At 42.5% G+C, this 63,278-nt stretch overlaps 1 protein-coding gene across 6 annotated transcripts; it reads right to left on the reverse strand.

The window, feature by feature from the left end:
- Positions 1 to 6,113: 6,113 nt before the first annotated feature.
- LOC120734919 (kinesin-like protein KIF20B) lies at positions 6,114 to 59,068 on the reverse strand. 6 transcript variants are annotated; one of them, XM_040034043.1, is made up of 35 exons: positions 58,919 to 59,068; positions 58,220 to 58,325; positions 57,354 to 57,443; positions 56,965 to 57,087; positions 56,631 to 56,769; positions 55,367 to 55,551; positions 54,054 to 54,105; positions 53,684 to 53,884; positions 53,450 to 53,561; positions 52,679 to 52,750; positions 52,109 to 52,255; positions 51,217 to 51,379; positions 50,709 to 50,861; positions 50,487 to 50,594; positions 49,215 to 49,354; positions 49,002 to 49,119; positions 47,653 to 47,821; positions 47,227 to 47,381; positions 46,546 to 46,965; positions 45,016 to 46,148; positions 43,864 to 44,002; positions 43,037 to 43,159; positions 42,797 to 42,857; positions 42,221 to 42,346; positions 41,760 to 41,893; positions 40,428 to 40,583; positions 39,933 to 40,100; positions 36,659 to 36,766; positions 34,545 to 34,652; positions 31,792 to 32,001; positions 19,885 to 19,926; positions 10,090 to 10,164; positions 9,453 to 9,570; positions 7,634 to 7,779; positions 6,114 to 7,017 (listed from the first exon to the last, which is right to left on the reverse strand). In XM_040034043.1, exons 2-35 carry the CDS (start codon positions 58,322 to 58,324, stop codon positions 6,937 to 6,939), a joined length of 5,580 nt encoding a protein of 1,859 aa, XP_039889977.1. In that variant the 5' UTR covers position 58,325; positions 58,919 to 59,068; the 3' UTR covers positions 6,114 to 6,936. The 6 variants fall into 6 exon arrangements, with proteins under 6 accessions (XP_039889977.1, XP_039889976.1, XP_039889974.1 ...); XM_040034042.1 differs by having other exon boundaries at positions 34,545 to 34,655; XM_040034040.1 differs by having other exon boundaries at positions 36,641 to 36,766.
- Positions 59,069 to 63,278: the final 4,210 nt, after the last annotated feature.

A 63,278-nucleotide genomic window follows, 5' to 3' on the forward strand; every position in this document is an offset into this window, starting at 1 on the left:
TTTACAATATGGTGATTTCTGGACGTGTTCCCATGCACTGATCTCCAGCACAGAATCACGTCTGTATTTAATGCAGTGTCACTTGAGGGCATGCACTAGTGATTTTTGGCCTTACTGCTTGTGCACAGAAATTTCTCCAGACCTCCAAATCAATTTGGGACTTTTGTGTAATGTGTTTTTATTTTTCTGGACCTTTGGTTGATATTCTGCGGCTCCGTTAAAATTAAACTACCATAAAAACTTTAGACTGTTTGTTTCTTTGTTTCTTAAAGCAATTATTTTCTCCAATGTAGATTGAATAAAATTCAAATTTGAAGTTTTTATTCTGGAACTGTTTGTTTTGGAAAGCTTTTATGCTTTTTGCTCTTATTATTTGTCTCCCTGGATACAAACCAAGTAGAAACAATTAGCCGGCTAATAAAATTACTTGAGAGAAAATCTTTTCTTTTCCCAAAATGTTTCATTCTTTCTGCCAAACACTGAATCACTCTTCTTTAGCTTCATTCACTCTAAACTTCTGGTCCTGTGGGAGATTTTCACGTCATGCCTGCATTGACTTTATGCTGTGAACTCTCTGAACAGGATAGAAACATGAACTCTGATATGATGCCCTTACTGTCTTAAGTGAGATGTTCTTTTCCAAACTTTCTCAGTCAGATATTTTAAAGAAATTTTAATTCTGATTAAATGTGTGCATGATTTAGATTTTAACCTTAATTTTTTCCCTTTCAGCTGTAGTCAGAGCACAAACTCCAAAAACAGGTTGGTCAAATCATCCTCACATCCATGTTTCTGGTGCATGTTCACAGACTGTCACTGGATAATATCCAACATGGCATCGAGTGAATTTTATTTTATTGATTTCTGTGTTGGAGGTGGAGGTGCTCCAGCCTCTGTATGTTGATTTACAAACCAAAGATGGAGGCCGCTCAGGTTTGACAGAAATGAAACTCAAGAGGCTGACGCTCCTCCAAACTCCCGTCCCCGGCAGCTCGCACAACCGAGGAAGAAAGAAGACGGAATCGCGCTCGGTTTTGGAGTCTAACTTGTCCGTTGCTGCCTGCTGCTTGAACCACTCGTGTTGTTGGAAAGCTCTCTGCGTGAAAGCTTGTGGGTGCAAAGCCATTACAAACACACAATAACACACCCACAGATAATCTGCCCCCTACCACCTCACCGCTGTGAGCTAGTAACACTGTCAGTGTTTGGACGAATGGCCCGAACATCTCTGACGTCAGCAGGAGCAGATCTGGAAAACACACACTTACAGCGTGTGTGTGTGTGAGCAACACCTCTCTTTGCTTCCAAATTCATTTCACAGCTCCCCCCCTCCCTCAATATTTAACACTGTATAAATAAGCATGTCGGAGCTACAAAGCTAAACCTATAAAATCTTAAATCATCACCTCAGTGAGGAGTGTTTGTGCAACGGTTCAGCTTGTGCTCCTGGAACGTGAAGCTGCCAGTGCTGGAACTTGAACCCTTTTACAGTGACGCTGTAATACTTACAGTAAGCTCAGTGATATACAGAAGTGAGAGTATGACTTAAAAATTCAAATTCAGGTAAAATAGTCAAAGACTTGTGCGTGACGTGGACGCTGGCTCCCTCAGTTTCACAGTCGGATCCACTCGTGATGTCTGGTGTTAAAAAGCTAAGGCAGTGTCTATGGCAACACTCGGCTTGAGGCTACATAAGAGGACTTTATTATTGTGGAGATGTCAATTTTTTTTTTCATCACATGAGCAGATCCAAACAAAATTACAACCCCTCTGCTCATTCTGCACAGCCACGTTTAAAAAGCTCAATCAAAGCTTTCAGGGAGGGAGTCCTCATTTCACCACAGTCATTTTTTGATTACCTGCACGTGACGCGCTTAAGGGAAATCAATACGCTGTCGCTGCTCAAAAATAACCTGGGCTATTCTCTCTCCGGACAGGCTTAGTGTGGAAGAGAGAGGAAAGAAGCCACTTCTGAAACTCCTTTCTCTCTCTTTCCTTTTGTGTGTCTGTTGTTTACATCACAATTATTTTTGTTTTTGCCCTGTATGTATCCTGGAGGAGGTCCTTGAGCAGAGAGGCACTGATGATTGTCCAGCCTCTGGAAAAACATCATGTCCCCTGAAGATGTCCACTTACTGAGAGTTACCCTGCAAAGCTTTCTCCACTTCAATCACCAGGCAAACATTTCAAAGTGAACCTGAACCTTAAAGTGACATTCTGGGTGAGTGTACTGTAGAAATCTCTGCAGTAGTCTGCCCGCAGGCTTTCAAATGTCCTGGCTGACAATTCCCCCCCCCCATTTGAAGCCCTGTTTACTTTTACAGACACCTCTGGGTCAGAATGTTAATGTTGCACACTGGACATGAGACAAATAGCTCCTGATCGGACTGTAGCATGACATGTTCGGAGAGCGCCGAGCACAGATTTGAGTGAACTTCAACATTTAAAAGAAAACGGTTTGGTGGAGAGCATCAAATCCCAAATCGAGTGAATGTATTCTGAAAGAGAGATCACAGACTGCTTATCCCACAAGGATAAAATAGTCACATTTTGCTTGTTTCTTGGCTCACATCACAAAAGAAAAAGGTTTTGTTTGATGCTGTAATGAAGGCGTGTGGTCAGAGCTGTGTGTTGGACTCTTTTACTGCTTTAAAAGCCTCTCCCTCCTGTGGGGATGAGCCTGACCAAAAGTAACGCGTTAGAACTTTTCTTAGAGATGACCTGTTACTTAATATGCATCAAATTCACCCCACAAGAGAAGCACACATCAGATCTTGATGAATGAATCTAAGTTTAAAATCTTTTTAAAATCTATGCTGACATTTGTCTGACCAAATTATGTAGTAACAAAAAATTATGGAATCAAAAAACATCAAAAGTGCTGGAATTCTACTTCCTCCAAACCATCAACCTGTCTTTTAGACCCCATTCCTGCAAAACTGCTCAAAGAAGTCCTGCCATTAATTAATGCTTCAATCTTAAATATGATCAACCTATCTCTAATAATCGGCTATGTACCACAGGCCTTCAAGCTGGCTGTAGTTAAACCTTTACTCAAAAAGCATCTCTAGACCCAGCAGTCTTAGCTAATTATAGGCCAATCTCCAACCTTCCTTTCATATCAAACATCCTTGAAAGAGTAGTTGTCAAACAGCTAACAGATCATCTGCAGAGGAATGGCTTATTTGAAGAGTTTCAGTCATGTTTCAGAGCTCATCACAGCACAGAAACAGCTTTAGTGAAGGTTACAAATGATCTTCTTATGGCCTCTGACAGTGGACTCATCTCTGTGCTTGTCCTGCTAGACCTCAGTGCAGCATTCGATACTGTCGACCATAATATCCTATTAGAGCGATTAGAACATGCTGTAGGTATTACAGGTACTGTGCTGCAGTGGTTTGTATCATATCTATCTAATAGACTCCAATTTGTACATGTAAATGGAGAGTCCTCTTCACACACTGAGGTTAATTATGGAGTTCCACAGGGTTCAGTGCTAGGACCAATTCTGTTTACATTATACATGCTTCCCTTAGGCAGCATCATTAGAAGACATAGCATACATTTTCACTGCTATGCTGATGACACCCAGCTCTATCTGTCCATGAAGCCAGATAACACACACCAATGAGTTAAACTGCAGGAATGTCTTAAAGACATAAAGACCTGGATGGCCGCTAACTTTCTGCTTCTTAATTCAGATAAAACTGAGGTTATTATACTCGGCCCTGAAAAGCTTAGAAATATGGTATCTAAGCAGATTCTTCCTCTGGATGGCATTACCTTGGCCTCCAGTAACGCTGTGAGGAACCTTGGAGTCATTTTTGACCAGGACATGTCCTTCAATGCACATATTAAACAAATATGTAAGACTGCTTTCTTCCATTTGCGCAACATCTCTAAAGTTAGAAATATCCTGTCTCAGAGTGACGCTGAAAAACTAGTTCATGCATTTATTACTTCCAGGCTGGACGACTGTAATTCATTATTATCAGGACGTCCTGAAAACTCCCCGAAAAGCCTTCAGCTAATCCAAAACGCTGCAGCAAGAGTCCTGACAGGGACTAGAAAGAGAGCAGATTTCTCCTGTTTTGGCTTCCCGTTAAATCCAGAATTCAAAATCCTGCTCCTCACATACAAGGTCTTAAATAATCAGGCCCCATCTTATCTTAATGACCTTGTAGTACCATATCACCCTATTAGAGCACTTCGCTCTCACACTGCAGGCCTACTTGTTGTTCCTAGAGTATTTAAAAGTAGAATGGGAGGCAGAGCCTTCAGTTTTCAGGTGGTGCACAAAAAACAAAAACATGTGAACACCATCTATTCTCCCTCACCCCAGATGCTTAAGTGCTAAAGTTCCCCTCCCGTCATGCATTAAGATATTTTAACCTCTGGCTACTTTTCAGTGCGTCAATGTGGCAACAAATGTGGTTCAAATATAGTCAGATTTTGTAGATTCTCCCTCTCCCCTTTAGTCTTCAGAGAGAGAGAGAGAGAGCGCTCCACACGTACTCATCCTCTCTTCATTTTTCCTGATTGCGAAGGCTTTATTTCTCAAAAGTCACAAAAATCTCAGAAACTTATTTTCCCAAAACTTAAATTACACAAGTATAATGAGGAATTTTCTTTCGTCTCTGTAGTCTTCTAGCATGCTGCATCAGCACTGAATATATTCTGTTCACATTTATACAACTGAAACAATCTGAGTGACAAATTGCATCATGTGGAAAAGCTGAACTAAATAAAAATCAATTTTTAAATACTTAAAAATGTTTATAGCAGCAAACAAGAAGCAGATTTACTGTTATATTCAGTGTAAGTTGTAAACGTGGAGATGATGGCCACTGAAACTTACTGACGTTCATATTTGATCCCAAGTCTTCAAATGAGCGTCAAAGTGAACAGAAGAGAAATTATTTGCAGTATTTTCTTCTTAGCTTAGTCGCCCACACACCAACAACTGTGGAGCTCGTTCTCCCACCTCCACACCCCAAGTGACATTAATGACAAAAATCAGAACTGCTTCTTGTTGCTTGAGTGCCTCGGTGCGGTTCTGTAATGTCTGTAATTATGTGGGTGATTGATCTATTGCTTAATTTTTTGTGCACTGAGTGATTACTGTCGACATGTTGCAGAGTAATGGAGTCCTGTGGAGGCACGACTGTGGGTTTTGGACTACGGCGCCGCTTTAAAAGGTCACTTAGAACAAGTTTACAAAAGATTACAAACAAAATGGAACATACGAAATCTAATAAATGTAGAACAGACTGAAAACAGACTGCTGCTGAATCAGGTGTCTCAGTTAAGGAGATGAGACTGGAAGTGCGCCCGGACTTTGCTTTTTGTCCTCCAAAAATGTGGGGTGAAACCTACAGGCTGAGAGGTGCTGTCGAGATGTAGTTGGGATTCTCTGCCTGCCTTCTTTTCTGGCTCCAATCGGTACCAAAAAATAAAGATGAAAATACCAAATAAGACCATAAATTCACAAAGACGTCTTTAATGAAGACATTGAAAACGGAGCTGAAGGATTTTGGCAGGACAGCAGTCTGTGAGCTGAAAAGTGTCTGAAAGAGAAAATGCTGTTTTCTCTTTCAGACACACCAAAACGAAGTCATCAACTGTGAAACCACAGAGAAGCAAAGAAAAAGTGTATTTGGACTGTAGGAGCTTCTTGTTGGTGTAGCGGTGGTGCGATTTCAAAAACGTGAATGCTTCTAATAGGCAAACCTTCACTGTCCATCCATCTGGTTCAGTGAAGTCCAGGCTTTGGTTCCTCCGTCACATCTGCTCAAACTTTATTCTCTATGATCACCAGCAGTTGGACCGAAAATGGCTTCTTGATGCATGTTCGATCATCCAGGTAAGCTTTCCTTACCTGGATGATCGAGAAGCTGCTGTTTGGAAAACTTTAACTTTAAACTTTATCTGACCACAAACATGCACAGATCATAAACATGCACTAGTCTTCCCATAATCCCAACAGTATCATTATTCTGTCTGCTTATTTAGATTGCACTATTTTAGATGCTTTACACTTCAAGTTAAGACCCCACAATATCTTCAACATAATATCAAAACAGGAGATGTTATAAAAAAGAAAACTCAGAATATTATGATTGAAACAAACTTTTAATGTAGTGTAGAAAAGAAGAAAAGTCGGGTGTTCAGTGTAGTGATCTAAAGAGAACTAAAGGTAGGCACAAGTCCCGAAAACTTATCCTGGGGAAACACTCAGTCATGACTTTAACTGCAGGAAGGCGATTGGCTACCACAGCAGCACCAGACGGACTTTTTCTCACACTTGGTCACAATTTGCTCCTCGTCTCAGATAAAGTGCAGAAGCTTTCAAACGTGCACATGAAGTCAATACAAAACCACTTGTAACATTTAAATATGTCTCAACTATGTCAACTTTAACTGTCCTAGAAAAAGAAGTAAAAATCAATGCACCTGGACCTCCAGCACATCAGTATCAAAAGATTGCACGTAAAGGTTTTAAAAAAAGTCAGAGTGCTTACAGTTATCAGAAAAGAATCATTTGATAGTAAATGTCAACATTTAGACAACGAACAGCTGAGAGAATAAATTGGAATGTCAGTCTTGAGTGCGTCACACAGATTTATTTACATTTGATGATTTTTGAGTTTGTTTTCAGATGCTGCCCCCTCACCTGCAGCTGAGCCTCACTGCTAACTGCTAACTGGCTAGCCTGTATTTTTCTCCCCATCTCTGATTCTTAAGAATCACAAAAGAAATCTAACAAGTGAAGTATTCACTGAGAAAAACTCAAACTCAAGTTTACGTTAACGCTGAAATACTTGAATCGGTCGGGAAAATACTGAAATCACCACCATGTCTGGGTTAAGTAGCAGCAGGCTGTTAGCTTAGCCTGGAAATGGTCGTGGGTGCGGCCACGCCTCCAAATGGACTAAATTATTTGGCCTTCCTGGATCGAAGGCGCCTCTTGATGATCTGATGGTCGCTCTCTTTCTCCTCCGGCTCTCTGCTGATGATCTGAAACGAGACTAAACATTAGAGCCCTCAGATGAAAGGGTGAAGTCTAATCTGCTCCTCCTCCTCCTGAGTGGAACCAATGGTTTTATACTAAAGACATCATTCTGTGATCACTTTATAAATGTCTCCTGTGGTCTTTCAGGCATTTAGATGTTGCTGAGCTGGTTTATTTTTTCAGGATGATGTCGGTCCGTCTCTTTAAACCTCGTTTTGAGAGTTCCAGTGAACAGCTGGAAAATGCCAGTATGACACAGGCCTCACATGACCGTACCCAACTGGACTCCATTGTCCAGTTGGGTACACTGTGACCTGTGAAAATGACGGGCTGTGTATAAAAATGAACAATAACTAAACAGTTAATGTAGCACCCTCTGAATTAAAGCTGAGGGTCTGCATTTCCATCACATCTGTGCTCGTATTTCAAAGAGTGCAAAATAACTTTTGGAGCCAAAAGTATTCGGAATATTCAAACGAATATAAAGCTCATTCCGAGGCAGGAAAAAGGCCGGGATCAGCACCTTGTTAAGGAAAATAAACGTTCCTCGGAGCTTTGTGTGAATAAAAAGTAAGTCTGCGCTGATACGGACATGTTTGCGCTAAACGCTGTGAGACTCACTGGGTGCGCGGGCATGTCGATGGGGGAGGAGATTTCGGGCCTGTAGAGTTTCCTTTTGTTCTTCTTTGCTCTCAGACTGAGGGAGGAAGAGGAGGCTGCTGCATCTGTGCCGGCCCGTCCGCTCACCAGGCTCATCATCTTCTTGGCTGCAGACACGGTTTTAGAGGAAAGCAGAAGCATGCTGAGCAGCATCCTTAACTACATCCCGTTAATCACAATGCTTAGTGCGTGTGTATAAATCATTTTAATCGCAGATTTAAAGCCTAAAAACTTTAAACAGGAATTATCAGTGAAGACGACTCGGGAGACAAATTAATCCAAAGCTGACGGCGTGTTTATCCAGCTGAAACAAACAAGCTAGGTCCATTATGAAAACTTGTTTGCCTCAGTAAACCAACGCTGGCTCTTAGAGTTACTCTCCAGGTTAAATAGGAAGCTCTTCCTGCAGGAAGAGGGATTCACGATTCGAGGATGAGCGGGGTGAAATAGGAGACTGAAAGCTAGAGCGAAGTAGTGGAGGAATTAAAATAAGGACGATAAAAGACGAGTGAAGGTGAGAAGAGAGATGAAGGGTGGGTCAGATGGCTGCAGATGACAGCAACCTTGCCTTGGAGCCCTGAGGCCACAATTAATTGACCGAGTGAAACTGTGGGTCCCTGAGGATAAAACAGAGAAGACTCTGGTTGATTCCAATATGTTGGCTGTCTTAACTCTCTCCTTTAAGCCATCATTAGTGTCCCAAACTCACTGCCCTTGCCCTTTTACTCTGTCAAACCTGCGCAATGCTTTTCCAAATAACTCCGGCAGGAGCTCTGAGGTTTGTCCTTGTGTGCCCTGCGTTTCTCCCCCCCAACACTCAGTTAAATTTGAAGATTCCTAAAACCCATCTGGACCGATAAGATTGCCTCCTGGACTCTCAGTAAAAATAACTGCAGATGAATGAATAAAATACAGCAGAGGGGATCTACTGTATCTGTGGGGAAAGTTCTGGTGTGTGTGTGTGTGAGAGGGAGGGAGGGGTGAGATCCAGCAAGGTCTGAAATTAAAAGTGTTCCTTTTTTCTGCATCATATTTGACATTCAGACCATCACTTTTATATTTCTGAAACATTGCATCAGTGAAGGACAGCTCCTGATGGACTGATGCAGGCTCGGCCACTGCAGTCCTCACGTTCATGTTTTCGCATCCTGATGAATTACAAATTAAAATGCATAAAAGCACCGGCGACCGCCAGAAACTTCAGGTTGGGCTGTTCTGTAAGTGAACCAGGCTCCTTTAAAAATGCCTCAATTCCACACGCTGACCTTTTCAGTTGTTCCACAGACAAGAGCCGCCACATCTGGGTTCTTACACGCAGGCAATTAAAAACAGCCAGAAGGCTGCGTCAGGAGCAAGACAGCGTGCCTGGGGCCTGTCTGACTGCTGGAGTGACTGCAGTGCACCACAGAACAGAGTGAAGGAGACAAACTAGCAAAATCTATCCCAGACTCTAAAGGGAGGAAGTGGGATCATGTGAATACCAACCCTCTTTAATGCAGTCACTTTGCTTTGTAGTTTTCTATACAGACTTACTTTGCTGTGATCTTAACTTTCCTCTTTGCAAAAAACGCCCTGAACATTTCAGATTTCTGCACTTACTGTAAACGTGACTTTTGTGCAGCACAGAAAACTCATTAAGCGCACTTTTCGTCAATCGCAGCATCGGTTTCTGCTGCTCCGTCTTATGTTCGAAATAAAGAACATTTTTCAGTCCCACGATCGTCTTCAACAAAGATAGTTCGAGTTTAACGTCACCAACAATAACGACTCGCGTGCTGACCTTTAGTGCCGAGCAGCGTGGGGGAGCTCTGCAGGAAGTCTCCGATCTTCTGCAGCGTTCCTTCCTTCCTGCTGCGGACGCTGATCTGGGAGTCGTGACGACCCGCTGGGGAAGAGCTCTGATCAAAGAACAGCGAAGCACAGTTAGCACGTACGAAACAGCTTCTCGTTAGGGCTGCGTCAGAGTTCTGGGTGAGTGCAGATAATGACGTTTAAATGGGAAAACTGTCTGACAGTTGAGGTGTTTTCCACAGAGTAAGACCGATGTCACGGTGTGTGGGTACATCTGCGCTCTGCTTTTTAATTTCATTATTTAACAATCCTGTTTAACAGTCGCTCCTCTTCAAATAAAAGAAAAACAACTGAGCATCACAATCAGCTGTCTCTGACCAACTCCACCGTCTTGGACTGCAGCAGCACATGAAGCAGCTCTTCACGTGAGGTGGAGCTGACGATAAACAGGTAAATTCAATCCCCTATATTTCTGCGATTAACCATAAAATATCATCATGTGAACTTCGGCGAGCAGCAGAGACACTGCACTGTACAAGGCTTTGTTCAAGTGAAATGATGAATTAGTGATGTTCAGTGTGTGTCTGCACATCACATGGGTGTGTTTGTCTCTCTGTGGTTCTCACCTCTTCCCGGTGTGGGGTCAGCTTTGGCGTCAGTTTGGTTCTCGTGTTCCGCCTGTTCTCTGCCTCCACTTCCTCCTAAACACAAACACACACACACACACACACACACAAGCAACATGAAGGCACGTACAAAGTGTTAAAATCCTGAGTGTGCACTGAGTCATCTGTACCAGAGGAGAAAAGGCGCTAAAAATAACCACCAAAATGTTTCATAATGACAGGACGCTATGGACGAGATGGGTTTGGTCATTAATACGATGCAGACGAGAGCGAGATGTTCACACGCTTTGTCCAGTGGCCTCGGTAGGAGGTAAATGACACTTTTACCAGCCTGTATATCTCTCGAGAAGCGAAAACACGCTCCAATTTAGCCGTATTTACTTTGCAGAGGGACTCAAAGAGCTGACAAGCTCAACTACTACCAGTCAAAATATAATGTCTGGGTGTTTCCCAAACACCCAATTAAGCTTCAATGTTCGCTTTCAAACAAGATTCTGATGTCAGCAATGAGTTTCTGTCAACAGTGTGTGGAAAAGCTTTCATTACGGCAAACAAAGAAAAATGAGCGCCTGGACGTTTGCTTCAGTTCTGGATCGATACGCTTTTTGAGGGAAGCCTCTGCTAATGTGGGAATAACAGCTGGGTTTGTTTTCCTCCGTCGTTCCCAACTTTACCAGGGATCAGTCTATGAATCAACTATCCTGCAAGAATGTTTCATTAAAGGAAGCATCTCAGATTTCAGCGTATTAATGACAGGATGATGAGTGGAATGACATGATTGCATGGAGCTGTGAGTAAATGGTGAATGGATGCATTCAATTTGCAACTTCTAAATCTGGTAAGTTGCAGTTTGAAATTCAAAATTCACAAATGTTTCGTCTGAACCACTTTTGCTAAAGTTTCTTTCCACCTGTAAAAGAAACTTTGGACCTTTTGAAAAGCTGGAAACGCTTTCAGGTCCAAATAGCCGTAATACCAGGTTACAGCCTGTGCAAAATGTACCACTGGGTCAATCAAATAAAGGTGAGTATGAGAACAGAGTCTGTGTTTCATTGATACAGCCACCAATTAGAGGCAAGAAGAAAAAACAACAATGACAAAGAAGTCTTGAACACGTTCATTAAAAATGAGTAAAGATAAAAAAACCAAACTTTCCTAACTTCAAATTAAGTGATTACTTTTATCCTTTCAGACACGTCCAAGTGATTCGACTAATGGCCCAATCTGCACTCTGCCCACTTCTCTGAAATAAAAATCAAACTAAGTGACGATCGTTTCGATGCTGAAGGAGACCCAACGAGTGGACGCCATCAGCCTCTGACTTAAGCTAGCAGAACAGCTGAAAACGTCCACAGGTGCACAAGAATACGAATGTGAGATCAGCCAAATGTCCGTGGCTCCAAAGGCTTTTGGAAACAGACACCACAAACAAAATGTGAGCGAACTTTAAACTTTAAGCTGAACTTGGACAAACCGGATAAATCTTTAGAATCCAAGCACATCACCAAACACCGTTTTCCTCCCTCGAGATGCTCGGCCAGACCTTTACTGCACCTGTGTGTTTGTGGCTCTTTGTGCCTTCAGTTTTGTATTCAGTACATGAAAAGCGTGCTATAAAAGCTGACATCAGGCGATTCACTTGGCCATTGAAGAATTTCTCATTTCCGTGGCTTTAGAATCTCGCGGGTTCGTAGTGAACACAAGGAAAACAGCCCCGACCTCAGTAAACACTTTCCTGGTGATCGAACTCATGAGTTCAGTTTTTTGAATCATGCTGAACAGAACATTAAATCCATTTTGTAAACTTTGGTTCTTATGTAGTTCTTAACAAAACTTCCCCCATTCAACGATTCACACCAGCACTTTTCGCTGTGCTTTCTTTATGTAAGTGCTTTTGATCTAACAGACATTTAAGTTGGGGTTAGCATGTTCCCCGAGGATATTTGGCATGCAGACTGGAGCAGCCAGGGATCAAACCACCAACCTTCCAGTTAGCAGATGACCTGCTCCACCTCTGAGCTACATCACCCCATGTAGGTCATACTCATTAGCGAATGATTGGTGATCGCCAAGTTGTTAGCCAACGAGTCATCTCAGGTTTTCTAATCAAACTTCACAAACCAAAGTGATTTTACACGAGCTGTATCCACCGACTCAAACCTGAAATTTCCTGTTTTTTCAGGGCATTTTTGTGAGGCAGCCTCGACTCAGCCTGAAATTAATTTTGTCTCCATGTCAACACAAGCTGTACAAACTGAATGTTGTAGAGTTTAATGAAAAATGTCCATTTGATTCTCTTCACAGACCAAAATGCAGACAGTTAGACGTTTATGTAACAAACTTTATGCACCAACCTTAAACCGGTGTTATACTAATTGTCATCTTTATAAATTGCAAATACTTGGCCATATTTTACAATTAATAACTTAATAATCAGCATATTTTGTATCTTATCACAAACAACTCCAGCCTTACCGAATGAGACCAACTGCCTGATGTGTACTGCAGCACAAACCTCAGTTCTGGCAGAGAGTGAAGGAAGGAACATCTGTACTGGCTGCTTTATTTCAAAGGGCCTTTGTGGCTACAAGCAAAACCAACTACACCCATTACGAGGCTGGGAAGTCAATGAGGGATCATGTCCGTGTAGTATTCATGGTCGGGGTGGCTATAACGGGTTCCACGCTGTGCTTCATTGGAGCCCACAAAGGAACAGAAAACAGACAAATGTGTGCTGTGCGTTTCTAAAAACAGCGTTCCCAGATATGATGCGCCTGCATTAGCTCCAGCACAACAAATCCCTGAACATATACTTTTTTTTAGTGAATCAATTCTGACTCACTCTCGTTTGGGATGAGGCCGACCTGAGAGGAGGAGTGGGCGTGGCGGATGAGATGAAAACGCTCCATTTTGAAAGCAGAAAGAAGGTCACAACATGGAGTCACCAGTGACTCACTGGACTTTTTTTTTTTAATAAATTGAAGGAAGGAAGGAGGAAGGGAACGCAGACCGCCAAGTACGAAAGCAGAGATAAAATATGTGAAGAACGCAGACGATGAAGCTGGAGCGAGTGTAAGAGAGAGCGAGGAGGAAAGCGTGAAAGAAGAGGAGACGAGCAGAGGAGCCGCGATAAGCGACAGAACGAACGTGTAATTGGAATGTGTGGAGAAAGTCAGCGAGATGAAATGTGTGCAAGAGAAGTAGAGGCGCAGAGATGAGACGATAGAGGGAACGTGTGGAGAACAAAAATGTACCAGAGACAATGAATCAAGCGCCAAGAGAAGCAGATCAGATGGCGAGACGCAGAGATGTGGTCATTGCTACATGTCGTACACATGAATGTACACCAGAGCGCCACGTTCAGACAGTGTACTCACTCACTATAAAAACAGGACACTAAGCGGTTGATACACCTCAGAAACCTCTTTGATGTCATAACTGTTACAACATTTATCTCAACAGCACAACGTCTGCTCTGCATGTGACACACAGGAAACCGGAGCCTTTAACTGATCTTAAAATGTACTTGTGCTGGCCTGTATCCACCTACAGAACAGGAACAGGAGCATTAATCTTCCATATATTCACTGTGAATTAACATGATTCATTCTAAACGTATATTAGTAGCTGGGAAATTTCACAGGCAACCTACGCAACAAAGTTAAGCTGAAATTTCCAGTTTATTTCCATTTCTGGACTCAAACATGCTTTATTACTACAGCTGCTTCTTTATGGAGAAGCACAGCACAGGCGTCAGACACAGCCTGGTCTGAACAGGAGACGCTCAAACGTCAAAGTTTGCTTCTTTCACCCGAATAATTAACTGAAGAGAAACTGTAGCTCATCAGATTCAGTCATTTTACACAATGCAAGTTCATCTTGTTGAGAGGCTTAACACTTAATGGACGTCTCTTTTTAAAGTAAAACTGGCACAGCGAAAAATTGTTTGTTAAATTAAAAAAAAGGGGGAAAAAAATCAATACATTTGGCTAGTTGTGGTTTTGGAGCATCAACATGTGACGGGCAGTTTAATAGGAACAAAACGTCTCTCTTCTGAAGTCTGTCAGTGTTTGTGTTCTGAGTGATGAAGTGGGAAACTGCCAACAGAACGAGACATTTTGCTCACATTTTGTTGGATAATTACAAACTTTCCTGAAGCAGAAGAGGAAGAAGTGGGAGGTCCTGGTGGAGAGCTGAAAGAGGACAGTACATCAGACTCTTGTTTGATAAACAGGCCTTCAACTGGCAGCTTCAATAAATGGGACCCACAAAACACAGGGAATATTTACAGGAAGCTGGCCTCTAGCCAGAAGTGCAGAGGAACACCAACATCTCCAACCACGTTATAAACAGGAAAAGACAAATCTGCAGACGTCAGAAAGCGTAAGAGTGAAAAAGCAAAATGTCATGAACAGGATGAGAAATCTTTGTGAGACGTAGAATAAAAGCTGTGGGAGCACTTAATGACAACCGTCACACGCGATGGAGGAAATGAGATGTTTTGGGAGCTTTGGTATCAAAGTGGGAGGTTTGTGCAGGACAAGAGAGATTTAGATTAGCACCGTGCCATATCCAGTAGACGCTGCTCCACTGGTGCCAGTTTACTCCTACCACAGAACAGCCAGCCAAATCAGAGCTCCAAGCGCCGCACGCAGAGAGGAAGCCGTTAGGTGGTTCTCTCTCTCGCAGGATCTCAAGCCTGTCAATCTGTTTGATAACATTTGAAGTGATAAAGACATTAATATTCCAATTACTTGTGTTTTCATGGAGTCAGATGAAGGTTTCTGTAACTTTTGAGCCGTAGTTAAAATAGGACAGTGCATCAGTGCGTGGATCAGAGTGACTCCTCACCAACGCCAACATTATACAACCAAAAAACTTAAAGACTTTCTGGCTAGCACTGATGTTTCCACTACAGAAAGCACCATCATCAATAAATCATTGCTGAACAGAGACATGGCTGGCTGGGAGAGATGAGATGGAGAGGGGGGGGGATTGGTATGTGGAGAAAGGGGTCAGAGGTTAACAGAAAAAAGAAAAAAAACTGAAAGGAGAAAAATCGGGGAAGGCAGAAGGAAAAAGGGTTGCGTGCTAAGAGTAAAAGGAGAAGCGGTTTATTTGCTCGTGCGTGAACGTGGCGTGCCAGCATACATGCATCAGCTGCCAATGCTCCATTATCTCAGAGAAAAATTGAATTGGTGCAGAAGTCTGGAAGGCTGATGAAATCGGGAGCCGAATCTCTGCTGGGTCGCTGCCTGCAGATGTCAAACCCATCAGAGAAGAAGCCACTTCACCATGCAACTGCCTGCCTGGTGTCCGCGATGAAATATGAGCACTCCGTTTAAGAAGTAGCAATTTAATGTAAATGATTCCATCAATTTCTGCAGCATAATTGCTCTGAAGAACAAGACGAATGGCAGGAACACAACAACCCCGTTTCCAAAAATGGAGTGATTGCAATTTACCTTTTATACCACGTAAAGAATGGAATACATGTGATTTTAAATGCATGCTCAGTTCATCTCCCAGGAGTAAAACTAAAGAAACGTTTGGTTTCCCCGGGTAGATTACTGATGAAGCACAAAAAATGTAAAATCAAAATGCAAACATATTAAAACAATTTGTTTCAGCATTTAACTGTGTTTACTGTTTCCAGATAAATATATCCCAACATTTTACACAGCATGGAAACTTTTCTGAAAATAAGGTTTCACTTTGCCGTTAGCGCTGAGATCTGATTCTAAAACAAGACAAGAGCGCAATCATCACCATAATGATAATTTAATGTTTTTACAATAAAAACAACACTTAGCCATGAAACACAGGACGCAGATATAAATGCAGCCCGTGTTTCGCCCAAGAAATCATCGAAGCTGTCACAGTGCATCAGGAAGAAATAAAGTTTTGATAAAACAAATTTTCTAAAGTTGAGGCTTCAAGCAAACTTTATGAGCGTCTCACCTCCATTTAATGAGAACAGATAAAAGAAAATACCAGAATGTGGCGATGAAGGATTCCACCTATAACTAATCACTGAGCACTTCAAACATAACGGCTTTCTTGGAATGCACTCTTCCTCCATCTTTAAATCTACAGGCCTGACCGGTGCACAAGAGGTGGCTGTCATGGTAACGGGAGTTTTGCCTGCAAAAGGGTCGTCTCCAAATAAGAGACGCCCCGAGATGAGACCCGAGGCCACGCTAAACTGTTTCAATCACGTCAATATTACTTTTCTGTGACGTGCAATAAAAGCGTTTAGTGTCTGGGTGTGGAAGCCTTTTGTCTCTGAGCCAGAGAGAGGAGGTCCACGGCAGTAGGGCTGTGCGATACGACCAAAATCTCATATCCCAATATAGGACGTTTATCGTCCCGACAACGACATACGTCACAAAAATTTTACATTTTCTGTAAATTCTGTGAATCTCAGGCAACTCGACTTGCGTGAAGCGTCTTCAGCTGGGCATCGTGTACCTGGAGTCGAGTGTTACATAAGTAGAAACGGCCGCAATATCCTTTGTATTTATTACACGGCGTGTTCTAAGGTTTATCCGTCCGTAGTGTGGTTATATTAACTATAAGAGAGAGAGAGACCTTTAAGAACTTCTACAGCGACCATCAAAGCGATGAAAACAAATATTGCCATGAACAGTTTCTTTTGCGACACCATGAAACAAACGATAGCGTAAAATGAAACGTTAGACGTTTTCATATCATCATCTAATATATATCGTTATATCGAACAGCCCAACATGGCAGCATGTAAAACTAATCGGAAATTCTACTAGTTTAATAATAAATTGTCAAAACTCATAACTGGAGCATATTTGTCTTCTCTCTCATAAAAACCCTTCGAAGCCCAACACTGACATATCACCATTAGATTATTTATTACTTTCTGGGGCTACTTGAAGAATATCCAGTGTTCCACCTCCATGAGCATAGCTGAAGTTTCTCAGCAGATACTAAGCTGAGTGGATCGTGCCGACTTATATTTTGAAAGTTCAGCAGTACAAGAAGAAGTCAGGGGTCAGTTTAAGCCTGTGGTCGTACATGCGACCCGGTGATAATAATTTTACACTTTGACCCTGAGTTATCTGCTCAAGTGTCCTTGAACTGAACTGAGCCCCGGCAGGTTCCAGGAGCACCGCTCTGTAGCTCCACATCGACGCTGACCTCCCTGCAGGACGGAGGACAACAGCACAGCTCCACAAATACACGTGCAGTGTTTGTGGAAACCAAACACAGAGCAACGCTGTACTTACTGTGATGTTCTTGCACTGAAACACTAAAAACATTCACAGAGAAAATTTATGTTGAAAAACAAACTTTACTTTTTTAAACACCCAGAAAAAAAAAAGAAGAATGATTTTATTTGAACTCCATCTATCCTGCAGCTAAAATGAGAATCAGCAAGCTGTGGAAAGACCTGTCACGACTGGCTCAAGCTACATCTACTAGTTAGGCCAAATGAGCTTAAAGCTGGAGTTGCAAAAGTTGCCGAAGGGGGTGAAAATATCATAATGTAGAAGTGTGCTCATTTATAAACACAGAGACCTCCGGTTCACTTAAATAATGATCAACACAATCTACCAAGAACAGCGTAAATTAACGGGTTGAAAACAAACAAATTTAGGCCATTTTTTGGCAGTTAAGACCAAGGAGAGGCAGATTTAATACGTCCTGATACGAGGGGGAAGTCTTCAGAAGGAGTGTGACCTCTGCTTAATACAACTCTAATTACATATTTATAACCAGTAGATTTGTTTTGCTCTGGTTTCCAGTGTTCTATTTTTCTTTGCTTATCACTTATTGTTGGTTTACTGACCGGTTTCCATTTACTGTCATGTGTTTCATCTAAACGCCCCCATATCCCCTCAATAAAGACAATTACAAAGCATTTTTATGATAAGTAGTTCCTGCTAATGTCTTAATGTCGTAAACATTTATTAATTTCAGCATCTACTGCTGCCGCACATCTTTATGTAGCAAAAAACACGGGGGAGACAATAATCGGACACGTATTCAGATTACAAAGGGGGAAAAAAGAAGAAATCCTTTAAGCAGACAGATGAACTCTGTAGCAGTAAATTATTAATGAGCAGGTGTGCTACTGTCTACTGCTGTTTAAATGAGGGTAGGTAGGCTAACAGAGACAACTTCCTGGATATGATGCAATACAGTTCAACAGCACATCCCTGCAGCCATGAAGTTGCGTCAGTAACTGAACATTATTGTAACTCTAACAGAGCAGGGAATAGGCCCCACCTTTGTGAGTTTAGAAACATGTACACCAGCGGTGCCTAATGAGCCACATTTTTACATATGACACATAAAAACTTAATCTGCTTTTCTCCCGACCGCACAAATCACATCAAGTATGAGCAAAACCTCATCCGAGCCAAGCAGCTGTGTGCCCGTTTGTATCATGGAACAAAAGTGTTTCAGAGGTCAAATAGAGGAGGGGATCTGTGACACTACAGCATCATGCTGAAGGTGGCGCCTCCGATCATTAGTCACACTTTACTCTGTAGGATGGAAACCAGTAAATCAATGAAACACCTCAACAGGCAGCCCATGTAAACACCTCATTTGGTGTGATGCTTTACTCCGCTTGTTGGGAACCATCACATTATGTGCATGCAGATACAGCCTCGGTGGGCTACACCATCCGTAACGTATCTTACTGATGCACGGCATGTTGGATGAAAGGGTGGTTTCCTGCGCTGCATTTTAACGGTTTTCAGTCCAACATCTGTCGGCCTGGAGCCAAAGAAGAAACTAAAACTCGTTCACAATAAAAAAGGTTTCCTGATTTACGGCTCCTACACGAGGCGTTTTTATCAGGTTCTGTGCCACCAAAAAACATGCACAGTTTAAACATGCCCCAGTCTCCCCTTCAACATATCCTTGGACAGTGCTACACCACCTTCAGCAAAGCTGCTACTTCCAGACTGCTGCCCTGAAGTCCCGGCTCTGTCTGTCTGTCCCACTTGTGTGTCTGGAACGTGATTGGACCCGTTACAGTGTCAAAACAGCAATCCTTCATTTTCAATCCTAAATTAGCAGAGAAGACAAGGTGATCCAGATCTGGTGAGTGACCCAGAAACATGTGGAGTGCTCATCCATCACCCATGTTTCACAGTTTTGCACTTTCAATTCACATCTGGAGTGAAGCCTTTAAGCTGATCAGGTTCTATATTCTGTCACGTATTCAGCCTTACATAAATAAATAAATACACCAAGCAGTATTTGAATCTGGTGGGATCATCATCATCTTGAGTGTGAGAGCCACTCAGACCCTGTGAGGGTCACAAACATGTGCCCCCCTGTGGGCTTCGATATGGCAGGGGATTCCAGCGAAACTCCTCTAAAGACGCCATAGTTTGGGTTCATTTCACAGATGCTGATGTTTGCTCTCTGCCGGGGCTCCATAGTGAAAGAGCAGATGTGCACATACAGCAGTGGCCTGAACAGAAACCCGGGCAGCGCTGGAACGCTCCTGAGCTGCACGACCTTGTTAATGAAATCAAAGACGGTCTTTGCAGAGACGGCCGTGTGGCAGACGTTTCTGATCACACCTCGCATTTATGCAGCCTTCAGGTCACTCAACACACTTAACGCTTAGATGTGATTCTGCAAAGTGGATTTACTAAATGATGTAACGTGTTCATAATGGGAAAATGGTGAGTTAGAACTGTATTAGATCCAGGAGTGAAATATACACTAATGAGGCGAATGATGATGAAAAACATGAGTGGATGTTTCTGGGCTTATGATATAGAAATAATAAGGTACCTCAGTTTTTGTTCGCCGCTTACTCCTCCTGAAAACACAAGACTTTGAAAAACAGGGGAAAAGGTGTTAAAATGTTACAATGTAACATGTCGAGTATTCTACAGAGTATTCAAGGTTTAGAATATAATTTGGATAAAACACCGAGTACATTTCCTTTAACTGTGTTCTTGTAGTAAAAACATCAGTACTGCACCCTCTACTGTTTATTCAGCTGAGTAATAAAAGCTCATTTAGAATTATCACTGAATTCTTTTTGTGTTCTGCGGTAGCTTCTTGTGCATGTTTGAGAACGTTTTTTTTTTAATTCTGTAAACTGAAAATTACTCTGAAAATTGAAAAAAATGATATTTAGGTGCAAATGCAATTTAAAGAATAAACGAGAAAATAAATAACGAGAGAAATGCTGGAAACATTAAACTGCGATTCTGATGGCGAGGTCTTATAACACTGGTGTTTCAGAAAAGGCTCCAATTTCTAAAGCGGATAAACAGCACAAACGTGTCTGACTGGAAACAAAGGTACAAACTTCACACCTCCTCCCCAGGGACACTGGGGCGTTCCCAAGCCAGGATACCCAGCCTGCCCTGGGTCTGACCCGGGATCTCCTCCAGCTGGACCTGCCGAAAACATCTCCTCTTATAGGCTTCCAGGAGGCGTCCCAGTCAGCTGCCAGAAACACCTCACCTCCCTTCTTTTGATGTGGAAAAGATCTTTACTCCACAATCTCATTCTTTGGATTAGCACCCACAGCTCATGGCTATAGGTGAGGGTAGGATCGTAGATCAGCTTTGTTTTCATGCTCAGCTCTCTCAGCTACAGCAGCGAGGTGAAGTGTCTGCATCACCTGCTACGCTCTCCCCTCACTCGTGAACAGACTCAGAGATGCTTGAACTCTTCCACAGGCACCAACTCATTTTCCATCTGGAGTGGGCCATCCACCCTTTTCCACCTGAGGATCGTGGCTTCAGACTTTTATTTGGCTTATTTTCTTCAGCGGCACTTCTCACTCGGCTGCAAAACCTTCCCAGCACAATCCGAGGTTTGCTGCTGTAGAAGGACCACAACTAATCCCTTTATATTCCTGGACTTCCAGGACTTATTGTTTGTTAACTGACTAAACTAACGGTGTGTTAACCAATACTAATGAGTGTGGCTCCTGCCTTTAGCCTGATATTTACTGAAAGGATGGCAGTGGTACAGAAAACAAAGAGACTGTGCAGAAAATGTCAGCTGTGGCGTTTCTGGTAAACGTGTTCGAGTCCACAGGTTATCCACCCGTCACGTCTGTCTTCTTAAAATTCACCTGCTAATTTGAGGTTCTCTGCACAGCGAGGAGAGGACACACGAAATATAAACACTTAACTTTTATCTTTGTGGGCAGGTTATCAGAGGAGGATGCACTGACACGGTTTAATGCTTCCTGGCATTTTAAAAAGGAACAAACATTTTTTACACTTCAGTTACAGGTGGCCTATGACGCTATGCAGAGTCTCTTCAAGACCCAGCACCCCAAAGGGTCCCCATCTCCCCGCTGCAGTCATGTTTTATGCTCAAAACAAATAGTTTCTCTCATGTGTGCCTGGAGATGCACACTCTCACTATTATAAACATTACTCACACAGGCCTGAGGATGTTAATATTAACACTGTGTGCAGTATGTGCATGCCGTTGCACCTCAATGTTCAGCACATTCTGTTGGAAAGCCTCGACCATTGAATTTAGCCAAGGAGAAAACAACCTGGATGCAGCAGAAACACGGCTAAAGATTTAAAGGCTTGTGTGGCTCAGGGAGCAATAAGGTCGGCGTCTTCTGCAGCCAAGAGACTTTTTTTCCCGTTCTGCTCCATTAGAGCTGAAAGGCGTGTCTGTACTGAAAAGTTATTGCAGTTAGGATCAGGTAGTCATATCAGGAAGTCTTCTATTTGGAATTATTATTGATATAGTTTGTTAGAGGAAAAAAATATTGCATTAATATTTTTTTGCTCAGTTTATTGCAGTGTGGGGGGGGGAGGTTTGGTGACATTTAGATAAAATAGCAATATACCAATGTTATATACACAGAAAAAGATATTTAAGACACTAATATAAAAACCAGTAAGAACAGAAACAGAGACAGCTGATGGCAGGGTGTGTATGTGCTGCGTGATCTTGGAACTAAAGTAAATGAATGTAAATGAGACGTGACGTAAAAGAGTCAATCAGAAATTATACTTGAGGATAAATAATGTTTATTAAAAACGCTTCTTTTACTGTATTTACGTGATTATTGTTCATTTTGATTAATGCTGCTATCTGTATGAACAGAATGAGCTTGTTTTATGTTGATGTGTTATGGGTGTTGGGGTGTGTAGGACCACACAAAGAAAAGCTGAGCCTGAGGTTGATGATAACGGGGATGCTGATCACGCACGCACACACACACACAGACACACACAGTATGTACAGGTTAACTTACTGTTAAAATGTTTGACAAAAGCGAAGTGAATGTAATCTGTTTATTTGTGCCCTGGACACAGGAGATTGGGGCGTGGCTGCTTAGACCGGCGGGCGTCTCGACACAGGCAGCTGTCTGCTAGGACTCACCGCCGCTCATTAGCGTCAGTGAACTACATATCTCCTGCTGTCGGTGACATTTAAGTTCTAAAATAAGTCGCCCACGGGTAACACCACAGTGGCCGCGTCCATCTTTACACCATCTATGGTAAAACCCCACCTAACAACATGGTTTATACTGCGAGCTTCGAAATGACACATCCATTGTTAACAACAGTGATTGTAACATGTTTGTTTGTAACCAAGATGCATACTGTGTATTCATACTGCTGCCACTTTTCTCCACACCACCCAGCTCCGACACTGTACGGCATCATTTGCAGGCTGTTGCAAAACTGAACTTCGCACTGATCTTTTTAAACAGGCTATAATTAAAATTCTATTTTGCTCAAATATTTCCTAGAGCCTACCACCGCTAATATTTAATTTATTATTTACTAACCAGTTTAAAGCTGAAAAGAGCTCCTCTAAGAATGACCCTTGCTAGGTTTCATTTTTACTCGCCACGCTCACGCCGGCTTTCAGATCAAGAGGGAAGAGAAATAACTGCTAATCTATTAATAATGTGGCAGATAAGCACTAAATCAAACCTCAAATTCCACCTCTGACTAATCTACTACATTTGTGTTGAACATGAAGGTTTTTCTTCAGGAAACTGAGCTTAATAAAATAAAGTAGCTGACACTGTGAGGACTTCATATGTCTGTTTGTTCCCGACTCCCAGTCTCTCCGCGACCTCTGTGAGGCTCTATTAAGAGTGATCCCATTAATCAGTGACGAACCTGCTCTCCGCCTGTGCTCTCAGCTGGATCAAAGATAGGCCAAGATCCTGCCGGCACACAGACCCGCAGAGAGACAGATTGAAGGGCCGATACACGACTAGTCAATTACAGAGCCTCTACAAGATCCAGCGAATATCCTCTACTTATTCCCTACCGTAGGAGAACATTGGCTGTGAGTCACTTTAAGCAATACAAAAACATACACACCCTATTGTGGTTAAAAGAACAAGCACTGCCTTGTTTCAATGCATGTAGTTATACGTTAAATGGTGGGAGAAAGGATTTTGCTACCACGAACATGAGTTGTTTTTGACACAGTGTCACAAAAAAATAAAAATAAGAAAGCCAATGCAGCCACAGTACACTGTAATCCACCCCACACTGGATGCATAGGAAGAGTTAATGTCAGTAACTGAAGGCAGGTTGTAATAATTAAAATGATGGAGGAAACAAACCTACATGTGGGAGCACAAAGGCCTCACACGGCCCTCATCTCAGAAAATGACTCATCGTTACCTCCAAAAGTCGATTCTGTTCATCTGGACGTTTTCAGTGGGAGAAACGTTTCGTCACTCATCCAGGTGACTTCTTCAGTCTCAGCTGACTGCAGGTTTCAATCTTATAAACAGTACATTTGCATAATGACTGAAACCAGCCCACTGAAGGAACAATGGGCTGGGAGGTCAGTTCCTTAATCTTAATTATGCAAATTCTCATGACCATTGATCAACAACCACTGACCAAAACCCACTGATCAAAGCCCACTGATCAAAGACCGCAAGTACCATTCACAGAGAGTTGGGGAATGGCTGCAATCACAGCAGCCAATGCATCAAGACGACTCGTCTTTACTCACTCTGCAAAGTTTTAGACATGATGTTACGGTGACGACAGAAACTGAACAAATTGTTCTGTGCTCGTATCTAAATGTACACACTTTGCTCTGGCTTGTAGTGCTGTTTGTCCACACTGCATTGGTGTGAGCTGCCCAGCTGGGGACACATCAGAGAGATTCCGTCTCCTTTGATATAATGAAACTAATAAAACTGCCGGCACTCAAAATACCACAAAGATATAAAATTCTGAAGCAATGTCACTTTCCAGAAATCATCAAAACAAATACATAAAACACGAATCTGCAAACCTCACTGTTTCAAATTAAAACTTATCTTTCTACCAATCTAAACCCACAAACCACATCACTGCTTCACATAAAGGAAGTGTACATCCACCTATGATGTGGGGAGAGACAGGAGGACGTAAACATCCCTCCCGTGGTATTTGCAGCCTTTCCCAGCCAGAGGAAAAAAAGACAATAAAAATGCATATCTGACTATGGGGCGAAACATCACAGCTTTAATGGAAAAAGGCTCAAAGAGAAACACCTGAAGGTGTTACGATCTGCAACATTTCCAGCTTGATAACTGACAACATGTTGCTTTAATGGCAGAACCACGACCTGATCTCCTTACCTGCAAGTTCAGATGCCACAATGTGTTTTTGGTCTGCATTAAGTCAAATATAAGATAAGTCAAGATTTTACTGGAGTGCAGTCTAAGGACAACTATGGAGCTGGAAATTAGCATAACAAATCCACTCTGAGCATATCCCTGTTAGTTAGTACGTCCTACATGTCAGAGGTAATGCAAGGCTTTATTGTGCAAAGACAATAAAACACAGCGGTGGATGAGCACGGTGCAGTAAGTGTACACACTTTAAAAGACGCCCGATGAAGCTAATAAGAGTTGTTCTAATGGAAGCCAACATTACGAGCACGGTGAGGTTAGCAGTAACTGTCACCGCCGTGTCAGATGCTGCGCTTTTTACCCTCCCTCGTTGCTTCTTAGTCTGTGTTCCTATCCGACAGCCCTACCCACAATCCCTCCTCTTTCATCTTGCCATCCAAACTCCCTCCACCCCTCGTCTCTGCTCGCGTGCTACTTTTGTCTTCCTCTTCTCCTCTTTCCTCCCTGCCTCCCCTCGTTTCCTCCTACCATCCTCTCGACTGTGCTGTTGTGTTCCTTCTGCTGTCTCTTTTCTGTGATTCCCGTCTGCCTCGTTTCTTTTCTTCCTTCCTGGCTGACATTCTCCTTCCATACCCTCAACCAATCTCTCAATTTTCTGCGCTGCCTCTGCCTCCCTCTGCACTTTTCCTCAAATTTATACTGGCCCAGTTCACTCTGATTTTAAAACTTTCCTCCCCCTCATTTGTTTCCTGTATACCTTCTTCTTCCACAACCTCCCGCCTTATTTTTCTGTATGCACAGATGAGGATGCCTCCGTTGATGTTTTCTACTCCATGAAACATTTGGGCTTTAACTGAGGATTTTTATTAGACCGTCTCATTGTTTAGAACAAACAAACAAACAAACAAACAAACAAACAAATCTAGTGCAGAATTTGTCTCAGCGTCTCTGTGAGGGTTTTTTTTAGACTGCCTTTTAAAAGCGGTGTTCGTGTTCATAAATGTTGACTGAAGCGCCCCAGATACCGAGAATAAAATCTGATGTAACGTCACATCGGTTCAGCCCCTTCCCAACACAAAGCCATTCATCTTTTTTTTTCATTACTTCCCTGCCTTCTGTTTTTGTTCCAGTTTTCTCTCTTGAGCTGAGCCCAGTCAGCAGAACTACAGTCATTAGTGGAATTACTTTGGGTTCCATCGCACGGCTCTTACCCCGGTATAAATACTCCTGCTGCTGGTACCAAAACAGCAGCAGGAGTATTTACACCTGCTGTAAATGACTCATCATTTATATATCATGACTCTTCTTTACTATGTCATGTATGAACACAGATACATTTATCCTGCTGTTACAGCATGTACAGCTATCACTGCTGAACATGCTGTAAATATGTAAGGAGTAATCGTGATCATAGTCATAATAATACATGTATAATTACAAAAGGCACACTAAGAAGTAGTAATGCTATAAAAATGATGAATGAAACACTTGCTAATACCTTCCCAGGGGTATGAACCCTTACCAACCTTAATGATGCTTAATATTGTAACATTATAACAAAGTGCTGAACAAATTCAAACACATTATAGTAACCACTAACTCTATTGTAATCCATTTTATAATAATGTGCGTGTTCTTTGTTTGTGGTCTGCGTTCCCTCACCAACCCAAACATCTGGTTCTACTGGAGCGCTCTTCCTCTTTAAAAAGGCATTTTTCCACGTGAGTACAGCTGTTGAAGGTCTCCGTTTCCATATAATTTGCTCGATGTTATAAAATCAGATTTAACTAACTGGCGCAGTGTCAGGAGATGAGAGAGGAGTATGGGGCCAAACCAGCAGCACTGGTGTCACAGCAGTCACCTCAAAATAAGTTCTATTGTCTGTTTTCCATTGAACGGCATTAATAGTATTGTCCAACAGACGTGGTCGGACGACACAACCGGAGCTCTAGCTCACACAGACCATTACGCGGTCTCAGCGCCGAACACTCGAGTACCTCCTTGGCACTACTATTGCAAATAATCCTCTGCCCTACTCGTCCGCCCTTTTTTAACCCCAATTTTTAAAAGTTTGAATGAAGAACACACGAGTGAGGAACATCTTAAGTTGCTTCATCACAACATTGAATCATTTAGTTTCTAAATAACTTTCCTCCTGGTACCAACTCAATATGATCTTCATCTTTTATTCAACAAGGTGCGCTTTTTGTGGAGTGAAGAGGGCTCGAGTGCCATGACGGATCAGGCAAATGGAGTCTGAAGAGCATTTACATAAAACGTATTAATTCATTTTTTAGTTAGATTCAGTTACAAAACTACGACAACAACCTGAGGTGACTGCTGTCATTAAAATGCACGTCTTTGTACACTTTATTTTTGAGAAATGCACTTCTCCCACAAATGAAAGCTGCCTTCTACAATCACCATTAGAGCAGGGCGATATGGCCAAAAATATTTATCACGATATATATTTGAAAATTTGCGATAACGATATAACTGACGATATAATTGATGCGAGACAAAATACAACTCCACAACATTACTAGCGCAAAAAGACAACCTTCCATTTATTTTCACTTAAACAAGAAGCTGGTTTTTATGTACATTAAAGCTTTATAAAAATTTAACAGTGCAAATGCAAATTGCTTGCTGAAAGTTTAACCAAAAGGCATTTCCAGTAGAAATGGGCTGACATATCCTGAGCATAACCATGTATAATATCCACTGAAGTTAAAAAGAGTTGCTTTGCAACATTAAACTGCAGTGTGCAGTACGTATTTTTCGGACCATAAGGTGCACGGGATTATAAGGCACATTAAGCGAAACAAAGCAGTCAGATAAATCAAACTTTATTAAACTCATTCTTCTTGCTTCCTCCACTTCTGTACCATTGATTCATTAATGTTGAATTCTCTGGCAGCTGCTCTATTCCCATGTTGTTGCAGTATATTAATGACTAACCTCGTATTGTGGATGGATTATCTCAGTTGTTCTCCTGACTGAAGTTTGGTCCGTTTACAGCATCCTGCCATGCGATTGCATTTGTCTCTAACCATGAGGAACCTTCACGTTAACTTTTATAAGTGGAAAAGTGTTAGTGTTCGTCCTCCAGCTTCACTGTTTATGTTATGCTAACATAGCTGTGTCGCTAGCGATCACGTAGCACATCATTATATACCAGCTAGCCCAACTTCAGTAACCCTACAAACGTCACTGCTGCTTAGTTTCCCGTCTTCATTTATGTTGGAAGTGATAGCAGAGCTGTACGTTTGAATTTTTTCAGAAATCTCTCAGTCAGAACATGCTATATCATGCTTAGGTAACTAGCGAAACTAGCGAGCTAACTTCCGCTAGCTTCCTGCTAACTTCTAACTCTGTTAACCCTCCTGCTTTCCTTTAAATGTAATAACTTTTGTTTTCATGGATGCCTGGAAGTTAAACTTTATAGTTACACCTGGTAAAGCAGCAATGCTGATCGTTTTATTAAAGATGAAAGAATTTAGACAGTTTTTAACTCTCAGTGATGCTGCAGTGTTGTTTAGGACCCAGATTACTCCCAGATTTAAGAGCATCTTAGTCCGACAAATACGACAATAACGACGGCCGCTTGCATGTTCTGCAAAAAAATGTGCTTTGTTGTGTATCTGACGGACAAACACCAAACCAGTTTCCACATCACGGAAGTTGCACCATTTTTTACAAACCAATTCTGGTTCATCTGTTTCACTCAACAATCGACCATGTGCGTATGAAAACAAAGGCACTGCGCATGCGCGTTTTACTCCCATTCTATCGCGATATTTCATTTTCCTATCGTTGCCTAACATTATACCGGTATTACCGTGAACGGTATAATATGGCCCAGCCCTAATCACCATGTTCCCTTACTATAGAGGTAATGAGTTTTCATCTGTGAAAGCTCATCGTCCTATTGTTGTCTCAATGTTTGAGAAATCTCCGTAAACCAAATTTCCTTTAACATTTGGTTTTACTTTTCTCTGTATGGTCAAAGCCCAAATTTGATCCTGCTTGTTTACATCACCCTTCATGCCCTTGCTCTTGGTCACAAACAGTTCCTATTGTTGCCTGAACCTGTGAAATCTGCTGTCAAACAGTGCCAACGAGTCCATGAGCAAGGATGTCAAACTGAAAGATATGATGACCACAAAAGTGAGTTGTTTTCACAGCAGGAGAGGAACGTGTAACAGCGGTGCAGTCATGTCGGATAGTCAGCTTTTATACGAGCTGCATGCTGCTGTTGCCACTGTGACAAAACCTGAATGTGTGGACGTGCCAGGATAAGGTCGAGATGTTAAATATAGTCCACAGTTCTACATCACAGAAACCCCCAAACTAGTTTTTGTTGTGGACTGATCAGAGTCGTGCATTTTAACAGAAAAGTGCAAAACACACCAGAATTCTCCCAATGAATCGCCTCCATAAACAGCTCCTCGTTGCTGCAAAGCGTCAGTGTGATTTGCTGGACTGAACTAAAAACCAAATCCTACTAAAGGGTTCGAGCGATGCTGCTGCTTTAAAAGGTTCTTGTGCATTTTCAGGACTTCCTGTATAGAGAAGAGAGATCTGAGTGTAAAGGCAAAGATGTCGACCTACACTCATCCTACGTTCTTACCACCACCTACAACCACGAGCTCTGGGTAATGACCAAAGAAGACGACATTTCTTAACCCAGACACGGCTTAGAGCTAACCTGACCCGACCCCAAAGTTTGGCAAGCTCTAAATGGGAAACTTTACTCTTGGGTCTTAACAAAGCTGCTTTTAAACTAACTTTGTCAGTAGTAAACTTAAAAACACTGAGCACGTGTGAGTACGAATTACTGCCATAAGGCACTTTCATGCCTCAGCACTCTGGATTTATCAGCGCCTCCCAAACACATTGCCTCTTGTGATTATATGGAAATAAGGACAACGTGGCGTTTATAGGAGCAACACGGTCACAGGTCTGGAAAATTGCGTCTAATGTTATTGAGAAAACCAGAACACTTCAGTGTGGCTATATTTGGAAGCACATATAAAAATCATTTAGGATACCCCCGATCCTGACAGAGAAAGGAAACGCTGACTTTGAGCTGAGTCGCCATCAATTAAAAACAAAACAAAGAAATATTTGCAGTGTGTTATTTTTCACTTTACATCAACATATTTTTAAAAAATTAGTTTCTTGAACACAGCCATGTTAAGTTTTCAAAATAGTCTGTCAGCGTGACAGAAGGAGTGAATGATCTGTAACACACAGGTCTGCAACAAGCATTAATCTTTTGGGCCAAAGACAGGAAGAGCGATACGTCGAACGAAGCGAATAAACTGCACTCGACCTCGTCTGCTTGTGAGTGTGGGGTCGTTTAACGTGTTCTCAGGGGGAAGTATGAGTGTTTCTCCTGGTATTTATGATGAATGAGTGTCATATGTGGCTGCTACATGTGTTGGTGTTTGCACTGAATGTGTTACATCTGAAGGAATCACTTGGATAACGTTACTGGCGCTAAAAATGAACCGTACTCGATGTTTAAAATATTCTATTTCCATACTTCGCTCTGAATGATTGTTATGTTTTCTTTAGATGCACACACATTGGTTTTGCTTCCTCTCTGCAACGAACTGAAGTTGTACAATTTAATGCACCACCAGAGGTGTGTGCACGTATTCATGTTCCCTTTAATATTTACATGTGCTTCCTTCGGATTGGTCAAAGCCAACAGAGCGACCCAAGCGCAGGTCCACAGTTCTGCTCAGCTTCCAGTGCAGTTTCACTTTTCTATACATGCCTCCGTCTGAGAGCCGTTTCTACGAAGCCCCTTCAGCCCACTCTGGGACTGGTTTCCAAGAGCATCACAGAGCATCCGCGGCGCTGACCATTTCACAGGATGAAAACTTATGTGATCCGTTTCCAGATGGCACAGATAGGAATGGATCGACTTTGTTACTTGTGTGAGTCACACATTGCCTACACAGTATGCAGACTACACGTTGAGCTCCTGGCAGTTACATGGAGCTCTTTGTGGGACTGTTGTGGAAAATATGTTAAATAAAAATTACTTTTTTTTTTGGTCCTTGAAAAATGTTTTCTACTGGACACATTTTATGTGCATCTGTGTTGTGTGTGGTCATTTGCGGCGGTGCTCTGTTGCAGATGTTTCAGGAAACATTTACGTCAGAGTGATTCTGAAAAACATCAGCAAAACTTCTTCGTCACCAACCAACCACTCAAAGATCCAGCAGAGCATTAAAAACACCAGGAAGCTTTTAAATTGGCAACCAGTCAAACCCGACCGAAGCTCAGACTTTTAGCTTTAATTTAAGGGCTTCTGTGCATCTGTGTAGAAACTACAGACATTTTTTATGGAGCTCGTCTGCAGGACTGAACCAACTGCCTTCCACAAAGCTGTGAACTGAAGTCTTGCCTGACAAACACCGTGCATGACAGTAACACAACAAAAACCGAAACAAGCAAATCTGGAAATGAACTGAAGTGAAATTAAATGCAAAACAAAAACTTGAAATGAAATAAAACTACAAACCAATTAGAAAAAACAAAACTTGAATAACTGCTGCTGCCTGCTTTACTGTTAGACTATGAAGTGCAGAAATTCCTATAAGCATAAATTGACTTTCACGTCACAGCTGTTCGTTTTCTCTTTGCTGGAGAGAAAGCAACAAATCTAACACTGTTTACAGCTGCTGCTGCAAAAGGTACGTGTTAGGACAACCATGCTCAGCCTGCACCGGCTGGATGAATGGAGCTGAGAGAAGATTTTCTGAACACAACATGGTGGAGAAATAAACAACCCTCACCCCTGATTGTACCTGGAAACTGTAACTGGATCACGGCTCAGGCTTCTGTGTGCAGTTGGGTTTTTCCCCCCATTTGATTTATTTCTGGGAAACCTAGAGGGACGCACTGTTACGAGTGTGGGTTCATTTAAAGTGTGATGTTTGCGTGCGCACTATTTTTGCACCTGTTTGGAAATGTGGGAAATATTAAATGCAAAGTTCAGCCAATAACAAAAACAAACCTCCTAATTTATGATTTTTACTTCCTCGATGATCCTGATGACGAGCAGCTTTCATTTTACTGGTTCTTACCTTCTCCATCTCGCCGCTCTTCCTCTTGCGTGCTGAGCGGGTGATTTTGACGGTGACGGCGCCCTCCTCTCCCTGCCGGCGCAGAGCCATGCGGTTGGGCTGCAGCGGGCTGAAGGAGATCTCCAGCTCAGGCCGAGGGAAGCGACTCATTCTGCCCTCCTCTGTGGAAATCTCAGAGGACTCCAGGACTGACGGACAGCCGCTCGAAACCTGCGGGACCACATGTGGGCTTAAGGTCAAGGGTCACTTCATCATCACTCCAGAGAGAAATGTCACAAGGTCTGGCGATCGAGGCTTCTCCGCCTGTTACAATAAAGGTGTCGAGGCCAGTTGGCACAACTGCTGAGTGTTATCAAATCAAAAAGCCGAGCCATCAGCTGTAAATCACCTCACATGAAAGGTGACCATGAACAGGCCAATCAGAAGTGATGTGGGTTAAAATAAGGAGCGACATCACAAAAGGCACAGAGCCACGGCAGCAGCGAGAGCAAAAGCACGTCACAGCTGTATCTCTGCAGTAAGTGAGACGACTCTCACAGCGCCATCATTTAAACATGTGACATGTAGTTAAGTTTCCATGTTGTTTAGATGTCATTCAGCTGAAGCCCCGCAGCGTTAAACAGTCTGAGAGCGAGTGAGGAACAATTAAAACAACAGAAGTCAAATTCAACCTGGTACCAAGGCTTTGTACAAGATGTAATAGTGTGCAGGTTAATGGTTTTAAAATGACTCACAGCTAAGTGGAAAAACAAGGAATAAGACAGCTACATAAGCACATTTCTCAGTGATGCTCATGAAGGAAAGACGTTTCTAAAAACTGAACACCTTCTTACTGTTGTCGTCCCACAGAGTCGAGGTTTGATGGATCGTCCAGGAAACGTGACGCTAACAGATTAGTCGCTATGTGATGCTTTTTATGTGTGTTGATTTTGGCTTTTATTGATAATCTGCTCAGGTGAACATTTGGTGTGTGGCTTAAGTTACCATGGCGATGCACGCCAGCAGGAAGTCAAAAAAAACTTTGTGACCCTGAAAACTCAGGGTTAACCCTGAAGTCACCTCGCTGAGCCACAAATCCTGCTTTGTAGCACACGACCCACACTGAAGCAGACAGCGACTCAAAACAGTTCCGGTTATGAAAAGCACATCACGACAACTTCTGAAGTGCTCATCTGCACGCCGCGAAAAGACTCGCTGACGAGGAAAAAAAAACAAAGGCCGTGCAAAAATTGACACTGAGCATAAAAGTCGACAGAAATGAAAGAAGCTTGTTTTTTCTGAGAGTGAAAGATACGGGAAAAGTTGCTGCATGCAGTCCTGCAACTTATTGACCTCTAAAGGCAGTTTATCACATATCTGCATTCACATGCTGTGAAAGGCCTCAGTCAGCTGGAACCTCGAGCACGAACGCTTTAAAACTGACTTCACACGTGAATCTTATTATGTGCTGTTAGTGTTTACGCAAAATACTTTGGATTTGTTGGTTTATTCATTTTGGATGTAGTAAAATCTCAGGTGTTGTAAAGGCTGCAGACAGGAATTAGTGTTTGGCCAAACACGGCAGATTAAAAACTCATCAAGCTGTCTTCTCTTTGAAATTGAATTTGGATGAAGTCCAGAACTGGCAGAAACCAATTGGCTTCTAGTGCAACCACCTACAGTCTAAAGTCTGAGAGCTGGTGCTCTGAGTGCCTGATAATGAGGACTCCAACAGAAGCCTCTTTGGTTTTTCTTCTGTTTACTGCAGGCTGGAGAGAGGGGAAACAGTGACGCCTGCTGGAGATCCGTCGCAGGTTCGAGGGAGCATATCCACAAACTAAGTTGAGAGTACGTATTGGACAACACCGTCAGGGGTCTGTTAGATCCAAAACTCGTGCACCAAAGCACCCAGAGCCATGAAGAACATTATGAACTCACACAAAGAGCAAAGATGCCACAGAGGGTACGGCCACCACAGGAAGAACTGTGGTGAGTTCAAACTTCAAAGTTTAAACTTAATCGATACAGAAATTCTGTCGCCCAAACGCACGGTTCAACGAAAAGGCAAAGAGGGGGGGGGGGAGTCTGAGCTGCAGGCAGAACTCACTGCTGGCTCGTCTTTGAATCAATGTGTCAAATCAATCCTCTTTGAATGTGTTTGGATTATTCGCAGAGCTGCTGGACCGCACTGGAAGAACGCTCCGATGACTCCAGTCACATGACCTCAGCTGCAGACTGTATCTGACCTTTTCCTGTTCCCTCTGTTTGATCTGTATCATTAATTTAATACACAGTGTTGTTATTATCTCTCAGTCTGGTTTTTGCATTATGTTTTAATTCAAATTGCCAAATCTGCCTTAGTTTTATGTTATCTGTAATGTGTTATTTATGGCTATAACGTTAACTCTGTGGCTACTATTGTGTGTCACTATTACTCTGGAGAAAAAGGGAGAAGGTGAAGTAGAGGGAATAAAGTCGGCTGACTAATGCAGCTGTAACTGAGCACACGGAAACTCACCACTGTGGTCACAGCCAGTCAAAAGAGCCGTGGCTCAAGCACACGCGCCGACTCGAGCGTACGTTATCGGTTCATAAAGAAAAATCGCCTCTCGCCACTCCCCAGCTCTAGCACCACAAAGGCTGTGTCACGTATCCCACACACTGGTTTGTGACTCTAATAAGGACTGTGTGTGAGGGGATATCTACAGACCGGAGGAGGAGGAGGTTCAGTACACAGCTGTTGTTCCTGCACTCGTGTCATCTCAGCAGCTTACCTGGCTGCTGACGGACGCTCTGGTATCCTTCCTTCCAGACTTCCTGACGATGGTTTCACTCCTGGGTTTCTCCATGAGAGCAGCAGAGCTCTCTTTGTTTTCAGCCTGCTGCTGCCAGAACGAGAAAACATCTCATGTTATTATTAACGTCTTTTGATTGTTTTGGTCCCAAAGCTACAAATTGCAGAAAAAAAGACATAAAAAGTGATAAAAGTCACAAACAAGTTGGACACTGCATATTTTTGTACAGGTACAGCTTTGCTATCTTACTTCTATATGTTCACATTCCAACACACACACACACACACACACTCCATTGAAATGATTTTATTCATATACAGGGTCAGGGTTTAGATCTTAGTTCGTTTCCTTCAGTGCTGTCATTCACACTCATCTTTGTGGTTTCTCACAGCTGGTGTTTAACACTAAAAGGAAACATTCACTCATCCTGGAACATCAGGGGATTTTCACCCACACGTCCCAGGAATGGGTGGACCAAAGAAGTACACAGTTTCATTCGTTTTATTTGTTTTACTTAACGATTTGTCACCAATTTTAGTGGGATTTTTTCATTCGCTGCTCCGACGATACAATTTTTCTACTTCCATGAGATGCTGTGTATGAGGGGAAATAAAATAAGAGTACAGTGGTCCCTCGCTTTAATGCGGTTCACTTTTTTTACGTCTCATTGTGTTCTGCGTCCTGATTGGCTGTAGATCATTGTCGATCAATCTCGTGCCGTGTCTCCTGTACGGTACAGAATGCGCTCAGCTTGTCAAATTTATTTAATTTACATAAATCTTCGATCTCTAGCACTGAAGCGCTGTACTGTGTGCTTGTAGGTTTTCTCCCCAGCAAACAACAATGTCGACGAGACGTTGTTGTTTGAGACGGCAGCCGCGGGTCTTTGGTTTCATTCTATAATGCTGGACTTATTTTTCTATGAGGGTTTGAACTTTGAGTGTTTAAGCAAGAGAGAAAAGTGTGAAAATGTTCATGCCTGTCTGAGAAATAAAGCTGGCAGATTTCACCTATTGCGAGTTATTTTTAGCACATAACTGACCACTGCACTTCAATTTGGTATGCATTGTTGTACTTTCTTGAAGGGATTGTTTTATATTATATCAGGTAAACTATACCAGACGTTTCCTTGCTACAAACAGCCCAGTTTGTCCGTGTTCTCTGCTCATCTTCTGCCTCTGTTTATAGATGGAGATCAGATGTGTCTAATCCGGGCGTCCTCTGCCTTTTTCATTATATTTACACTTCTTACATTGAAGCTGAAGCGCTAAGCAAACCAACGAAAGCAAATTTGCACGCCTGAAGCTCTTTTCTCGTCCCGTTATCCTCTGACCTGCTCGCTGAGAAATGAAAACGAACATCTGTTTGAACATAAGAGAAAAAAAATGTTCCTGCTGCCCGCCATCTTCACCTTCAAACATAAAACAACTACAGAGCTATGCACTCATTGACATCTGCTCTCTTTTTCCATGTAAAACTAAAAATACGGCCCTTTGTTTAAAGACTCCTCAGTTTTGACAGATGCTACATAAAAACATTGAGCTTTAAGCTAAAGGCACTCCTAACATACTTTTAAACCATAGGAGTAATCTGAGGGCGCAAAGATGTCGAAGCATCCTTGAACATTTTTAAGCGTCTCGGTTCCTGCTCAGACACAGGATGCGTTCTGCTCCCTGCCTGATAAAGTCAGATTTGGATGGTCTCAGGCTTTACAGAGGTCACGTCCAAGGGCTGTTTCCTGATAGACTTCTACAGGACCTGCAGTGCTTTGGAAACCACAGGAGTTTCCCCCTGGTGGTCATTAAGGGCATAAAAGGTTTTACCAGAACAACTTTTAAGTAAAAGTTAGCAGAACGTTCATCCAGACATGAAGCCGACAGGTTCAGATGTTGTCGTCTTACGATGAAAAGAGTGCACGTCTGAACGGGGCTATAAATCGAAGATAAGCACCACTGCCGTCCAGTGTGGAGGATTAAAACCACAAATCTTTAAAGCCACCTTTCAAATGCGACCATGGGTGGATATCTGATTTTGAAAAGTTCTTGTTTGACTCGAGTAAGGCTTAAAACACTGACCTGTGTCACTGTGTCCTCCTGTGTCACTGTGGAGGCCTCGAGCTGCTCCGTCAGCCTCAGGATCTCTGCCTCCTTTTCAGACAGAGCAGCCTGCAGCGTCGCCACGCTGGGACCACCGTCGCTGCCCTGAAACAGGAAGTTCATGGACACTGAGCACGTTTTCTGCAGCTCACCTTCAATTTCATGCTTTTGAGAGACCCTTGAAACATGCCAGAGATGGCTGACAATACAGACTTTCAACACATATTAATTCATTTTCCTTTGTATTGATACACCGATACGGTTCGCTCTCACACCTCCCGGCACATTCCCGATTCATCAGCTTGCTGCCGACCCATTCACCCTCCATCAGAATTGGTTTCTGGCTTGAACGTCTTCGCCTGAATTACCCCAACGCTACAACTACTAGCCCAGCCTAGACTAGTGTATGCTATCTGAGCAGGAGTCGAAGGTGAGCAGGTATGTTTGAGCTGCAGGCCGGTGGGTGGAAATAGAAACTGGGACTAATTTGCATATTCATAGATGGAGGAGACCGAAGGAAGCAAAAGGTGTCGAGTTGGATCTGAGCCACTCTGAGGCGTGAAGGGATTACTTTATGGAAAACAGCATGTAACGTTGACGAACAGAGATGAGCTTTTCATTTTTTTAAATCAATGCCAGAAGAAGAACTTCGAAAGGTCAAAGTAGAAAGTTTAATACTTTCTAAAGACGTCGCACTGAACACAATAGCTCGCACTACATAAAGCTTAAGAGTGGTACACCTCCTATACACAGGGAGAGACGGGGGGGAGCCCTGTTTGCCTGCAGATGTAGAATCCATTCCCCTCACCACAGAATAAAAGGAACGCTCTGAAAAGGTTGAACTCTTAAGAAACCAACAAAATTGCTTCCAATACATCGGAACTGAGGTCTCTGACTTTGAATCATCCTGGAACATATACAGTGGCTTCAATTTAAAGTTCTGTATGACTAGAAAGATAAACAGCACAAAAAAAGAAAAAATATAATTGAAACTCATTTTCTGTGCATCGCTCAGATATAAAGGCTTCGTGTTTTTCTTGTTACGAACGGCTGTGAAGTGTTTTCTCTTTGGTTTCCTTTTATTTGTTATTGTTGTGGAAAATAATCAGATCAGCGGGCACGGTTTAGTATTTCCTGGCGAGTTTGCAACCATTCAAACAGAAACAAGCTGATAAAGAAGAATAACTGTTTTCTGGAGACTAAAATAAATGGATATAAAACACACTTGTTATATTTATGGCTCCATTAAAACTTGGAAGCGTTTACGCCGCTTTAACTTCCATGAAAGTGGGAACATGAAGAACTACGTTTGGACAAACGGCAGAGGAACCGGCAACTTAACTGAGCTAACAATCAAAAGCAGGCCGGTGCGGCGGATCCCCGTCGTTCATTATCACTGCTGTGCGGAGACGTTTTTAAACGACCGAGGCAACAAGCAGGAACTCTTTTCATTCCATCACCAACTTGATGCCAACATTTCAGTATTAGGTTATTGAGGTTTCTGCACTTGATCAAAACATGGACACAGCGAAGGAAACTCTTATTTTATTTATTAAAGATACATTTGATGCAGACGATACCAAATGATAAAATTGAGTTGTGTAAAAATATGACTAACATTTTATTACATTCCCCTTTAAAATCTCCATCAAGTTGTCTGCGACTCAGACCTCCATCTCAGTACTCCATGTTGAAGCGTGCACAGGAGGTAAGCTGCAAACCTCCTGAAGCATTTTTACCTTCGCTGCACAAAAGTCATGGCAAACAGCAGGAGCATGAAAACAACACTGGAAGAACAACTTTTTAACAAACATGATCAAACTTTCTGTCCTGTCACACCTGAGGTCAAAAAACAGCAGTGGCTGTTCAACAACTTAAGGCAGAACAACTCGCGCTGCAGTTCTATCAAACATCATATCTGAAGAGATCCAGACACAAGGGTGTCACATTTTACTCGCTTCGACTCATCTCTCCTTTCTTCCTCACCTCCTGCACTCACGTAGCTGGTGGGAGGGGCTAAAGGGCGGCCACGCAGGAAGTGACCAGCAGCGATATCATAGAAAGCCAATGACATTCAGCGATTTCAGTAGAATTCAAACTGAATTAAACTATAAATAAGACCAAACGATACTGCTGACTGACATATGACGGGGGGAGGAGGGTTATGTATTAGACGGTTACCTAGACAACGCTAGTGTGGACTGTCCATTAGTGACTAACCATCAGCTGGTAGCAGCTCCTTCTGCATTGGATGAGTTTCTCTTTTTGTTTTGATCCATTTTCTTGAATAAATTTGAAAACCGGCGGCAGAAATATGACGGATACTTAAATATCTGCAGAAATGCACAGCAGGTCCCGGCGTACGTTACAGCGTAGGGTTTCAACCCATAAAGTCATCCTTAGAGAGGCATGGAGAGGACCAGAGGATGTGCTGTCTGAGGGCTCGACACTATTTTATTTGAAACTGTATCCACTCATAATACAAGTCCAGTGGTTCCCTGTAGTGACTTCATATATCTGTGTGCAATCAGCACTGCAGTGTCAATATTTCAATGCTGTAGCTGTTTTTCCCACATTCACACTTATTGACTTTCCTTTACGTCACTTAGTGGCTTTTCCGATACAGAGACGCCTGCAGCAAACTGGCTGCAGATCTCCACCAATTTTTTTTAAAATCAATACGGTTTGTGCATAATTATAACACCCCTCCCCCAACTGACTCTTTTATGCTTTAGGTGGACTGCCCGGTCCCATTGAGTGATGATACTATGATAAAAAGCCTAAAAGCTAAAACAGATACAGTTCCACATTCACAAAGGTGTATGTGAGGTTTAAAAAAAAAAACAAAAAAGGGATGCAGAAAACGTGGAACAGATAACCTGTTCGCTCTACGAGGCGTTATTCAGTCCTCTTCAATAAATCCTGTTTAAAGATTTAAATAAAGAAATAAAACATGGCAGGAAGTTCAAACGTCCACCTCTGACTAAACCGTGATCCATCACATCACAGCAGGTTTTAAACTGATGGGCTGTAAATAGACTGAGGTGAAACACAGCAGGGCTGTAGTCTTATTTTATTATATACTAAATATATAATATTACCTGACGGTGTTTCAAACACACACTGCAAATATCACCCCGTATCTTGCACATAAAACAGACGATCATGCCTTAAACCACCATGCTTAACCTTTCCCATCTTTCTTTTATAACAGGAGCCCCATTTAAGACTCTGCCTCCGGGGCCTGTGATCCTCGTTGTGTTATACTGACCTCTTGTGGCGGCTGTGTGTTATTTTGCTGCAGCTGCTGGATGAGCTTGTCTTTCTCTGCTTGGCTGGAAAGAAGCCTTTTTAGCTGGACCTCCAAAGCTGAGACCAGAGTGTCTCGCTCCTGCCTCCAATTCTCCATGGTTTTCTCCTTTTCAGCCAGCTGGGACTCCTGACGGAAAAGGAGAAACAGCATCATATATGCCCGACCAACATTCTCGCCAATTAAAGCTGCGCTCCAAAAAGTAACTCCATCAGTAAAAATCATCCTCCGCTGTAAGCATCACAAGCAACTTTGTGAAGCACATATCTGAAAGCAAAAGCCACATTTTAACTAATCAGGTTTGTTATTAATACGCATGTCTGTGCTGAATTTATTGTAAGGTGGGTCCTTTGATAATAAGAAAGTGGTTGAATGGCCATCACAATCTAACTCGGTTCAAACCCTCATTGGTCGATGGTGGGTGTCAGACAGTTTTTAGCATCGCCCTCCTCTTACCAGCTCGCTCTGCAGCCGAGTGCAGCGCTCTCTGTCTTCGGCAAACTTCCTCATTTCTTGGTTCCTCTTGTCCTCGGCCTCTTTAGCTTGGCTGATCAGGGAGACTTTTTCCTCCAGCCATTTCCTGCGGTCCGCCTGGTGCTTCTCTGCAGAAAGCTACGGAACAAAAATAGTACGTAATAAAACTAAAAATAGTAAAAGGTAAAATTGCAAACATGTATTAAAATTAACTAAAAAAGGTGCTGAACTATGTTATTGCAAACCTGACTCAAAGTCAAAGGCCTGCTAACAGGAATTCCTCCAAACTCAACCATGAACCCTTGTGTGTAGTTGGCAGACTGAATTACACCTTCTGTCTAAAGAAAAAACATATTTAATAAATTTGTCTATTTTCTTCCACTTATCCAGTCAGGGTCACGTGGGAATGAAACATCTCACACAGCTGACATGGGGCGAGAGGCGGGGTACACCCTGGGCTGTCCCAGTGCTAACACAGAGAGACACACACAACCAGTCACATCTATGGGCCATTTAGAATCACCCGAACTAACCTCACCCCACTAACTGCATGTGTGGAGGAGTCTGACGCTCCATCTGCAGCAGCTCATAATATCAGGACAGTAAAACTCTCTCACAGGTCTCCTACAGCGGTTCCCTCAGTCCTAAAAAGAACCAATGTGACCCCGGCTATTATTAAGGTTTATTCTTCTTCGAGCGAGTCACTTCATCCACGCAGGCAGGTCGGAGTTTTATATGTCACACTTTTTTTTTTCTTTTAACAAAAATGTACTTGGTTAGAGTCAGAACACAAAGTATTAGGTTGAAGTTGGGTGTTAAACTTAGACAAAGATCAATGTTTAGGTTGAAAACAACAGTTGCTATTTCTTCTTCTTTTTTTTTTTTGTTTAAAAAAAAAAAAAAAAGCTTGATTTATTTGGTTGCCAAGGTGACGTGATATTGTGCTGACTGCCACAAAATCGTAACTAACGTCCATGAAGACAAGCTGACTTTTGTTTTAGACTATTTCTCGGTTTGTTGAGATCAGGCTCGACAATCGCAGATGAGGATCTGGTGCAGTCAGACCTCAGCATAACAAAATGATCCCCATCATCCTGACGATGACGCACACAGCTGTTTAACACGCATATCGGACCAGCCAAAGACACGTGAACTGTAATCAGGACTGAAAAGACTGAACACACGATCGTTCAGAATATAATATACACGTAATCTTAAGTCCTGGGCTCAAAGTCCACTTGCAGACACACCGTTTGGTAACGTTTCTGTTCTGGGACATCAACACAAATGCTAATAATGAATCTGCTTCCGTACCTTCACGCTGTCCTGAGCTTCAGCTGCTTCCTGTTTGGCCCTTTTTAAGTCATCTGATTGGCTGTTGCTGAGCTGCTGGTGTGTGTTGTTTCCACTTCCCTGCTGCTGCAGCATCTCTTTCAATTTTTCCACCTCTGAAAAGGTTTACAGCACAGAACGAAGACTGACGACACAGCAACTATAAAGTTAAATGCAACTTTAAGTATAGCTTTACAATAACTAGTAAGACATGAGAGTGCAAGAAGTACCGTAAAAAAAAGAGAAAGAAAACGGGCAGAGAACATCTCTATTTACTGCATAATTAAAACTATGAAAACTAGAAGTAGAGCATGTCAAAGGTCAAAGTCGATCAACTGTTGCTTTGAACTATAAAAGACTGAACCTGAGCCAGTGTCCGTACGAGAGCCTTCGACTTCCTCTAACTACTAAAACCTGCCTTCTTTTCACCTCCTGTTTCTTACCACTGGAGAGCTCCTGGATGAGGTTAAGTTTCTCCTCCAGGACCTGCTCCATCTGCTCCTGAGTATCCTCCTGCTCCGACAGAGCCAAACGCATGCCCTCCATCACCCGCTCCTTGGCCTCCAGCTCTACGAACGACCAAAAACACACGCAGCAAAAGTTCAGGTTCACATCCACCACGATGAACAAGTTAGTAACCTCTGCTGGTTACTAACATAAAAACCAGTTAGACACTACTGGGAAAGCTTGAGTGAACATTTTTCCTGTTCAACAGTTTGGCGATATTTGAAGAGTCCATATTGTGTGAAGTTAAGAGCAGGACACGTGAACATGGGAAGAGCACCAACGTCTTTACTGAAGGACCTTTCACAGGTAAAGACAGTTGGTGAGGACAGATTTTTACTCTTCCTTCTTCACTCAGTAAGAAAGCGAGTAGGTGGCTGAGAAAGGGGAGCTTAGCGCTGCCTTTGCAATAAAGGTAAGTGGGAGAAAATGGACGGACGGCTTAAACGTTAAGGTAAATGTGTTTGGGGGAAAAACAACATGTATAAGTGAGTAAAGCACAGAGAAACTCTGACCTTTACAGGCCTGCTGGTAGCGCTGCAGCGTCTGGTCAGACTTTGCATGAGATGACTGCTCCTACAGAGGCAGGCAGAAGGCATCAACAACATGAGACGCTCCCCACAAAGAGAACCACTGTCTCACATTTACTAGTTATCATCATCACATGTACATTACACAATATATTATGATCAGCAGCATGATGATCTTGCTCCCACACAGTGAGTAGTGTCTGGTGGAGGAACGGATGACCTCACCACTTTGAGCTGCTGGATGGTTCGGTCTCTGCCGGCGAGGTCAGACTGAAGCTGCTTCTTTGCTTTCTCAGCGTCGGACAGTTTCTGCTTCAGAACCTTCTCCTCGTCTCTCATGGCTGAAATCTGGACAAAAAGGACAAAAAGTAAGGATCTGAAGCTGACTTTACTCAGTCACAGTAATCTATCTTACTAGACCACAGAGCACTCATTACTATTTTTACAAACACAAATCAGCATTAAAGGTTTCTGAAAGTAAAAACTTAGACTTTTTCCCAGCATGCAGCTCTGCAGGTTAACTGTGATTCAGAGCTCTGCTGCTCAGGGCTGTACCAGCCTAACTGGAGCATGAACGGGGTCCAGCTCACTCCTGATAGCACCGTGAGGATAAATGTGGTGCATGTCTGAAATGTTTGTGAGGACACGGCTAAAAACATTTAAGATACATCGAAACATAATTTAAGCCAAGTTTGTTCTTTTAAGGACCTGCTGTCACTGATGTAGATCACTGGATCTACTTTATTTAAGAATTAGCAGCAATCCTGACCTCTCACTGGCACTAAAGCCATCTTTGCACTGGAGTTCTAATATTCACGCAAAACTAAACTGACACTAAACATTTTAAAGTAAATAAAACTGAACTGAAACAGTCAAACTCACACTGGAAACCAACCAAAACTAAACTCAATTTAAAAATCTAAATAAAATAAACCAAATTAGGAAACATAAAACTGTAAGAACTCTGCTGGAAGCAGCTGATGTGCTGCAGTAAACTGCATCAGCAGTGAGGAGTGTGAGCGACAGACTGAAACATCCAATAATGCGTGCACCTCCTTCTGGACCTGCTGCATCTGCTTCTTGTAGTCAGCCAGCTTCTCTCTGAGGTCTGAAGAGTCCTCCTCCTTCCTCTGAAGGTCCACGCTGAGGCTCTTCACCTTCTCCGAGTCCTGCTTGGCGTTTTCCTTTAGCCTGAGAGGGAAAGACACGATGTTCAGACTCTTTCATGGCTGGATTTTTACAACGTCCACCAGACTCAAAGGTACGAACAAACCAAAGCAGCCTAATAAGTTCTAAAAAAAAAAATGATGAACAACACAGTCAGTGCTTCCCACTCTCTGTTACTTTTCTCCTTGAGAGGATATAAACAGCAGTTTGGGAGAGCAACACACCTACAGAGAGAATTCAATTTGTTATACAGCGATACATTTCTCATTAGTTAGTATTCCCTTTACTGTCATTTTTCATTGTTAATTAGCAACTCAACCAGTTTTATGTTCCAGAGAACCATCTCTAGATCCCAGATTATTAGAGAGGGGCAGAAATTTATGAACGAACACCTTTATCAATACAGGCGGTCTATAACAATTAATTTCATCCTGATCGAGTCAAGGTTTTAATTAGAGATAAATATTCTTCGATGTTCGCCTGATACAGTCATGAAATCATCACAGATGTAGGTAAATAAAAACATTTAATAGTTTTGTTCAGGTGAAGAGGAACAATGTTTGTGACCTGCAGTATGAACCCGGCTTCATCTTTCCTGATTTTTTGTTATAATTAGACTCAAACAGCAAGAATTCTCATTTACCATCAGTAACATTGTGAGCTCTGCGCTGGCTCTGAGAGCAGCTGCGCACTAATGCAGTCATTACAAAGGCAGGCTCAGCTCTGGGCTGATGAGTTTCTCATAATAGCAACTCTTGTAGATAAAACTCATCAGAATGATTGAAAGCATGTGTTTCACAGTGATTTGGAAGAGCAGATACGCGAGGGAGGCGGAGGCGGGATTTTAGAGAGCCGGGCTGAGAGCGGAGATATTTTACACTCCGGCTGTAGCGGGAACCGACGCGTCTGTAATCCTGAGCTAAATGTAACATGAAAAGGCTTTGATCAGTTTCACTGGGCTTAACAACAATGATGATGTAGCAGCTACAGGCCCAACTTTCCAACTTGCCTCAGATCTAAACACAATGACGAGTTACCTGCTGATGTCCTCGTCTCTCTTCTTCAGCTCGGCTTCCTTCTGAGCGATGGCCTCGTGCGCCACCGCCAGCAGCTCCCGTCTCCTTTCGGCCTCCTTGCGTCGGGCCTCCTGAACAGCTTGGCACTCGTCCTCCTCACGCTGCTCCTGAGCCTCCTGCAAACTCTTCTTCAGGGATGTCACCTGTGCATCCTTTTCCAGCAGCTCTTTCTGCAGCTCTGCTAGCGTCTCCTCCATCTGACTGTCCTTTTCCTCCAGCATCCTCTTGGTCTCTGAGGACGACGGCTGAGCTTCGGTTTTGCAGGACTCCTTTTGTTTCTCCATATTGGAAACTTTTTCCCTGAGTGACGCAGCCTCAGCCTGGAGATCAGAGTTCATCCTGTTGAGCTCTTTAACCTCTGAGTGAATCCTGGCGTCTTCCAGCTCTGTCTTGAGGCGCTCTGCAGCTTGCTCCTGCTCGCTGAGCTTCTGTCTGAGGTCATCCACGAGCTTGCTGGAATCGGATTTTTGTTCACTCAGTCTGCGTTTCAACTCTTCCAGCTGCTGCAGCGATGATGCTTCTTGTTCTCGCAGCCTCTCTTTGAGCTGCTCGACCTGCCTTTCTGAGGCCGCCGTCTGCTGCTCGAGTTTTCCTCTCAGCTCCTCTGCTTCCTCTCTGGAATCCTGTTTTTGGCACTCGAGCTGAGTTTGGAGATCATCCAGTGGTGCCTGTGACATCTCTCCCTGCTGCTTAAGTTTATTTTGCAGTTCTTCAACTTCCTGTTTTGAAGATGCCTCCTTCTGACTCGACAGCTCCAGCTGCTGGTCCAGGACCAGCTGTTTGTGTGCCAGCTGTTGTTTGACCTCAGCCAGCTCGTGCTCCAGATCCAGCACTTCTCTGTGCTTGGCCTCAGTTTTCTGTCTTTCCTCAGCCAGGCTCTTCTGAAACTGAGACACTTCCTCTTGCAGTTTCTCATTCGCACCTTGTGACACTGCAGAGGTGTGCACTTCCTGCTTTAGCCTGTCAGCTTCCTGTGTCAGAGTTTGGATCTGGGAACACTTCTCCTGAATCGCCTTGGCTTGTTCATCCACTTGTGCTTGAGCAGCTTGTAGTTGGACAAAGGCTTTTTCAGCTCTCTCTGCGTTGCTGGTCACCTGCGGCAGTTTCATGGTAAGCACAGGGAGTTTTAATCAAACACAAGAGACAAAATTCCACATGATATAAACGACATGTAGACACACACACACACACACACACACAAAAAATTTGGGCATTTTCTGGAGTTTAAACAAACAAAAGCATCAAACTCTCGGCTGCCCTCTTATTCCCACCACAGCTGGAAGCTCCCACAACTTTAACTCTACAGATATTTGAGTTGGATCTTCTTCCTGACGCCACACTTTTATACAGAAGTTTGATACATAGAAAAACATTAAAATCACTACATCTCGACTGATGTGTGAGAGCGCTGTAAACTGTTTCCAGGGCCGTCACCGTCTTCGGGGTGATCGATTTAACATTTCTGGTCACATTTCTGGGTAAAAATCATACCTGGTGTTCTGCAGTTTCCAGTTTCACAGTCAGCTCTCCCAGTTCTTGTCGGAGCGCGTCCGCCTCCTCGTGCCTCCTCTGCTCTGCCAGCCTGCTTATCTCCTTCCTCTCCTCCTCCTCCCTGCTACTCTTCTCTTCATGAAGAGCAGCGAGCGCTGCCATGGCCTCCTCCTTGGCTCTCCTCTCAGTTTCCAGGGCTGCCATTGCTTTCTCTTTGCCTTTTCTCTCTTCTTCAAGGGACTCCAGCATCTTCTCGTTACTTTGCTTTAGATCTCCAACTGCTGCAACGGCCTCATCCCTTTTTTTCCTCTCCTCCTTTAAAGATGCTAGTGCCTCCTCTTTTCCCAAAGTCTGGCCCTCCAACACAGCAAGGGCCTCTTCTCTGGCTCGGAGCTCTTTCTGGAGAGCTGTCAAAGCCCCCTGAGTGATTGAAATGATGGAATTACTCCCAGTTTAACATATAAACAGGCGTGAAATGAAATGTGAAAAGAGATATTCATGTAATGCAGACAAAAGTAAACAGGTGTAATTTATAGTGTCTGTACTGCCACCAAGACAAACCAGGCTGGGTAATAAATACTGATGAGCAGCTACTTTTAACTGTACATGGACGGTTACAGCTGTGAAGACAAGAAACGGATGAGACCACACAGCACCTCCTCCTGTTCACGTGCTCCTCACCTGCAGCTGCTCTTTCTCACGTGAGCTCTTCTCTTGGGCCAGCTCTGCCGTCCTCTGCAGGTCTCCCACTTGTTTCTCCAGCCGGGAAACCTCTGATGACATTTCTTGGAGCTCGAAGAGGACTGTCCTCTTCTCCTCATTCTCATCTCCTCTGGCTACACCATTTAAGTAAGAGAGAAAAGGAACAAAAGTACGGCACCAGTAATACTTCATTTTGGCCACTCAAAACTAATTTCAAATATGCAAACACAAATTTATCAGAGAACATTTTTATGCTACGGCTGAACAGAGCTACAAATGCATTCTTCATCCAACAGAAAGTATTTCTGCAGGCCATGTGCTCACGCTGTTGGGTGTTTATCTGCAAACCATCTGCTTAATTAGACGAATAAACTAATAGATTTGTGTTCGCCGTCTTGTTTTTACCATTGCACTTGTGAGCCAGCGGTTCCGGGGCTTCCTGCTGCCCTTCATTCGGTTCCAGCTCAGCACCTGCCCGAGGCCCTGCTCGGCCTGGATCTGCACTTCTCTGAGCGGCATCAGTGGATTTCTTTCCTCCCACCAGTTCAGAGGAGCAGGAGTTCAGAAATTTGTCCTGCAGGAAGAAAGAAACAGTTTAGTGGGCGCATCCTGGAAATCCTATTTAATGTAGAGGTAATAATAATAATATACATGCACATGTATACATGTACCTCTAACAACATATTAGCATCCCTTATGCATGTTATGCCTGCAGTAACAGAGTGAGGTCCACAGCTTTTTGGAGAATTCTCCCTGTTGGAGTTTAAATCAAACACTTCAGGCGACTGCACAGAAATTTGTGACGATTCAGAGCATTTAAAGAAACTCGAGGTCGGACCTCTGAGCACAACATTTATCAAAACATAAAAGAAAGCCGCCCCCTGCAGCTGGAAACCACAAACTCGTTTTCAACACTCGAGGAAAAAACAAACAAACAAAAACTATCGAGTTGTGTTCGATTTTCACTCATTTACAACAGACCACCACTGAGGCTACTTCAGTGCTTATATTTGCCTTATGCTCATCTTTTATTCTAAATACGATCATCACAGATGTGCTTGAAACGTGATGAATTTGGGCTTTGAGCGACCCCGTCAGGGCGTGCATGTTTTTCATTACAATACTGAGCTGTACACGTGGTGATGAAAACAGACTGAACAAACAGCTGCAGGCAGGAAGCAAACAAAGAGCCGGGCACATGGCACCGTGTAGCATTATTTCAGGTATTTAGCTGACAGATTTCGCAGCTCTTTCCTCCCCACTGCTGTCAGACTCCACAACAAAGACTTTTGCAGCTGATCAAACCCACACATGTGCAATAAGACCGCTATATGTGCAATTCTTGTACAATCCTTCTTCTGACGAAGTTGTACTTTTGTATTTTCTTACTCAGTTGTATATAGCATTTGTATTTCTATTCTATTCTATTGTATATATTATTCTATTTTATTGCATTGCATTTCAGTATTTTCTAATTTCTGCTACATAACTTTGTACTTTTGCTGTAACAAAACAAATTTCCCACCTGTGGGACTAATAAAGGTCATCTTATCTTATCCAGCAGCGATGTATCTGTTATTGTTGTTTCACATGAGGACGATGTGACGTCGGAGAGGATTACCCACCTGTAGTCTGCGATTTCTTTTTATCTCATTTATGTTTAAATCAAAAGTGAATCAGCAGGCACAGAACAAAGCGGTAAAGACAACAATAACTGAAGGACTTTGAAGAACGTAAATGAAGGTTTGTGTTACCACGGCTTCTGCCTCTCCACTGGGTCCAGCAGCCATTTTGTTGATGAGATTCTTGAAAATCTCCAGCCTCCTTTCAGCTCGCTCCTCCAGGATTTCTCTCTCTCTGGCCAGACGCTCACTGAGCCGAACACAAACACGTTCGCGTGACTTTGAGTTCAGATGTCAAAATAAAATCCCCCCTGGATTGTTAGGACAGCTCTAAAAGGGTCTCACTTGTAATCGTTCTGCATCTCGGAGAAAAGCTCCGAGAACTCTCTGCCGATGTCCTCTCGGACTCGGGACTCCATCAGCAGACTTTCAGCTCTGGCTTTCTTCAGCTGCACCTGCAGGTGGTTTAACAGCACCGCCTGCCTCTGTGGGACAAAACAGCAAAACATAACATGAGCTTTTGTACTTTTTTACTTCTTTAGACAAAACCTTTTCACACAGTTTGATAATCCTCTGTGGACACACGCTGATGACTTCTTATTGCATTTGACTGAAGAGCATAATTATATTCAGTCGTCCACTGCAGACATGCACATGAGGATAAAACAATCACTGTTCAAAAAACCCTTATTTCTCTCATATTGGGCTTCCGTTCATTCACCCTTTGGTGTGATTGGCTGCCCCTCTCAGACAGAAGAAGGCTGCAGCTGAGATCAGAGCTTTCTGCCTTTAGACCTCTGCAACAAACCATTTAAAGGAGTCTGATGAGGTTTAGGTACAGACTGCCCAAGTTTCACAGTTAAATTAAAAATGAGAACTTCGTCAAATTATGAAGCAACATTTTTGCAGAGCGTTCATATCAAAAATGTTCCGTGTCCTTCTGCACGTGATAGACAAATTAATTTGAGGCTGCAGAGTCACGTTCGAGAGCAAGTACGGGCAAAGCTACTGAAGTCAGCACGTTTCTCATACAGCATGTACCCCAAACTGCCATGGAACAGTCGCACACATGCACTCACACTGACTCACACTTCCACAGCATGTCTTTATCCTGTCTTCCTTCTTTCACCCCAACCAATCACAGCAGATGGCCCCGCCCCTCCCTGAGCCTGGTTCTGCTGGAGGATTCTTCCTGTTAAAAGGGAGTTTTCCTTCCCACTGTCGCCAAAGTGCTGCTCATAGGGGGTTTTTTCTCTGCATGTGTTATTGTAGGGTCTACCTTACAGTATAAAGCACCTTGAGGCGACTGTTGCTGTGTAAATAAAATGGAATTGAATTGAATCATGTAGCTCAGCAACTGCTGACTCTGCTCTGCGTCGCTTCCACTTTGCTATAACACCACTAACATCTGACTCTGTCTCACAGTGATTCGAACTATGCAGAGCCCAGTGGTCTACTTTAGCCCCAGGGCTCGACGTTTGACCCCCCCCCCGGGTTTTTCCACAGTGAGGGAAGGTGATACTCTCTGCCACCAGTTTGGCTCCACCCACACAGCACAGCTACACCTCGAGGGCAGCGAATGCTTCCAGATCATTGATGAAATAAAAATGTGCTCACCTGATGCGTCTTCTTACAGACGAGAATTTTATCTTCACCGTCTTCGGTCTGATCCGTGGTGTCCATCATCATGCTCTCCTCTTTCTCACACTCATCACCCTCATCCTCCTGGATAAAAACATTTAATGGAGATTTATGTGACAATAAGTCAAGCCAATTAAAGATGTAAACGACATGAAATACTTTGTAAACCGCGGTGAGGAAGTGATCTCTTCGTCCTACCTGTACGTCCTCCAGACTGCTTTCAAAGCCCATCAGGGAGCTCGTCCTGCTGCTCCGGAGAGCTTTACTCTCCGTGCTGTTCATGATGAAGGACACCTCACCGACAGACCTCTGTGGCATGAAGGGAACGGGTTTGGAGGACAGAACTACAACCTGAAAACACACAAGAAGAAAAAGGCAAACTAAATATATGATGTTTATTACATGTGAGAACATTTGGGAATTTTACCAAGTGCCATAATCTGACATGGTAGGTTAGATATGAATGTAATATGAATAGTTTACAGTGACACACAGAGGAATACAACGACTGCATGGTTCTCTTGCTGCACAGATTGTCACAGATTGCCACGTGGAAGATTTTTAACCGTTCAGCCTGTGGACTGTACTTCTCCACCTCTGGGTGGGTGTGTGTGTGTGTGTTGGCACAGTTCCCAAACAGAGGGATGACTTGCAGACTTAATGCAGCCCGGAGCGCACGAACAAACACAATGAAACATGTATGAACCTTCTGCGCCACAGCAGAGAACTTGAGGACGTTGAGCGTCTCGTCGTACATGGAGGCGCACTGGTTGATGTTGATGATCATGCAGGCTTTACCCCGACCACAGAAGAAGCTCTGCAGGTAGTGGGTCAGCTTGCTTTCTCTGAAGGGAACGTGCTGCAGCAGCCTGAAGGAGGGAAAAGGTAAACAGTACAGAACAGCTTCACTGTGAAACAGTAATGCATTTTTATAACACATGCATCAGCATTAGCACTTGTGTTTGTGTCCACTACCAATGCATTGTTCACACTCCTTTAAGCAGTGGCCTCCAGCATTCTCCAGAGAAGCTATAGTAAGCATTAAACCAAGATTTTAAACAAGAAGATTTAAAATCAGGCTAAAACGAGACGAGTTGCGGATGTCTGCAGTAATTCTGTCATTTTTAACCGTACAGCAGACTGGATCATTAATCCTGCAACATTTGAAAAAGATCTTTAAAGGCATCTGATGCTTTTGTTTGTCACACTTTGAAAAAAATGCAGGTCCAAAGCAGCCAGTATCCTGGCTTCACTTTCCTGAGATAAAAACAAAAGTCCACCTTTTACGTACAGCGTTCATGCACCATCTGCATTTAAACATTAGTTTACTCTGCTCTCTGCTCCTCCCTTCACCCTCGGCGGCAGCTGCTCCTCTCTGAGCAAAGTTCTGATCGAGTTTTCTTCCTGTTCAGAGGGAGCGTTTCTTTCCCACCGTTACCAAGCGCTCCCTCGCATGATTGTCGGGGTTTCCCCTCTAATATTGTAGGGATATTTAGCCCGTGACAAAGTGTGGTGATAAGTGTTGTGATTTATGATATAAATAAAACTCAATATCAACCAAAGACAGAGAGGGAACGAAGGATGGATAAAACTCTCACTTGGCCTGCTGATTGTGTCTCAGAGCATTGATGCATTTTCCCAGAATGAGCAGCGACGTGTTGATGTTTCCTGCTTCTTTCAGACGCTCTCCTTTGTTGTGAGTCTTCGCACAACGCTCAGAGCCAGCCAGGTCACACAGACACAACCTGAAGACACAAACAACACAGAGCATACTTTGTGCTGCATCTAGATAAAGCCAATAAGGTAGTCTATGCTAGCAGCCACAGCAGCATTTCCACGTGTGCACAGTGGGCTTGTGTTGCTTTGGAATTTCTGCTGGGTTTCTGTCGTCCAGTTGATTCTTTCTATGCCAGCCTTTTGCAAAAAACAGTTTCATATGTAGTAACCACAGATGCATTGGAGGAAATGACAGTACTGACACGCAGTTACATTTTTAGGAAAGTGCATATCAGCTTACGGCTTACCCTTCCCAGAAGGATTTGTTGTTACAACATACATATGATATAGATTTGACGAAGAAGCTTAAATCCCACCTCACACAGTTATTTTTAACTATCTGAGAACACATCAAACACTCGTTTATGTGCTCAAACACTGGTTTTACTCACTCGCTGACAGTTTGGACCCTCGGTGTCCCGACGTCCTCAATCCTCAAAATTCGAATGGAGAAAATGCTGTGGCTGCACGAAGAAGAATCACAGCACACATTTCAATGAAAAAAGAAAAAAAGCAGAACAATTTCTCGGTAACAGATCCGCCCTCTCGTGCAGTTCATGGGGTGACGGCCCAGAGCAGGCATTGCCTCATATTAAATACATAATTGTAGTGAAGTCATGTTTAATGATGTCAGAACCTGATCAATCTCGTGCTGTTTAAAAGTCTGAAGTAAAACAAACGTGGAGTTCAGTGTGCAGAGTCTTAAACTGAGTAGAGAAATTCACTGCTGCAAACACGTATGACACCGAGAAACGTTCATTGCATGTTGCATGCAGGAAAACACTGTACAAACACAAGTTCACTGGACAAAACTGATGATTCCTCATTAGAGAGACAAAATACTGCTGCTGCTGTTTTCACACACAGTCACTGTGCCTGTATGTAGACAGACTGCTTCTATGCGCCATCTTTGTTTACGCTTCCCCTCCCAGGCTTCTACACTTCTGATTGGCCAACATTTCTACACGGTCAGGATTATTTGGTCACCTGCTGCTTCAGCGTGTTCTTGACAGTCTTTGACTTCGTTTACAAGCAGATGGAGATATATTTCCAAAACTGCACGTGTGACAGGATTTGTTTACATCCACTGTTTATAAAAACACCCGTGTACGTGTGGACGCAGCCTCAGCCTGGGTCTAAATGCTGCAGCCTGTCGTCCTCACCTCCTGCTGGACAGGTGATTGAGTCGAGTGGAGGAGAAGCTCTGGTTCTTCTTTCCCAACTTCATCACCATGTACGCCTCTTCGGCACTGTTGACCTGAACCCAGCGCAGATCTAGATGGAAATACACAAACACAGCGTACGAGTCACTGAGAAGGCTCTCCTACATTCTTATAAGAAAACTTACGACAAAGCTGACATTTAGTTCTGCTTTTACTTATAATTTTAGATTTGACCTTTGACGAACGCGTTCCCCTTGACATCCTGCGAGAGGCGCAGTGCGGTCCTCCTCAGGGCCCCACCAGGCGCCACTTCCAGGAGGTCGTGAATGTTCTCGTTGTAAATTTCACAGAAAGAAACCCAAACAGAGAACTTGGTGTTAGCTTCCACCTCCAGTGAGATTTCATCCTCTGCATTGGTCCACAGCATGGAGGTGCCTGCAGCAGACACACACATTTACACACACACTGTACCATCCCCACTGCTTTGGAAAATACATTCGTGTCTTGGAGCTTGATCTGTAATGTTTGTCATAACTTCAACATTAATATTAACAGCACAGACATGCTCAGCGTTGCATGCGCTACATTAAAATGTAAAACTTGCCTTCAATGACAGTCCTGTTGGTCGAGTTCAGACTGATGTTGCTCTTTGCACTCTAAAGAAAAAATAATAAAATATTATAAATACATAAAAACCATGTGTGGCTGATAAGCAAGAGCAGACAAAAACCTTTAGAGAAGAGTTCACCACATGATTGAGATTCACCAAAGACTCATCACAAGCTTTAAAATGGTTTACAGGATGCAACAGTAAAATAAAACCACTCCTGCAGTTCTGAAAACCACTTTGTGGGTTCAGAGCAAATATTCAATCTTGCAGTGCTGTGCAATGCTTTCTTTGAGCCGTATATTAACACCCTGTTAGAGCCCTGCTGATATTTGAGTCTAATTGCAATCCTGCGTTCTTGTGCACCCGTTCGTTTTCTCCCTCTCTGCTCACGAGGATCTTTGAGTGTCCGTCTGCAGGGCTCATTGGTGTGCATGATGAATGGTTCTGCTAGCACCTGGCTCTTCCTCACATCCTACTGTTTAAAAGGTTCCTCCGGCGACTGACAGAAACAGCATCTCAGTCGTGTCCTCAGCCTCCCAAATGTTTGAAATTGGAGCGGTTCTCTGTTTCTTATGCAAAGATGTGACTTTTGTTAGGTCTAGTTTGGTTTGTACTGCATGTTTCTTTGTCATCGGAGGGGTGGGGGAGATTAGGTTTAGTGCATGTCCCTTGTTTGTTTGTTATTCTGGCCTCACTTCCCCCTAATGTGATGAAACTGTGCAGCAGACACTGCTCTATAGAAGGTTTTTAATGGTCCTCTGATGATCATGTGCTGTGTGAGGCGTAGCTGATACATTTCTATATTTGACTGCAAATATGTGTATGAAAATATTGCCGACAAGCTCCCAAAAAAACAAAAACAAACAAACAAACAAACAAACAAAGGTAAAACACAGCTTCAATTCTTTAAAACACAACAGAACAACGTTCAAAACCTTCCAGAACAGACGATCACTGATTGGCCCCACAGGGTGGGTGTCGGGTGTTCCCACAGCAGAGTCTTTCTTCACTGTCAGGAAATACTTCCTACAACATGTTTATGACTGCAGTCACACACACACACACACACACACACACACACACACACACACACACACACACACACAAAGCAGAACTTTGTGCCGCTCGAACACGCCGCATGTGAAGGACTCAAAATGTGGTTTTGGTGTCAGGGTTACAGTTAGGTTGTGGTTAGGTTTAGGTTTAGTTCATTTTTGATGGTTAAGGTTGGGGAAAGTATTATGTCCCCACAAAGATATGAAAACACAGTGTGTGTCTGCTTACACACACACACACACACACATTACCTCTTTTAGCTGTCTGAGGAGGCTTCGCTTGAACAATGCTTCCTCCGTCTGCTGCTCCACAGTGAGCCTTGTGAACTCTCGGCATCGATGCGGCTTGATGCTCATTCCAGGGAAAACCTTTTCATTGATGCTGCTGAAGATGACATCGAGAGATCTGGGCAGGATGCCAGCGTCAGAATCCGGACCTTGAGTGACACAAGCGTGATGATGGACTGTGACACATCGACAGGCAGTCGAGTTTTATTAACTTTCAAAGTCAGTCAGTTATTAACATAAAATAAAAGTCATAAAAGTATGAAGTGTTAAATCGTGACGTGAGAAACACATCAAGGGATGAGAATCAAGAACTGGTTCCCAGTAGTTCAATTCCTTGGAACTGGCGATCTGCTTGCACTGTGATTGGCTGATTCCGTGGAGTAGTATAATGAATGACTTTCGCCTGGGAGTAATTAAGTAACTTGCTGCATCACTTTAGCAAAAAGTATCCTGTGCAATACTTTAAGTAACAACTCCAACACTGATCACAACAAAGAGCACAAACAGGCGACCACACAGCATCGATGTCTTTGAAATCCTGCTGAGAGACGGTGGCGACTTTTAACACGGTGAAAACAAAAATCGATAATGAATCAGAAACCAGCTAAATTCTTATCGATTCTCATCGCTAATCAAGGGAATGAATGTACAATTAATTTCTTACAGTCAAATCCATCATCATCAACCAGCCAGCCCACACACGTTTGTTAGCCTTTACAATAAAAACTCAAAACACTGATTCTGATCTCACTTCTACAGGCTGCTCCACAAGCCCGAGTATGAAAGCCATACAGGCTGTTTAATGAGATCAAATACCTCCAAAGGAAAAGAAAAGAAAGGAAAACTCAGCGACTCTGTCGAATAGTCCTGGCAGTCGTATATAAAAGTGAAGCTAGCTAAAGTTTGAATTGCGACTTGATAGGTAAAGCTAGTAAGCTTTAACTCTTGCACATCAATTTTAGATGAGTTAAACAGCTCAACTGTTATTTCTTTTTTCTTTAAATGTCTTTCCATGTTAGAGTACAGAGTTCATCAAAACAGGTTCAAGACAGCAGCTGGACGAGATCCAGTGTTGAAGACAGTGGACTCACAATCATGAGTGTTTGTTGCTGTTACACTGATCCACCACAAGATGGCATCAGTCAGATGGTTTTCATACAAAACTGCAAAGCAACTTTCCTTGACATAAAAAGTGATGCACTTCAGGACATGAGGGACTGCCACATACCGAGGAATGTAAAGGTCTTCCCAGCATTTGTGACTCCATAAGTGAAAACCAGAGAGTTTCTGCCTTCGAGAACATCTTTCACCAAATCCTTCACCGTGCCTGCGAACAGCTCCCTCTGTGTTGTCTCAGGGCCATACACCTGTCCAAGGAAGGAAAAAGGCACAGCTGTACTGACGGTAAACTTATCGTCTCATATTTAAATATGAGGAATTCGCCAACATTCTGGCCTGAGACTGAGCAAAAAAGACAGGGCATGGATCATTTATAAGGAACATCAGAATCTTTCTGTGGGTGTCGATGATAAAAACACTTTGTGACACCAGGAAACACCAACCTGAGAGAACTGGAAGTGCTGTCCAGTCTGTGGAAAAGCTTTGTCGGTGCTCAGTCTTGCTGAGAGGGACGAACTGGGAGGCTTGAGCAGAACTGTGTCAGGGAGCTCGATGGTAACACAGTCCTGTTAGTGAATGAATAAGTAGCAGGAGGAACACAGACGGGGGTTATTCTGGTTCAGTTTACATTCACTTAACATGATCTGCAGAAGCATCAGCAGAACCTCATCATTCTGACACTGTGGAAGAAGTTCTCCACCACAAAACAAAGCCTGTTCTGTTTATTCGATGGCCTTTGAATTCAGTGTCTGCACTCTGAACACAAATTCAGTTCCAATCAATATCCAGCATATTAATTACTCTCACGTCCATGACTTCATTCTTTTTTTACCTGAGACTCTCCACTGTTTGTCTCTGCTGAGGTGAAAGGTCGGACTCGGAGGTAGACCTGAAGGTGTTCTTTCTCCTCGGTGCAGGAATCCTGCAGGAAACATCGGATTTCATCAGCTCCACAATACATTATATTACAAACGTCATGCGTTTATGTTCCTGGTGCAATGAGACAAGCTCAGATGTCTGAGAGCCACGCGTCAGCCTCGGATGATGATTATATTTTATATATTTTGTCAAATATTTTTTTGACAGCAAATATATATCAGTTCCTTTATTACTACTAATAACAAGTCAGTATCAGTCCAGGAAAAGTTACATCAATGAAATCCTAGTTTTATTTGTAACATATTTAATAAATTATCTATTTTCAGTCAGTTATATTCAGTCACTTTAATTTTAAAACTGTGTATATGATGTACATTCTGTGTATTTATTATCTCACTCTTATTGCCTGTTTATGCCCCGTCTTTATCTTCAACATCATGCTGCTCTGTTGTATCTTAATTGAACCTTGGGGATAGTCTTTCTGACTGTGATTGTGATTTATATTTTTTTTATGTACAAGGTTTTGACTGCATGGAGACATTTGGGGTGCAGTTATTGAAGAATTGTGGATAGAAATGTTTAGAAAATGGCCCAAAATAGGCTGAATCTGTACACATTTCTGTTTAATAGAGTGTGTGCTTGGACCGATTCTTAGGCACAAACCCCCGCGTGTACAGCCAAGTGTGCGCATGCTGCTGTAAACACTTCATAATGTTTTAAACATAGTAGGTACCCCGTATCACGTTATCTCTGTCACACAGTCACCCGTATGGTCAACACAAGCGTTTATGTCAGCACTGTATAAAAGACCTGGTTTACCTGTGAGTCTGGTAAGGTGCCAACTTCTGATAAGTGCGCCCCTTTCAAAACGTCAGCTGCTACCTGTTCCTGCTTATCAGCCTTGTCAGGGCATGATTCCATCATCCTGCAACAACAACAACAACAACAACAAAATGAGAAAGCAACTGTAGATTTAAAAATTAACTGTCAAAACAGCCCACAGGGCTAAATGATCACACATACACATCTCGCTGTACAAAAACATGACATTTATCAATTTAGTATGGTCATCAAGTTGGTGCAAATCCCGCCCTTCAAAAAGCAGGCGTTTCGGAGGGTCGCTGTGAATTCGGCAAACAAATAAATAAACAAAAGAAGTCAGTCAGCTTCGTTAGCCAACGACTGATTAGCTCATTGCTACGATTTAACTGCTAAGTTAGCCAGCTAACAACAATGGTTAGCACTGCAGGGGAAAACACCGTAACAATAGATTTGTGAGCGTTTTTGCCAAGTCACAGCCAAACGTCATCACTGTATCATCGACGTCTATTCCAGACACTCGTGCACTTTTCATTGATGTATCACAGATTTCTGATTAGTGCCACTCTTCACTTGACAAGGAGCCGCACCTGTCAGTTAACAATCACAACACTTTTTAACAAATGTCCGGTATCTTTTCCGAAACAGGAGTCGGACAGTAACCGTTACATTGGGATACTACTCGACAAACATACTCACGTTGCTGTTATATCTGGAACATCGGGCGCTAAAACAGAAGAATATTCTTTTCTATGCTAACCAACGTAGAGCTAAACAAAATAACAGGACGGCGCTCTGAGTTTGAAACGAACCAATCGGCTTCGACAAGAAACTGCACATGCGTGCTTTGTGTTGCGTTCACATGTAAGGCGTACGGGCGGATATTAGAACTCGTAAATAAACCAGCGGAGATCTCTACAAAGCGTCTGTTATCAGGCTGTTATCAACCAGTTATCATATGAATGGTTATAATACAAAGTAAACAATTAAATTGTTAAATTAGCTTATCTAAACAAAACATTTAATTTAGTTTAGAGTCATTAAAACCAAAATACATCAAAATCTCGCTAGTTCAGGATTAAATGACGTGATGAAGAGTTAATTTTTGGTAGATGGTAAAATGAGAGGACAAAAGTGAATTTAACCATCTGTTGTGCTTGGGCTTAGTGAAATACGGGATTCACGATGTTCGTAATCTGTAAACAAAAACTCTATGTCACAAAAGGGACCTAGTTTTAAGAGACCTGTTAGTGGTCATAATGTTAGGCCTGATCAGTCTAAGTTTCACATGATTGTGTACCCCAACAGGAAATGAACCTCTTTGTAATGCTGAAAATCCAGAGTTGCTGGAAGTTTACTTACTAATCCTCAATTCTTGAGTCACTATCTGAGTAGGCACTAGTGGAAAAGGACTATTAGTGGTGTTATAACAAAGTGGAAGCGATTAGGAACGACAACAGCTTAGTCATGAAGTGGTACGCCAAATAAAATCATAGACTGAGGTGCATATATGCAGCTTTCTGCTATATTCCTATATTCATCACTGTAACAATTGGAAGAATTTCACCTGATTATGCCATTTATTTTCCTTTCCATCAGCTCTACCTGAGTTTGTTTCTGTTTGGTCCTTTCATGAATTTTCTTTTTCTCACGTGGAAAGGCTCCATTCACAAGCTGCTGTCATCTCTGTGCTGCGGAGAACACTGCAGCAGAAAGAGCTGCAGATAACATGCTGGTTGTTGATGTGATGACTTATGTAATACAGACAAAAGGGGGAAAACAAATTACAAGCACACTGTTAGAAACACAGAGAAATCCAGCAAATCAACCCTCACAAATATTAATTGTATTAAAAAAATGTGCTTCTGGAAGAATGGCCATAAATTTCCATAAACACTCCTAAACCTTGTAGAAAGCCTTCCAAGAAGAGTTGAAGCTCCTATAGTAGCAGGGACGGGGGGATCATATTAAACACTACGTATTAAGAATGAGGTGTCACTTAAGTTTATATATATGTTTTGCAGCTGTTGTCAATTATCTTTTTAAAACAGCTGCAATGTTTTTACTATTTTGTTTCTTGACTGTATATTTTAAATCGTCTCCTCTGTTCACCAAAGTAAACGTGACTCTTTCCCAACTTTTGCTGCCATCAATGTCAATTCTAGAATTACAATCAGACAGCTAAGATTATCCACATCTGGAAGTGAAATATCAGGCAGTACTTTAAGCATACAGACATTTTACAGTAAGTGCTAAATGAATGCAGACTTTTAAAGTCAACTTTAAAACATTGTATATAAGACTATAATACGTTATATAAGACAAAACATTTGAATGTTTCTTACACCTGATGAGACAGAATGTAGGAATAAAATGACTCCATAGATGTTCATCTGTGAAAGACAAAGACTTTAGATGGTCTTTAAACACTTCATACTATCTGCACTGTGTGCTTAATGTTCCATATGATCTTCCAGGAATATAACGTGACATGCTCCAGAGGCGCCTACTTAAGGACTGACAAACCTCAGTGAAAATACATTAATGAAAAAGAGCCCTCATATGTTATCTTATACTGAAAATTGGATATGCTTTTTAAAAACAAAATATGTATGTAGGATATTTTCATCACATACACCGTAAATGCAGAACAAGTCATTCTCTTAGAATTACGATGCTTTACAACAGCGGTCCCCAACCTTTTTTGCGCCACGGACCGGTTTATGCCCGACAATATTTTCACGGACCGGCCTTTAAGGTGTCGCGGATAAATACAACAAAATAAAACTAGTACCGGTACTGAAAAAAAAGAAGATTTATTCATAACACACGTGAAAAGACCCAGGAAAACTGAGTTAACGATAAAAACGATAACAAAATAACGCTGAAAACCGATAAAAACCCTGAAAACCACACATTTCACCTGAGCCTCAACTCTCGCGGCCCGGTACCAAACGACTCACGGACCGGTACCGGTCCGAGGCCCGGGGGTTGGGGACCGCTGCTTTACAACACTGGGGGCACACAGTTACACCTTTTGCTTTGCAGAAAGACACAAACACTTTCAGACAGGAGGACAATGTGTACTTTCACATGTATGGCATCATCATCATCAAACATTTCTGCACAATCCGAGTTTCAACTGTGTGTCCACGCTGGACAAACACAAACTTTTATTAACAAGATGAACACTGTCACAGTGATGTGTGGTTACTTTTGCTCCTACAGGAGATGGTTTTTCAATTCCTCATCGCCTCCATTTTGTATTTATATAATCATGTTTATGTTTTGTTCAGAGGGAGAATGTAATCTGTTCTGTCTGTCTGTTTATTAGCTGTCCATAGTTATGAGGCTATATTTTCAAAGTTTTGAGTCATAGTAGATATTAATAACAGCTCAAGTTAAAAAAAAAAAAAGAAGAAGCTCAAGCTTGGCTCAAGTTCACACCAAATATGAAATACACGGAGGGATAACGAGAGAATGGGACACAGGAGGAGAGTACACCTGGGAGTAATCAAGCGCAACAAGACCTGGGGAAGCAAAAGACACACTGACATGAGACACAGACTTGCAAAGTAAAACAGGAAACATAACACATAGTCGCGGACTTGACAAGGGAATACGGCTGACAGGGGAGACAGAGCAACCATGGAACACAGAGACAGAAACCAGAATACTACGAACGCTAACATTGAAACCAAAAGACTAGCAATGATAAATACTGACAAAAATAATGCAAAATGCAAAACTCAAAACACTAGGTCACTGACCCAGGACCCTGACAGTTAAAATGTATGTATTAACCAGTAATATGTACTCACCACAGTTATCATATGTGTACAGATATACACATATGATAACTGTGTCAGTTGTCAGGTATGTTGACTTTCTTTCCAGTCCTTGGATTCAAATGTAAAACGGTGAATGGCCTGTACTTAGTATAGTAGTGATGGGATTTCCGGCTCTTTCGGCTCCCAACCGGCTCTTCAGGTTGTTTTGTTGCTTTAATTAATTTATTATAAACAATAATATAAAATTATGCACAAAAGGAATTATTAATGTAAAAAAAAAAAGTGGTTTTATTTATATATGCTTATATATAAATCCACGTGGTGGCCCCTAGAGACAAAGCACATACAAACTCCAAAACACATTTCTAGCGTTAACTGAACTTCCAAAACAGAGCTACCTAGATCACTTAAATTACACAACTGAAAGCATATGTGTATTGTTTGTGTATTTATACACAAGCACTCATATATATTCAAATAATTAAAAAATTCTTTGTTTACCTATTACTACCACACACCAAAAGGAAGTAACACACACTCACTGAGACTCAGACTAAGACATGAGGGCTTGACACTGGGACTGGGGATAAACAGACATTGAGACATGACAACCTGATAAAGCAAAGGTGCAAAACATAGAGACATAAACATGGGAACATAATTTGAGAAAAACACATAGCACTACAAATGCAGAGAGCCATGGAGACAGAACACAGACAGACATGATCAGGGACATTATTGGCAAACAGGACATTGGCATTGAAACTAACATCATGAGGAACAAAGGATCAATATTAGAATTCAGAAAAAATTAACTCAGATGCATGAAGAAATATTATACTCGACACTAAAAATAGAGACAGATTATAAATCTTCTCTTAAATCCAAAAGAATAAAGAATAAAGTCAACACAAAACTCAGACTGCTGGGTCGAAGACCAAGTACCATCATCATATCATACATTTAGTTTTTTAATTAAAAAAACAACAACAATTAAAATGCACATGTTACCCAAATGATATGTCCGTGAAGCTACAGCCACTTATTCACTGAGTATGACCATGTAAAGAAAGTTTTGGTCACTAGATGGAGACATAGGGGTTGAAATGGCAACACGTTTTAAAGATAGGAAGTCAAAAACTAATCAGAGACTTCTTCATATCTGACGTAAAGAAGTCTTTATCAGTTTTTATCATTCAAAATTCAAGTCATTTTTTTGCAAGCCTAACTGGACGGGAAGATACTCATCTCACATTAATGAATGCTGG

This window comes from Simochromis diagramma, unplaced genomic scaffold, assembly GCF_900408965.1.
Source record: "Simochromis diagramma unplaced genomic scaffold, fSimDia1.1 OVJJ01000176.1, whole genome shotgun sequence".
NCBI lineage: Eukaryota > Metazoa > Chordata > Actinopteri > Cichliformes > Cichlidae > Simochromis > Simochromis diagramma.

Coding starts and splice junctions, on each gene's coding strand:
- LOC120734919 (XM_040034038.1), bottom strand. CDS start 58,324: ATGATGGAATCATGCCCTGACAAGGCTGATAAGCAGGAACAGGTAGCA. Junction 49,355..50,486: donor TCTGTAAGAAGACGCATCAG/GTGAGCACATTT, acceptor TTTGTCCCACAG/AGGCAGGCGGTGCTGTTAAA. Junction 42,858..43,036: donor CCATCCAGCAGCTCAAAGTG/GTGAGGTCATCC, acceptor CTGCCTCTGTAG/GAGCAGTCATCTCATGCAAA.